The sequence below is a fragment of the Populus trichocarpa genome, chromosome 4, assembly GCF_000002775.5.
Source record: "Populus trichocarpa isolate Nisqually-1 chromosome 4, P.trichocarpa_v4.1, whole genome shotgun sequence".
In the NCBI taxonomy this organism is placed as follows: domain Eukaryota; kingdom Viridiplantae; phylum Streptophyta; class Magnoliopsida; order Malpighiales; family Salicaceae; genus Populus; species Populus trichocarpa.
The window spans coordinates 18,221,173-18,291,825 of record NC_037288.2 but is presented as its reverse complement, the minus strand read 5'-3'; the positions used below and the strand labels follow the sequence as shown (position 1 = coordinate 18,291,825).

Below are 70,653 nucleotides of genomic sequence, written 5' to 3'. Positions count from 1 at the left end.
GTTTAAGGCCTGAAAATTAAAAAAAAAAAAACAAACTTGTAACAACCCCTAATCTCATGACCAAAACCACAAGCAAGAACAAAATAATTTAGCTAAGATTAAGTATTTTTTTTGCAATCAATCAAAAATCTGAAATTTTTCTTTATATTTTTAAATACTAAATTATCGATTTTTCTTTCACATTTTCCAATTATCAAATTTCATATCCTTTTTATCATCCAAGACTTTCTCCTTTCATCACAATACCTTTTCTCAATCGCACATACATATATAAATTTAAACAATTCAATATAATATGTCATACACGAATGCAATCAATGAATTATTTTACCAATTACAATTAAATTATGTTACATAATTAAAAACTTTTACAAATAGAAACAACTAAAGAAATGATAATTGAATTAGATACATAATTAAAGAAGAACTCATAATTAAAATTATACTACAACATAAAAAAAAACTTTCGATAAATTATTAATGCGTTAAATTCTAAATTTATATTACATAACAAAATAATAAACTCATTCATTACAATGACACCCAACAAAATATAAGGAAACTAATTTACTGCTCATCCATATATGGAGATGTACCTGAAAATTTATTTAATATAATAATTCAATTACACAAACAAAATAGAATAGCAATAAATTCTTCCTTTCTTTCTTTCTTTAAAAAATTGTTCATAAGATCATTAAATTAATTCATCCATCTATCATTATATCTCATTTAAATCTTTGATGTGATACTTCATAAAAATCCAGACACAAGTTTTCAAACAAGAAAGAGTAATTCCTTAACGTTGTACATCAACCAAAAATATAATTCTTCTCAATGCCCATTAACCAGGGTATTAATTCCACTAATAAGTGATTAGTTTCTCAACCCCATATTAAACAGGGCATTAATTCCATCAATCTGAAAATTTGTTCAATGAATCGTCCATTTATTATGGCACTAATCTCAATAATCAGAGAATTAGTTCAATGTCTCCCCCATTCATCATAGCACTAATCTTAATAACCAGGAAATTAGTTCAACTACTCGTTCATTCCATAGGGCACTAATTCTATTAATCCAAGAATTAGTTCAATGATTTGCTCATTCATTAGGGCACTACTCATTGACTACGAAATTAATTTCTCATTACGCCCATTCACCAGGGCACTAATTTCATTAATCTAGGAATTAGTTCAACGCATCACATATTTTATTTCCTCAAATAAACAATATAATATTTGCTAATTGATTTACCATAATTTATCAAATAACAATACATATTGACTAATAATAAATTCAAGGCACTGCATATTTACTTGATGACTGAGCACGTGCTAAAGTTCTCTGTTGTGGTGTTGGTCTGGCAGCCTCTTTTGCATCAGTAGGAACATCAAATCATTTCTTTTCTTTTGTTATACAAGAAAATTACAATTTTTTTACTTTTGATTCAAGTTCTCAGTTAGATCAATATCAAAACTTTCAACTTATACCATAAACAATAATTTTTATTATACCAAGTTTCTTTTCTCACGTACAACAAATATATTTTCTTTCTCACTTAGCTGCCTCAATCAAGTTTATTCATTTATATCAAACTTTAACTATTATCATTTATTCTACTTTCCATATTTGCATAATCAATAAATGAAATCCCTCAATTTATTCTTACATTTGTTGAAATTAGAATTAAAAAGGAAAAATAAAAATTCATTTTTTTCTTTATTAATTTTCTTTTTTTCCATTCATCAATTAATATTCTTTTCATTTTAATCAAACTGAATTTCATCAATTATGTCAACATTCCCAATATTTCAATTTCTTCCCCTTTTTTGATTGAAACATTCCGAAAATGGGAAAAGGGTTTGATTTTCTTCCTATTCTTCAAATTCCTATATTCTGACATAATTCATTTTATCAATTAAATAAAAAATATATCTTTCTTTAATTTTCTTTGTTATTGGCCAAAAATTAAATTAAAGGAAAACATAAAAATTTCATGTTTTATTCACTCTTTAACATTAATTTCATCTCTTTTCTATACAATTCCACCATTTCATCAAAATTTCCATTTTATTTTATTTGGAAGAAAATTCCTTCTTCAAGAACACCCTAGATTTTGCTTCAGTTACAATAATTTCTTTTTTTCTCTACTTACTTCAACAATCTTACACGATTTCATAATCAATTTCAATTTTCTTCAAAATTAACCAAGAACCATAATTTTAGTTTCACAAAGTTTAATCAATTCAGAGCATAAAGTCTTCAAGAATCTTATTTAAAGTGTTATTGAACCTTACAAAGTAAGAGTCAAAACTTTAACACTTTCAAATTGAAGAATTCCCTAGCTTTGATATTTCCTCTCTCTTTACCGAATACTTTCCCTTCTCTTTTGAAAAATCAAGTTTTTTTTTTCATCTCGCGCGCGCGCGCGCACACACATAACTAGGTTCTTCAATGGTAACTTTTATGATTTTCGGGTAAAATTTCTCAAATCTTGACACCTATTTATACTAAATTTTACCCGAGCTATTTCAAATTTCACTAAGTTACATGCCAGTGTTTTTAGTTTTTCGCAATTCACTTTCATTTAAATTGTATTCATTATTCTATGTTTTTTTAACACCCATACAAAATATTTTATTTCAAATTCTCGAATTTATCATCATTCTCATAATTTAATTTATCATTTCCCTCCATTTTTCATAACATCATCTTTTATTATTATCAAGAATTTTACATTGGGGTTTACAAGACTAGAATAAGTTTCTTGGTCAAGGATGTTATATTTTCAACGAGACTGACCTTGCTTATTTTGAAGTTATAAAATTTTAGATATTGGTTAAAAATTGAGAGAAGGTTAGATTAAATCTTGCTGGATAATTTTTAAATATTGCAATAACTTTGTAGTTTTAAACGTGTTAATGGTAGAACTGAGTTTTTTTCCCTTTAGTAAAGTTATAGCCTTGTATTTTAGCTTTTGGAAGGAATGAACTATGAGCAAAACCAAATTATATAGCTTTAGATATAGTTACAATATTGATCAATGTTCGTAAGCGATTAAGTTAAGTTAAGTTGGCTAAAAGTAGCGAACTTTAAAATTTGTTTAGAATTACTCTTAATGTAAGATTTAAATGATGGAAATTATAACAATAAAATTATCAATATGGATTAAATGATTAATGATGATTAGCTTAAGTGATGGAATCATGTTAAATCATTTTAAGTCAAGAATAAAATGATTGTTTATAAAGTTAAAATTTCAAAATAAATTGAGGATTGAATAACAAATGATATTGTTCCTGCTGATACAAGAGAGGTCACATGACCTACTTAGCAGCAGGAGACCATTTCACACGTTCAGACATCGAATAGGTTCTTGATACCTTAAAACTAAAGTATTATTTAAATTGTGATTGCACTTTCCCTTAAATATAACTTAATGTTATTTGATAAATGTTAAATTATTAGAGAAACTATTGATTAAAGAGCAATTGAAAAAACTAGTTACCTTGATAAATAAGACGAGTACCCTAATTAATAGGCAATTAGAGAAACTAGTTACCCTAATTAATGAGACTGATGCCCTGATTAATGAGTAAATAGAGATAATAGTTTCCTGGTTAATAAGACTAGTGCCCTAATTAATTGGATTAATGCCCTAATTAATGAGCAATTGAAGAAACCAGTTAATGTGGTAATAGAACAAAAGCCCAGTTTGGGGTAGAAAGGATATTTGTATGTCTTTAAATTATGCTAATTGCATTAGTTGGTGTGTGTGTGTCTATATATATATATATATATATATATATATATATATATATATATATATATATATATATATATAAGAAGCAATAATAAATACTCATTGTGTATAAAGTATTAAAATTTTTTTCACGTACCTCGTAGTGTCATGTCGAATATCAAAACTTGTATTTGTAATTTTTGTTTAATCAAATGATTTAAATAAAAGAAATGCTTTGCAATGGAATTTTGTATAAAAAATATGTATGAAACTAAATTAAATATGAATGATGTATCTAAAATAGTTTTCAATATAAATAAGGAAGTCTCATATGGTAGGATAATCTTGAATTTATTATTTGCATGTTATGAAAATTATTGGAGTCGATAACTTTATATTGAAAAAATATGAGAAAACTATACTGTGTTTTTCGTAGAAATATTTTTTTCCCATACTTTTAATGATATAATATATACACACACGCGCGAAAAAAAACTCGTAATTATATATTATGTAATAAATAAAATATATTTTTGATAATTTATGATCTTTCCCAGTCATTTTATATTTAAAAACACAACATTAAAACTTAACTAAAAACTATTTATCAACATCAAATGTTTATAAGCATAATGCAATTATCAAATATCAAACATTATTTATCCTTAATTACTCATAGCAAAACAATAAACAATACAGCACAGCACATCGGATCCAAAATTAATATTCCCTTTCTTTTCCCTCCAGCGTCACAAATAATTCTAATGGTAGTTTCACGAGGAGAAAAACCCGAGAAATTGAAAAGATATTTAAAAAGCCCAAGACCCTGGCCCACAAGCCCACTAGCCTCCCTGCCGATCTCCCCCTATATAATCGACCTCAACCGTTCATGCAATTCTCGCCACTTCCACCTTCGTGTCTTCTTCCATCTCTTCTTCCTCCGCAACCCTAAATCCTTCGCTTCCCTTCCCATTCTTCCTCTAAAAACAAAAACCCAGATCTGCATGGTGTGGTCTCTCTTCAGCTCTTAGATTTGGTGTTTCTTGCATTTGTACAAGAATCTTAAATTATCAAATTGTTACCATCTTCTGAGTGGTGGGTCGGGATTAGAGAATCAAGTAGGGTTAAGAGAAGGAGGTGTTGTTACTGTTTCAATAGATCCCCTTACTGCTTCTTTTGAGGGGGTAGCCGGGGCCTCGCGCCTCGGCGGGTTTTAAAGCCCCCACCTATACAAAAATAGTGGAAATAACATCAACCAACAATTTCTTCTTAGTTCTAACAAACTTCTTCTTCTTCTTGTTCATTTCTTTGTTATAACAACAAATCTTTGCGGAAGAGGATGCCTGCCCTGGCTTGTTGCGTTGATGCTGCGCATGCGCCTCCCGGCTACGCTTTTCCTGCCGGGGATAGCTCTCTTCCGTTCCCGGTGCCATGTTCGCCGGGCGTACCTCTTTCAACAACCTCCACCCATACCGCCGCCGCCTCTGAAAATTCCTCTGCCCATTGGTCACCTTCCCTCTCTGCCGCGCTTTACAAAATCGATGGCTGGGGTGCTCCGTATTTCTCTGTGAATTCCTCCGGCAATGTTTCCGCCCGTCCTTACGGTACGGACACGCTGCCTCACCAGGAGATTGATTTGCTAAAAATAGTGAAGAAAGTTTCGGATCCAAAATGGGTTGGTGGGCTGGGGCTCCAGCTCCCAGTAATTGTTCGCTTGCCTGACGTGCTTAAAAACAGGCTCGAATCTCTGCAGTCTGCTTTTGATTTCGCAATCCAGTCTCAGGTCTACGAGGCTCATTACCAAGGTGTTTATCCTGTGAAATGTAACCAGGATCGGTTTGTTGTTGAAGATATTGTGAGATTCGGGTCCCCGTTCCGGTTCGGGTTGGAAGCTGGGTCAAAACCCGAGCTTCTCTTAGCTATGAGCTGTTTGTGCAAGGGAAACCCGGAAGCGCTCTTGATTTGTAATGGGTTCAAAGATGGAGAGTACATTTCTCTCGCGTTGATTGCGAGGAAACTCGCTTTGAATACAGTGATTGTGCTTGAACAAGAAGAAGAGATTGACCTGGTTATTGAGCTGAGCAAGAAAATGTCTGTTAGGCCTGTGGTTGGTGTTCGAGCAAAGCTGAGGACAAAACATTCGGGTCATTTCGGGTCCACTTCAGGTGAGAAAGGGAAATTCGGGTTAACTACGACCCAGATTTTGCGGGTCGTGAAGAAGCTTGAACAAGCAGGAATGCTTGATTGTTTCCAGCTGCTGCATTTCCATATTGGATCTCAGATCCCCTCTACATCCTTGCTTGCTGATGGTGTAAGCGAGGCTGCGCAGATCTACTGTGAATTAGTCCGTCTTGGTGCTCGTATGCAAGTCATTGACATTGGAGGTGGGCTTGGTATCGATTATGACGGGTCTAAATCTGGTAATTCGGATCTTTCCGTGGCATATGGGCTTGAAGAGTATGCTCTAGCTGTCGTGCAAGCTGTCAAGTTTGTCTGTGACCGTAAGAATGTTAAGCATCCAGTGATTTGCAGCGAAAGCGGGCGTGCTATTGTTTCTCACCACTCAATTTTGATATTTGAGGCTATATCTTCAAGCTCGACTAGTGCTGCGTCAATGACTTCGTATGAAATGCAGTATTATCTTGGCGGGCTTACTGAGGATGCTCGTGCTGATTACCGGAACTTAACTGCTTCAGCAATAAGAGGTGAGCATGAGGCCTGCTTGTTGTACGCTGATCAATTGAAACAAAGTTGCGTTGATCAGTTTAAAGAAGGAAATATTGGTATGGAACAATTAGCTGCTGTTGATGCATTGTGTGAATTGTTCTATAAAACCATTGGTGCATCTGATCCAGTTCGCACTTATCATGTGAATTTGTCTCTGTTTACTTCAATTCCTGATTTCTGGGGGATTGGACAGTTGTTTCCAATAGTCCCTATTCATCGACTTGATCAAAGGCCTGGCGCGAGAGGAATTTTGTCTGATCTAACATGTGATAGTGATGGGAAGATTGATAAGTTCATAGGTGGTGAGTCCAGCTTGCCACTTCATGAAATTGAAGGTGGTGGTGCCGGTGGTAATGGTGGGAAGTATTACTTGGGGATGTTTTTGGGCGGGGCTTATGAGGAGGCGCTCGGTGGAATTCACAACCTGTTCGGTGGCCCTAGCGTCGTGCGGGTTTCACAGAGTGATGGGCCACACAGCTTCTTAGTCACGCAAGCTGTGCCTGGCCCGTCATGTGGTGATGTCCTCCGAGTTATGCAGCACGAGCCTGAGCTCATGTTCGAGACCCTGAAGCACCGCGTCGAAGAATATTGTCACCATGATGAGGATAGCGATGATGGTGATAGCGATCATGGAATGGGAAGCATTGCTAGTTTAGCCAACAGACTTGCTAGCTACTTCCATAACATGCCTTATCTGGTGGCTCCTTGTTCAGTTACTGCTATGAATAATAGTGGCTTCTACTACTGCAACGAGGATGATTACAATGCTGCTGCTGATACTTCTCCCTGCGAGGATGAGAAGTGATCCTATGTCTGTGCTTGAGAGTAACATCCCCGTTAATGGTTGGTTTTCTGTTGGAGGTCGTCATGTCAATTTTTAGTGTCTTAACTTTTATTTCTGTCCATTTTTAATGTTCATCAAAGAGCAAAAGATGTAACGATCAGGACAGTATCTTTTGCATTTCCTTGTGAAAGAGGGGATGGAGAAACCGAATAATCTACCCTTTTGTAAATTCGGAGACTTGTCCCCCCCTTTTAGTAGACTTTTTTCAAGAGTTCTAGTGCAATAGTTCTGGCTTTTTTATTTTCCTTGTTCATATTCTTTCGAGTTACTCATGCTTGGCACGAAGTTAAGTTTTCAGTTAGGCCCAATTGAATGCATATTCATGCTCCGATGGTTGCCTTCTTTTTTTTTATAAAAAAAATGGGTGTACTTTCTGTTCTGTTTTACTACTGACTCCCTGATCTTATGTAGGGCCTTTTCCTTCAATGTGGTTTTGATCTTATGTGGAAAAAAAATGAAAATGGGGCGTGTCTTTTGATGAAAGGCTAGATTACACGATTCGGTGCTCATGTTTTGTGGGTCCCATTGTCTTTATGCTTTGTCTTGGGCCTTGACAGTTGATATGAAAATTAGACTTGAATTGTTAGCTGCAACGATTACTGTTTGTTATGTTGACGGACCAAACATTTCCTTGCTGAACAATCCTCAGATTCTAATGATAACTTGTTTTCTTAGTTCATACTTGACGGCTTTGGCTATTGAAGTGGGGTTTCCCTGTGTGTCGGCTTTGTATTTGCTAGGAGTGAAAGTGCAAAGTGGAAGTGTGTGTGCTTACATACTTGGCTCGAGGGTGTTCTTTCTTTCAAAGGAGTCGCCTTTTTTTGACCACAATTTCGTGGGCTTCTGTACAGCCTCAATGACAACTTGTGGTCAAAAGTGGAAGAAGGGCGTGCTTGTTGTATTATGAGTGAAGACTGGTGGTTGGTTGTGAGGCACACAAATAGTGTGATGGATATTTTTCTATGAATTGTGAGAAAAAAACATAAGATCACATGACTCGGGAGATGTTTCTTCGAGTCTAATATATTCAACGAGATGGGAGAGGATAATAGAAACAAAAATAGTGTTGCTGCCAGTTTTTCTGGAGGTTGATTTGATGGTGTCTCTAATCTAATAATAAGTCAAAGATCCACTTGATGCTCGTATAATTAATTAATTAGGTTTCTCATGTTGTATGAGATATGAACTTCATCATTGACTTTGGAATCCGATGAAAAACTGTGAATCGGAGGATATAATGCACAGTAACCTTTCTTTTGCTCCTTCTTGATCTCTCCTCCTTTATTTTGGAACTGATTTGTTATTGTCAATTAAGGAATCTAGCAACAGGTAGTGGCATTCAGAAAGAGGCTAATATTATGTCCAACGCTGTTTGTACATGCTTAGTGAAAACCAGAAGCACGAGTAATTGAGTATATGTTCTTGCGCAGGCGAATTTTTATGGTTCAGGTTCTCTTTTCTTCTACTTTTAGAGAGACGCGTCTCTTGAGCCTTAAAGTCTCGAAGCTGGGGAATTGTAGGGGAGTTGACATGCATCAATTTGGAGTTGACATGCATCAATTTTTTTTCTTTCTTATCTTTGATGTTGAGGAGAATAGAACATCCCTGTTCACCAAACATGTAGGAGAAGTGGACATTATGGGTAGAATAACAACTTTTCTTTGCTTTAGAGTTTAGTATTAAAAAGAAAGGACGAAACTAAAGAAAGAGGCATAATTATTGTTCTTTGCTAAATAATCTTTCATGTCCAGGATGCATGATGTGCTCCCGGCTCCCCCAGCAGTTGATTATTACTACATTGTAGAATAAGCATCTTTAGTGCGGAAGATCATTTATGAGTTCCAACTGGATTGAAATCTTATCTTCGGATGCTGGATGTAGGTTGACCTTCTTCTACTCCACAAGTCTCAGGATGCTTGCCGTGGGCAAATCATGAGGGGCTAGGACCGCAAAATCAAGCGTATACTTGGTGTAAAATAGCGTAATCTGTATAGCGAAGACGATGTACATATTGGGATTCAAGGAATAACACAGTACTAGGTTGTTTTGGCTCAACTGCATTCAACATGTTCTGTGACTGTCTTGTAGGTTACTCAGAAGACTGCTGTGTTCCTATTACCTGGGACCAAATTTCTGTGTTGTTGCATGTATACGACCAGCTCTCATGGGGTTGATGATTAATTTAGCGCTGTCTAATTAGCTCTCCGCTTGATCTTCTTATTGGTCCCCGTAGTATTGAACACATTAATGTGTATAAATGCATGAAAAAACGAGGGATTCTATACGTAGAGCCAATTAGTCTGTCTTTTTATTAAAGAATCTGCAAGACTGATATGCTAGCTTTCAGGATTTTTTTTCTGATAACATTTTAACCTTGATGTCTGCCCAATGTCTTTCAGAGGATTTTCTGAAGTTACAACCTATGCTAATCCACTGGAGTAATGTTAAGAAATTCCATCAGATTATAGCTAGTCTTGTTGGGGAAACGTATGCGGTTGAATTTCATTTGAAATTTAATTTTTAATACTTAAAAAAATTTCAACATGAGAAATCTCTGAATTAAATTCAATTTAGAGCGTTATAAACACGCCAATAAAGCATAACTATATATTTTCTTAACATTGGCTAGTCCTACATGTGAGTTAAAGATGCTGGCATCGAAAATTAAGCTAGATGTGTTCTCAACTGAGCGGAACGAGTTCAATTCACGGGACATTAATGCCATGAAGAATAAGACTTCTTAAAATATCTATTTCTGTTATGTTTGCAATAAGAACAAAGCACAGTATGTTGTGTCCAAGCCAGTCAATTTACTCTTCTCAAGAACATGAGCTCTTTCGAAAAAAGAGTAGGGAAATCTTTGCAGAGACGCTAATTGTATTCGGGTTTAGACAGACAGAATCGATGGAGTTAATGTGCTGATGCTGTGGATGACTTAGAAACATGCAGGTTGTTCTTGTGATTGTAATCAGCGAAGCGTTTTTAATCTATGAACAGAGATTGATTTGGTGATTAAAGAAAATGTAATTTTAATGATGTTCGAGAGTTTCTTTCACCAAAAATATAAAAGCATTGTTTACCAAGATGATTGGCTACTGTGACAATTGTTTCCTTCGGTTGCATTTTGAACATTGTTCAAGTTGTTTTGCCTTGCTTTATTGGGGGTGTTGGAGAGTATTGTAGTGATTATTTTTTAAAATGGTTTTTATTTGAAAATACATCAAAAAATATATATTTTTAAAAATTTATTTTTAATATCAGTGTATCAAAATGTTCTGAAAATACTAAAATAAATATTAATTTAAAACAAAAAAAAAACATATTTTTTTTTAATTTTTTTAAAAACACTTTTAAAACACAAAAATAAAATTATTTTTTCAAAAAGAACCACTGAATTATGCCAAGAAAAGGAAACAAATGATTATACTAGCTCACACACCTTTGATTCCTTGAATGAACAGGTTTGAGTAAAAACAAGCATGCGCCATTAGATTTTAGAAAGTGCCATGGTTATGTTGTCTTCAAGGTTGTCTAGAAAAAAACGCACCAGCAGCAACTGTAAGAAGGTCAAATATGGTTGACACTGTAAAGAGGTTGCTGAACGATGGCAGTTGACACTGTAAAGAGGATGCTGCTCATAGTTGCATTTGTGTTCAACTTCCCCGAACTACATTTTCATTCCCTATTTTTGTACGTGCTCACTTCTGTTGTTTTCTATCGGTCTTTCGGTGGTAAATCATGGATTTTTTTGGGTTTTAATTAAGAGTGTGTTTATTTTTGTATTTAAAAAATATTTTTGAAATTTTTGAATTAATATTTTTTATAATTTTGAATGCACTAATATTAAAAATTTATTTTAAAAAATAAAAATATTATTTTAATACATTTTTAAATAAAAGATATTTTAAAAAATAATCACTCCTATAATCTCAAACACCATCTAAATATTACTGAAAATATTTTATACTAACAAATCAGGATAAGAAAAAAAATATCATTCTAATAACAATGATTATAATTGTTTCATTAACTATAAAATAAAAAAGAGGAGGTTTTATTTAAAACTCTCCTTACAAAGTATTATTTATTGGAATAATATTTTGTTTTGTTTTTTTTGTTTTTTTAATTAATGTTTTTTTTTTAATTTGATTTTTTAATATTTGATTTTTTTCTATTTAGTTATCACACTCTCATGACATAAATCCTAGATTTGGTGGGTTAACCTGGTTGACTTAGATTTTTTTTTTCTTTTATTTTTTCAATTTTATCATTTAATATTGATTTAATTGAGAATTAAATTTCATGATTTTTTTTTTCATTATGTTATCATAGTCTCATGACTCAATAATAGTGCTTAATGAGTTAACTTGAGTTTACTCGGATTGTTTTTTGTGTCTTTTATTTAATTGATTTTTTTTTTCAATTTTATCATTCAATATTAAGTCGGTTGAGAATTGAGTTTCATAATTTGTTTTGATTTGTTTTTTATGAGAATATTTTGATCTCACGATTAAAGTCACGAGTTTTGACATTTTAACCATGATTAAATCATGTCGTTTTTTTAATTTTATTTGTAAGAGGTTATATTAGTCTCATGATTAGGGTCACGAGTCCTTCAACATTGACCTTGTTTTTTATTGAGTTGTCCTCGTCTCATGACACGGGTCGCGAGTTTGACGAGTTAACCTAATTAACTCATTTTCTCTTTCTTTTTTAATTGACTTTTTTCCCGATTTCTCAATTAATATTGTATTTGATTGAGAATTATGTTTCATGATTTGTTTCAGTTTGTTTTTCATTAGGTTATCATATTCTCATGACCTGAGAATAGTACTTAACGGTTAACTAGGGTTGACTTGGCTTATTTTTATATCATTTTTTTAATTAAAATTTTTATAAATGTCATCGTTCAACATTAGATCTGACATGTGCGATTGAGAATCGAGCTTTATAATTTATTTTGAATTTTTCTATGGGGTTATCTCAACCTCAAAACCAAAGTTGCAGATTTGACCGGTTAACCTGGGTTAAATCAGATAATTGTTTTTATTTTTTTTCTATAAGATTATCTCGGTCTGATGATCCGGGTCATAAGTTTGGTGAATTGACTCAGGTTGTTTTTGTTCTTTTTTTAATTGATTTTGTTTTTAATCTCATCCTTTAATATTGGGATGGTTGAAGATTGGAATTCATAATTTGTTTTGAATTGCTTTTCATGGGGTTATCTCGGTCTTATGACCTGAGTTGCAAGTTTGACATGTCAACTTAGGTCATTTTTAGGTCATTTTTTAATTGATTTTTTTTTAATTTCATCCATCAATATTGGGTTGATTAAGAATTAGACTTCATATTTTATTTTGATTTGCTTTTTATAGAGTTATTATAGTCTCATAACCTGGGTCATAAATTTGACACGTTAACCCGAGTTGTCCCAGGTTAATTCAATATGTTATTATTTTAATATTAATAAAAGATATCATCTAGAAATTTTGTTTAGTTAAATATTATTTTTACAAGATATATGAGTTATTTTTGAACCAATAAAGTCAATTGGACTATGTTGAATAAACTCTTACATGATTTAATTTTTTATTTTTAAATATTAACAACATTCAAATATTCTTTTTATATTTTTTAAAAAATTTAACTTACAAAAAAAAGGAATGCGGTCTAATCTGCATTCCTAAAAATTTTGAAAATTTCTTTTTACTTGAAATTAGTGTTTTTATATTTTTTTGATGCGCTGCTATAAAAAATAATTTTTTTAAAATAAAAAATATTATTTTAATATATTTTTGAATAAAAATAATTTTAAAAAATAATTAAATTTCATTTTCAAATTAACACGTAGCAGGGGCTCTGAACCAGGTACACTCTTTCCCATCATTCATTGCTATTTGTCCGTACCTTATTTTAATGCAAACCATCCTCCCTGATGGGGATTTTTTTTTTCTTAATAGCTTATGCATATTTTAATTATATGATTCCCTTCAATAATTTCAAAGAAATAAAAGTTGTAAATTTAACAATTTCGTCACTAATAACAAAGAACTTTGCCCTCCGTAAAGTTGTAAATTTAAAAATAAAAAAAAATATTATTTTAATAACAATTTAACAATTTTTATGATTATTGTGTTGATAATTATTGTCTATATATAATCTCTAGAAGATAATAAAAGAAAGCAACTCCCTTTTGTGATACCAATTATGCCCTCCGTAATGAACAAAGAACTTTGATTGGACATCTCGAATTAAATCTTTGCATGTTTTCTTTATAATGATAATCACATTCATACTTTTTTGAAAAATGACCAAAGGGACTGTCCACGTGTCTTTCCCTCTCTTGCAGGGTTCTTACTTCATAGGTAATACTAGCCAATTCAACTGGCTCGGTGTTGCTGTAATTTTTATTTTATTTTATTACACCGATTATATTTCAAATCAATCTTAATATTTCAAGACTAAACAATTTTAGCTTTTTTTTTTTGTTTTTTTATATTTTTTTAATATACTAATTTTAAAAATAAATAAAAAAACAATTTAATATATTTTTAAATAAATAATATTTTAAAAAATAAGATAATAAAGAACCAGACAAAGGCCGACGACAGTAACATACTCGTCGCAGACAACGACGTGGCGTTAGCAATACGCACCGAAGAGCATCTGTCTTTTCACCTCGTAAAAAAAAAAAAATTATTCGTTTCCTTATTACACAATCGTTAAAATTCCTTTCGTCTTCTCCAATCCAATTCCCCTAAGGAATTCTTTTTCCTCAGGTGATTCCATTCAATTATCAATTACATTCCCTCTCCTTTTTTCATCAGCGTCTTTTAGTTAATTAACTTAAGATCTCTAGCTACTTTACAGTTACTTGCTCTCTAATCCGACCACAACTTGAGTTAAGGTTGTCTTTCTAAAAGAATTTGGCTTGTAAATTCTCTAATTCGAGCTAAATTTTAATTTCTGTTATTTTAATGCTATAAATTGAAACACGGGAGTTTCAATTTTGCTTTCCTTTTTTTGTACTGTTTATTAGTAGGGGAAAAGAGGTTTTTTTATGGTTTTTTTTTTTAAAAATTTTGAAACTGTGATTGATTTTCTATTTTGAGCTCCGTATTTTGAATGCAATTCAAATGCTTGACTATAACCCACTCTCTATTAGTATTTAGCTTGTTCTGGGTTTTAATAAATTTTGAAAAAGCTGTGCACTTGATTTGAATTGAATGTGCATTTTAGATTTACACATTTGTTGCTGTCTTGTTTGAATAGGGAGCGGGAAGGTTGATTGATTGCTCGTTTTTTTCTATTTGCTTTGCTCAAAGTACAAAATGGTATGTTTTTCTTCATGATGGTTATGCCTTGTTCAACTCTTAATTGAAAATTGTTGCTTGAGATTATATATATATATATATATATTTTTTTTTTTTGGTGTTTTGTGTGTGGAGCAGCAGTTTTTCGATGGATATGGATATCGCGGGACATCGTTTGAGCAGACATATCGATGTTACCCTGCTTCATTTATTGAAAAGGTTGGGATTTTTTTTTCTCCTTCTGTTGGTTCAGTTCACTGATATGATTTTGAGGTGTTCAATAGAAGAATGGCTGTGATCGTTTGTTTATTAATTGGCATTGTTCTGAGTTTTGGGTTATGAGGCTTTAAATTTTATGGCAACTGTCTACTCATTGGGAAAAAAGCTTTGTTTCTAGTGCTACAAAGGACTATGTAGATTTGATAAACAGTAGCTGAACTAGCCTTTCTTCCAAACTAGTAGAACTTAGGATAGTCTATGTGTATTATTCTTCCACTCTGCTTTATTTTGAGCCAAGCATTATATCACCAATTGCCAATGTAACTCTCTGATGACACTGATTTGATTCTTTTTAACTGCCATGCAGCCACAAATTGAAAGCGGTGATAAAAGTAAGTCTTCAAAATCATATTTGGGTATACATACTTCTTTCTTTGACACTTTAACAATCCCTTGATGTTGCTCTTATTTCTGTTGTTACAGTTATAATGCCTCCCTCAGCTCTTGACCGTCTTGGTTAGTTGTTTTAATGGTGTTTTTTATTTTTATTTTGGATTGTAATTGAGCCATGATTGAGATCTATAATGCCAATTCTGGATAAAATCCTGCAGCATCTCTGCATATAGATTATCCAATGTTGTTTGAGCTTCGGAATGCTGCTGCGGAGCGGGTGTCTCACTGTGGGGTTCTGGAGTTTATTGCAGAGGAAGGCATGATTTATATGCCATACTGGGTAGGGATTGGATTTCTTTTTGGATTATTCTTGGCATATTTATTTTGATTTTTTTGTATCCCAATTAAAGAATAAGACATCAAAATCTTCAATAGCTGATTTTTTTTTCTTTTGCCAGATGATGGAGAACCTGCTTCTACAAGAGGGAGATATAGTGCGAGTGAAAAATGTTACTCTTCCCAAGGGAAAATATGTTAAACTGCAACCTCACACAAAGGACTTTTTGGATATATCCAACCCAAAAGCTATGTGAGTTCATTTTTTTTTTGTTTGAATATTAACAATAGAAAATGTATGTGCACACTAGTCACTAGCCTGGTACTGTAGTGCCTGTAATCTGAGGGGTGTTGCTGTGCTAGAACCTTCAACGCAACATCTTTAGCCTAAAAATGTCTAACCAGCCCAGTTGCAGGAATTTTTCTTTCTTATGTAGCAGATTTAAATAAAGCAGTTGATATGCATTTGTAATATTCAAATAAAAAGTATTTTTCCATTCTGAGGTTTGAGCAAAAAGAGTTTCTTACATAAGCTCCACTTGTATCTTACTTCACATTCTCTATTGACTTCATGATATAAACTCTGGTCCTCTCTTGTCAAATTTGCTTTTTGGCTGGACACTCTAGGATTAGTGGATGGGTTCACAGGATCAGATAAACCATTTTTTTTCATTCTCTCACACTTCCTTATTTTCCTTTTCTTCTATGTTTCATGTATGCCTACTTATGTTTCATGTATGCCTACTTATGTATTTCCTTATCTAAGGTGGATATCCTGTAAATATGACTGGACTTCCTTTGGCATGCAGCTTAGAGACAACATTAAGGAATTATTCCTGCTTAACCACTGGGGATAGTATTATGGTGGCATATAACAACAAGAAATACTACATAGATATTGTGGAAACAAAGCCATCAAATGCAATAAGTATCATTGAGACGGACTGTGAGGTGGACTTTGCACCTCCCCTGGATTACAAGGAGCCTGAAAAGCCTGTTGCATCTGTTCCTCCAAGCAAGGCAACCTCCCAAGGTGCATGCATATCTTTATTCTTCCATGAATTCATTTTGTAGTATTGAATCAGTTGAATAATTACAGTAGTCGTATAGAGTTAGGCACCGTTTGGGACGCGGTTTGCACCGTGTTCCATGAAATTTCATTTTGTTTTTGCTTAAATTTAATTTTTTTTTATGTTTTCAGATCGTCTTGATATGCTGATGTCAAAAATGATTTTTAAAAAATAAAAAATATATTATTTTGATACATTTCTAAATGAAGAGCACTTTGAAAAGCAACCGCTACTACACTCTCAAACACCCTCTTAGTCCAGCTCCTCATGCTTTTAATGATCGGTTGTCTTTGTATGCTTCTCCACTTATCTGAGTAAAATCTGTGTCTTCTGCATCAATGGCTGGAGCAGAAGCATGGAATGATTATTGATATTTCTTGTGTTCTAATAAAAATTCTGTCATGCCTGCTGTAACAATATTTAGTTAAAGAACATAGAAAGTGATCAGAAGATTTTTTTGGGGGGGATGAAAAATGCTTGATTATGACATGGAATTTGATCAGCAAGTTGTAAAGAAGGTTGCATTTTTCATTTTATCAAAACTTATATTTGATTCTTGCAGCTGAAGAGGTTCCAGCTGAGACTGAACCAAAATTCAACCCCTTTACGGGAACAGGTAGACGCTTGGATGGGAAACCAATGAGCTATCAGCCCCCACCAGTTTCATCAGGGTCTAAAGACAAGCGACCTGCTGTTGCCAATGACAGCAGGCAGCCTTCTCTCGGATCTATTTCAAAAAATACTGCACGCCAGTCTCAGGGAAAGCTTGTGTTTGGGTCAAATGCAAGTCGCTCTCCTAAGGAAACACAGCAGGTGCTATTTTTCTTCCACTAAGAAACTGCCAACCACACTGAGCCAGTGTGGAAAAGACGTTAACAACAGAACTACAAATTGATTGTTTCTTTGATTTTGCAGGGAGCTGGAAAAGAGACCAAACAAGAGCAGCCCAAAAAGGAAGAACGGCCAAAATTCCAGGCATTCTCAGGGAAAAAGTACTCATTGAAGGGTTGATTGTATTTTCCAACAATCAACGTGGTATCCGTCATACCTGGTCTGCCCTTTCTGGATCAGGAAAAAACAATAGAATTTATATGTTGATCGGAGATGTTGTATCATCAAAAGATGGAACAGTAGGTTCTCATCTGGAAAAAGGAGTGGTGTGTTAAGCTTCAAAGTGGACTTGCAATTGTGCCTTTTCCTCTGTATCCTCGTGCCAGGTAGAAACATTTCTCCGCCACCCATTTTCGTAGTCTGTTCCGGTCACTAGATTCGAAAGGTTTCCTTGGTTTTGCATGGGGAACAAAAATGACATGTTCGGGTATGACCTAATCATGTTAGATGCTCGTAGTCTTCTGCTTCAAGTTTAAACACACAAAACATTTTAAGAAAACCTAAATTAAAAAAAGACTAAATAAGCAAGATATATATATAAAAAAAAAATCATAGAGGAGGGATACTGTCTGAAACATAAATTTAAAAATTATTAGAAAAAACAACATTAAAAAAGGTAATAATTAAACTAAAAAATAGAATAAGAAAATAAGAAAAAGACAGTGATAATCTCGGTGACGCAATTGCGTTTAAAAGAAAAAAGAAAAACAAATGAGTTGGGTTAGAGGCTTGATTGAGTTTAATAAATTGATTTTATTTAAATTAAATGATAAAAAATGATCGAGTTTAATAAATTGCTTCTATTTGAATTAGATAATAATAAAAAAACTTGACAACTTAGAAAAAAAAAACCTTAGAAGTATAAAATTGAATATAAAATAAAACAAATAACCTGAGTCAACCCAAGTTAATGTGATAAATATATAACCTGAGTAATTAGTGGTAAGCTAAACCAGGTCAACTTACAAAACTCGTGATCATGAGCATGACATAATAATAATCCGATAAAAAAATTAAAGATAATTACAAAACCAATGTTTTTTTAAAAAATGTAGAATGATGAATCTAGAAAAGAAAATTAGCCAAAAAAAATAATGTCAACCTGCATTAAATTTTTAAACCTGTGACCCTGGTCATTAAATCATAAAGTATCATAAATGAAAAAACGTGAAGTTTAATCCCTAACAAATCAAATGTTGAATAATAAAATCAGAAAAAAAATTAATTACAGAAAAGGATCTAAAATAAAAAATTATAATTAAAAGAATGAGGATGAAAATCGAAAAAATAAATAAATAAGAGGATAACAATTTTTTTTATTGGAGGGTTAAATTGAAAAGAAAAATTACTTTAACAAAAGGAAAAACAAATCAAAAGAATGTTGGCAAAAATGGAAAAAATAATACATCATAAAATTTGATTAAAAGATGAAATTGAAAATCAATAAAACTTTAACAAAAATGTCAAGGATACAAATTAGAAATCAAAAGAATAAAGACTGAATTGAAAAAAAATAGTACATGACAAATTATAATTGAAGAACTAAATTCAAAACAAACAAAATTTTTATAAAAGAACCAAGAAAAAAATAAAAATAAAAAGAATAAAGATTGAGATTGAAACAAACAAAACAAAGAGGATCAATATGTATTTTTAGGGGAGGAGAGTGAAAAGAAGGAATTAAAAAAATGTCTACAAGTGACAAACCACTCATCTTTCATCGGCACACGTTTCACCAAGAGAAAAAAGATGTAGCAACGCTCCCAAAGAGATGTCAAGAGATGGCATTTGACAGAAGGACATCGCCACACATGCCTCTCGAAAGGTGCATTCGCATCCACTCATTGGTACCTGTGTCATGCACCAACAACTTTCTTTTTAATATTTTATATCATTGAAAAACAAAAATACCCTTGTACCCACTAAAAAATTAAAAAAAAAAAAAACCAAGAGACATATGAAAACACCATTCAAATGAAATTTTAAAAACACTTGATCCCGAGAGTATTTAAATACTTGTATTGTTCATTTAAAAAAAATTACCACAAAGCTACTAGACAAAAAGTTTTTTTTTGTTTAAAAAATTATTTTAGTAATTTTACTATTAAAAAATACACTTGTATCCCTATGAAAAAGACAAAAATACCCCTATTGCAAGGCTTTATTTTGTGTTAAGAGGGGTAAAATGGAGAAAACACTGTGGGTTCACTTTGACATTCAAAGTGTTTTCCCACACATTTTAGAGTTTCTTTTAATATAATTTTTATCCTCGTTTCCTTCAACATGATTAATTGAGGAGTATAGATTTGGATTTTTGGATTTGTCAAGCTGCCCATTATGCCAAAGTGATGGAATGTTGTTAGCTACCATCCAAGCAATGTCTCGATATTCCTTCCTCGACCAGCATTTCTACTGGAAATTTTTCATAATCTTTAGGCCTGGAACCATGAATGTTGTTATCTCGTGTTCTTCAAGCTCGGCTTTCTGCCCTGGAACAGTTCTTACTTCAGCCTTGACAATCAACCTGTTGATAGCTACTTATATTACTGGGAAAAAAATGCAACAATTACGCGCAAAGTGGTAATCTAGTTGAACAAAAAAATGCAAGGCTCAGCAAGTTAATGCTTAACAGAACATCATTCTGAGAAAAAAATTGCTCAGTTCCAGAGGACCAAAAAAAACATGCTTCAAATGCAGATATATAACTTCTTTCATCCATCTCTATATTTTGAGTCTATGCCTCTCTGGTGTTGGTAGAAGCTTGATTCTCACATCAAAGAATAGCCATGCAAGCCACAAATGAGCTGTCTCGATTCTCATGAAAGAATGGTTTTAAGAGCATCTTTCACACGGGGATATTTAAACTGGAAACCCAACTCTTTGGCTCTAACAGGAAGAACCCTCTGTCCATCCAATACCTGCAACGAACCCAATATGCCTGTTTCAGCACTGTGCCATGTGGAGGAAAAAGAGAAGAAACAGAAGGTGTGCTAGTCCTTGCAGCCGTAGCACCTTCTCCGAGGACTGCTTTGAGGTCAAAATCGGGCGGCTGCAGGAAGCCACGACGGCCGGCCCATACCATTTCCCAATCGTTCACACATCTCAGCCAATCGAACAGGATTTGGCGCAGCTCCATTGATGACTCCTGGCATTAGGTTAATAGAGCTGATTTCAAATTGTGAAGTTCTACATTGAAGAGTGTTGAGGTTATGTCCAACAAAAAGACTCCATTACCATGGAAAACAAGCTCATATGGGAAGGAAGTGCAACTGCCTCGGGAATGTACAAAGATATCCACAGAGAAGCATGACTTCATAAATCTAACGCTTCTTAAGATTCACTGAGGGAATATAAATCTCACACAATCGATTCATATGAATAAAGGACCATGTCCGATTCCAAGTTTATATATGTAGCACAAGAACCCAAAACGCCAGATTATCTGGTATGGAATGTGCAAGACAAACATATCTTAAAATCGCAAGGTTGAGGTTGCTCCTATAAATGTGCAGTTGAGAACAAAAGTATAAAAAACATACTTGTTAGACCCCACCCGATATCTAACCTAAAAAAGTATCTTGGTCATTGGGTTGTCGAGCCAACCCATATCACGAGCCAATCATTTTTTTTATTAAAATGATGTTTTTTTTTAAAAAAATATTATTGGTATTAACCTAGTTGGGTTTGAATAAATTAAGAGTTATGAGTCAACCCATCATGATAATTAGATTTGACCAGATCAATATCTTTTCTGGTTCAAACTGAAACTTGCCCGAATTAGGCTCCAAGTCCTGGGTTAAGTATTGAAAAAAAAGAAAAAAGAGCTCATCAACAATTTATTTCCCTTATTTTTCATGTGAAATAAAGACAAGAAAACCATTTTTTGAAAAAAGAAGAGTACCTGAATAAGAGGGTTTTGTTAAGGCTTCATAAATGAGATTCACAATGTCGTTCCGGTGAATCCAGGAGAACCTGCATAGAAACAAGAACATCACAGGGGACGTTCATCAATGATCACTATACCGATTGCTTATATTTGAGATGAACTTATTGGACTAAAAAATAAAAAAAAAATCTTTCAAGTTCTGTGAGAGATATAATAAGGAAGAAGATGTTCAAACAACCATGACCAAAATGTCGTTGACTTCTTCCACAGGGACTTAGGTTCAGAAAAAATGCCAGGGGACATTTTGATTCAGAAATACAAAGGCTTACGAGAGTTTCTAAGATAAATGTTTCTTCCAAAATGCTAATCAAAGGGTAACTTAGCAGCAGAAAGTTTGTTTTCTCTTTTTTTCTACAAATAATCACTTATCATTGTTGTTCATAGCCCAAAGATCCACCGATAAATATTATGAATAGAAGGATCATTTTAGCTCAAGGAAACAAACAACTAAATGAAAGAGGCAGAATATCATCTAAAAAAACTATTAGATATAGTTGTAAAACTTGGACCGGCTTGACGGGTGATCATCTCATGACTTGATCGACTCGGGATCTGGATTAGTCTAGGATGAAAAAAATAATAATAAAAAAAAATCATGGTTGACCAACTAATTAGATCGAGTGAACCTGATACATTTAAAACAAGACCCCAAATTCATTGATTTTTTTTTAATTTTTTTAAAAACTACATTGTTTTAATATTTAAAAATAATAATTGAGGGTTAACTCTCTCGGCTTGCCCTACAACTATGCTATAAGGTGAATGCTTTCATCTTTGAAAATTCCAAGTAGGAACAATCCCCAGTCATTATTATGAGAAGTAAATTACAACTTTTATTTTTATTTTTATTTTTATTTAAAGAACATGTATACCTTCTGGGTCTGATCAGTGACACAGCATATCCTTGATCTCTTAGAGCCATGAACCTGCAACAAAAGTTAACATACACATTTCCTAAGCAAACAAGAATCCCAATGCTTCAAAACAAGAAAACTATAAAGAATGTGAAGGCAAGTAGAGATAGAGTTGCTCCACGTTAAAGCAGTGACTCTACTTAACACCAACTCCATTTTAACGATCAGAAGCAACATTTTGCTGTCTCTGTGTCTGTGTATGGGGCTACAATGGTGGGTTTTGTTCCATGAATTCTCACGAATTGGCCCAATTTCGCTCATGAAATTCTCCTACAAAATCCAACCATCAAACTACTTAAAAGGACCAATTTGATCCATGATACAGATCATATCCCGCCATTCGAAACTTAATACACTTGAGAAATTATCTAATACTTCCTGACATTGTTGTCCTTTTTTCTTACATTACATAAAACCAGAGCTCATCAAATTGTCCTTTTGTTACTATAAAGATGGCAAGTTTAGTCCCTGTTGTCTTTGGTTCAGGATAGAAGGCTGGAAGCAAGTTACGATAAATTAAAATCAAGAGGTTGTTGACTACTAAGACTTGAGATCTTAAATTCACAATATAATGCTTTTTTTAAATATTTATTAAAACATATTTTCTAGATTGTGAAGACGTTAAGATTTAGAATTCAAAATATATTTATTAAAAAATATTAATGTTCAGATAATTCCTTCGTTATAAAAAATAAGATGAATTAAAGCAATAAATGGTCTGATATATGACTGAATTCAGCCTGGATTATTGGAAAATAAATAAATTGGCCTATCATAATCATAAATGGTCTGATTGGATAAGAGCAAGCAAGCGCACAAATGGGAAAAGATTAGAAAACAAGATAAGCTAAATAAGTAAAGACCTGATAGGCCCATAAAGCAAAAATGAAAGCCAGAAAGAAATAATCTAGCACTTTAGATTGGCCCATTAAGGCCCATTAATATTACAAAAAGGCCCACCCATTCCTCAAAAACAAACTAAAACCCCCGCAAACTTCACTTCACAGAAGAAGGGGATAATCAGTCAGAAATGGCGACGGTGATGCAGTGGTGCGGCGCAGTAGCGAGGAGGGGGATGGTGGGTCATAGATCAGCATTATTCTCAACATCATCAGAAACATCAGTATCAAGCAGTGCAGCAGCGATGGCGCCAAACCTTTGTGGAAGAGGGGACAAGAAAACGAAGAGAGGGAAAAGATTTAAAGGAACGTATGGTAACGCGAGGCCAAAGAAGGAGAAGAAGATTGAAAGAATTAAAGATAAAGTTGAGGTGCCCAGGTCCACCCCTTGGCCTCTCCCTTTCAAGCTCATTTAATAAAAAGTATATAAATTGTTATTTCTAGCAGCTGCCCCCCTTTTCTTTTCAGGATTTGAGGTAGTTAGCATCGTGTACATTGGATGTGGGCTTTTGATGAAATTGTGTTTTGTGGTGTTTTTTCGAGAAAAAAAAATCTGTTTCTTTTGAGTTCGGTTCAAACGTTAAATTTGTCTTCTCTTTGGTATGTTTTGGAGGGTTTTTTCTTCAATTTTATTTGGATTCCTGTTAATTCGAGGGACTTGTAGAACTGGGATTTGAGGTTTTTCGGTGTAAGGAGAATTTATCTACAAGTGGATTGATCTGTTCTTTGTTTTAGAGATAGTTAAAGTGGCGAAGAGTCTGGTTGAGCGCAAATGTAAGTCAATTTAGCCTGGAAAGAACAAAAAAAAAGGTGGTTATGTGGAGAACTGTAAAATGGACTTAATAAGATAGTTATCAGACAATTCAGTTTCTCCTTAAAACGAGTTTATTGTCTTGAAGATGAAATTGGATAGTTTTAGTGATGGTAAATATTAGTTTCTGATACTTATCAATGCAGATTCCTCTTAGTGTGAAAAACTTAAATAACTTAGGTTCGAACTTTTTTGTGATTGAGAGAAAAATCTGATGACAAGAGGACTGAACTGATCATGCTCAGTAAGATTGTATCTGAGTGGATCTAGAATTCTAGATGTAGCATGTAGTAGTCACGTGGAACAGAACCTTGGCACCACTGCTTTAGCCTTGATGAATGCAAATTCCTTTTTTTTCTCTTTTGCAATTGGCTTAGTAAATCCAGTCCTAGCTCTGCTAGTGGAGCAACTCCAGTGGCGAAATAAATTAACTGCCCGCAGAGCGTGAGCAATTGTAATCTCTAGATTTTTCATTCTAGTGAGATGTGTCTAAGTCGGTGAGCATAGAAATGAAGGAGATTTAAGATAGGATGGTAGAACAAAATGACTAGATATACAAGTCTTAACAGAACCTCTCTTGATTTCATTGTTTTTGCGATTGAAGACAGTTTTTTGTATTCTGTTTACATGTCTCAACCATTCCCGTTGGCATGTATAATTGGATGGAATTAAGATAGAGTTCAATTGTGCAACCATCTGAATTAGATTTGCCCTTAGTTTGATAAGTTGTCAAGACTTGAAGTTTATTGTCTTATCCTGGACTAGGACGAACTAGTTGCATCAGAAGAAGCTACCCTCGGAGCAACTTTAAGAGAGCCTAACTAGACAAGATTCTTAATACAGGCTGCTTTTTTACCTTCATTACTTCCAGCTTCCTCCTGCAATTGCTCTGAGAGATTTAGAAATAAGTCCGCTACTATTGGTATCCCCAGTATCAGAAACAAGCAGGCGAAGAGCATAGTTAGAGTTCCCATACAAAAGGCCCAGTCGGCATCAGCAACATACCTGCTTGAATGTTTTGCGAGTTTGAATCCACTAAAGATTGCATATAGGAGCATTAAAATAGCAACAATCGACAGGGTTATTCGCATTATTGTTGCATGTACGGCAGCAGTACCCCAATGCTTCACCTTCCACATTCTTGCCCTTGCCTCTTCGTCATCCATAGGACAGGGCAATAGAAATAACTGACCCAGATGTAAGAAGGTTTGATAAAGGAGCTTGCCCAAATTTCAGCCTAGAGAAAAATGTTAGTATATGCATATAAAAAGCCTGTGTTTCTGTTTGATCCAACAGATAAGTAGATCATGCGTTCTTTACATTTTTCTGCAGCATTGCACATCCATTGCCTCTTGTGTCACCCAACAAATTGGAAAGCCATGTTCTTCTCATTTTATTTTTATGCCAACTCTCGAGACGCACCGACTTCTTTTGGTTCTTGTTTGATGCGTGACATGGCTAAATTTTTTGGCACCGACCTTGTGATGTAGTAATTCTTAGCTATCGCAAGTTATTTCCCTCTCATTGTTGGACAGTTTACAAGATTTCAAGGCATAATTCTTATTTTTTTTATGTTTTTATATTATTTTTATATGCTGTTATTGAAAATAAATTTTAAAAATTAAAAAATATTATTTTAATATATTTTTAAATAAAAAATACTTTAAAAAAACAAAATAACATTGATATCCCCTCCCCCCAAGCTCTCAGCTTTGAGCCTCTCCTTTGTAACAAAAAAACAAAAAACCTTTCCTAGGTCCCCTCCTCAAACTGCTGTTAGACCATCACTAACCAGTTTCAGACGATCCAGGGCCGCTAATGAGAATATTAACAATTACTACTGGCTTATCAGGAAGAGAGAATCGTGTTTTAACTAATGTACTGTTTGTTTTGAAAACGCCTGTCAGTAGGCTCAAGCAGAGCGTACGAGTTTTTCCAGATTCAGCAAGTTCACGCTCCATTCTAACCATACCAGGAATCCAGTTGCTGTCCTATGCTTCGGAGTTCAAACACGACAAAATATGAAAAAGAAACAAATTAAACAAGTTATTATTCACTTTAAGGATCCAATGCCTTAGTAATCCAGTTATGCACCATCTCATGAATGCTTGGTACTTAAAGAGCACATATCCTTTCTTCATAGAAAAAAGCCAAATACATAAAATGAAAAATGGGAACATGCATAATGTCCAATTTCTGCCTTGACTGAATAGCACAAAGCTGATGCTGGCTTCTATCACATTATCTCCGGCAGCAGTCATAGATCATCTCAATCTGCACAGGAGACAAAGTTGCAGTTGTTGTAAGAACAATAGAGCTCCTCCAACTTCAATGTTAGAGGAATGCCAAGGAGAAGACAACTCAATCCAATACTTAATGCTAGTTCTTCAAGAAGCAAAATGCCAAGTGAAAAAAAAATTTTAGGAGCCAGCAAGAGGAGTTACTATATACAATCTCCCAATTCATAAGCACATCACACCCGCGAGACTCCAAACAAAACCACATGCAGGTTGCCCAGCAAGCCTCATTGATCTCTTTTTTAATCTTTTGATCACTATGTTGCATAAAGTAATTGGAACAGATAAAAATTCCACCAATACTAATTTGGAGAACAAGAAGATGCCGATCCCAGATACATTACCATCAGACCAGATTGGGAATTGGATCAATATAGATACATCCAGGTGCAAGTTTCTTGAGAAACTAGAGCAGGCAATAACACTATATGTCAAGAGAATGATTAAAGTGCTAACCTTTATTTTTCGCCATGCAAAAAGAAGTGGGTTCTAGTCATTATCTTCTCGGCCATAGTTATACACTATCTCAATCTGCAATACTACCAAATTATTAGAAAGGGAAAAGGCACAAAGCACAAAAAGCATAGCTACTTCGATGAAGTTGTTAATGTTCATGCCAAATATCCACCAGTGATTGGTGCGATCACCTATCAAATATAAGCAACTGTTCAAAGATGCACTCAAAAAACAAAACAGTGGAATTCCTTCTGGAAGAAGCCCAGGCGAACCCAAGGAATGTGCATTTTTAAGAATATAGGTCAGCCTGATAAGATGATACCTAGCACCAAGGCATAATGTTATTCTTAAGAACCAAATACACCAGTCTTCCAGTTTTCTAATTTGGACCAATCTGTGTTCACTGGGCTTAACTTTTACTAGGGTCAATCACATATAAATCCCCAATACAAAGCTTGCAATGATGGACAATGTTCTTTACTTTTCACATTAATAGAATTTATCCAATTTAGCTACTAAACAAGAATGAGATATTAATGCTCAGCTATCCAAGATTTTATGTGCATGCATGTACTTACACGATGCAGATGCACAACACAAGAAGCCAACGAAAAGTAATTGACTACAAAAGTTCCATGTTGTCTGCCACATGAACTATAATAAATTAAATAATTAATCATGATCGTTACCCCTTCAGGTGGAGTCGGGTTCCGAGTGAACTTGCTGCCGCCAGGAGCCCAAGGTACTGTACACAAATAAGATCAGGACCTGAGAATGCTATCTATAAGCTTAAAAACTAAAGCATTACTGTCACAAAAAAGCTTCATAACTTCTCAAAACCACATGAATCAATTACGTCCACAAAGGGGAAAAAGTTATTCAATTAATTTAACACCTTGCAACTTCCCTCCCTTTAAAGTCCCCTCTTTTCACATTTTCATTGCACATTGGAACCTGTCATTCAAAAGCTGCGACTAGAGAAGATGCTACTCTTTCTTTTTGTTTAACTATCTGTTAAGACCCAAACTTGACGCTGTCCAAATCACCCTCTTTGCTCACACAATTTGCCCACCATTTTAACACTTGTCTTAATTCAACCCTACCTTCCCAGGAAACCACAAACCAGTAAACAAAAAAATTAAATACCAATATAAGGATCAGGGTGCCGCCACTTATTGTACTGCGCCTCGCCATCAGCTATCATTCTATCAATTGTATCCGGATCTTCCTACAATTCCAGTTACAATTCCAAGAGTAGGCAAAAAAAAACTCAGAATCCCTGAATAAAATGCCTAATTAAAGAGTTAAAAAAAAAATTAACAGTCTGAATTAAAAAAATATAAAACCAGATTAAGATGACAAACATAATCCTAGGCATTCCAATTTCCAACGAACCACGTGTTTGCTTGTTTCGAACCTCGCGCGCAGAAGATCGGCCTGGTCACAGAAATTAAAACAAAATGGAGAGTTAATTAGTAAGAAAACAGAGCAGCAAGATGTAATCGAAGAATGAGTGTGAGCGATTAGAAATGGGTACGTCTTCGTAAAAGAGGTGGCGATGGACTGCCCAGTTAAGAGTGTCTTTGAGAGCACGGCGGTAGAGGATTCTCACTCTCTCCTTCTGTGCTGCTCTTCGACCCAGGTAGCCCGCTGCTGCTGCTGCTGCGACGCTCATCTCTCTCTCTCTCTCTCTCCCCTCCAAAGGCTTCTTAGTTTCTCTCTGCAGAAGCTATGAGGAGAATCAAATGTCAGGCAAGCGCTGTGAAAGTAAACCTGCAAAACGGCATCGTTTTCTGAACAATTTAGAAGCTAGAAAGTACTCTACTTTCATTATTAGACCTGGGCCTCGAGATGAGACCTTGCAAGTTTTTGTATACTGCAGGACCACGTCCATCAAGAATTTTCTGAACTCAAGGATCCGGCCCACCCTATGAACAGATGCGAGCGTTTGTTTATAATTTTACACGCATGTATTTACATATCTTTTTTCATCATTTTAATCACATATCATGAGTGATTTTTGATACCTCAGTAAATTTTTGTATATATTCTTTTCAAAAAAATTCGATTGAGAAAAACACACGGGTATAGTTTTTCCAAACTCTTGGATGTGTTGGATTGTCAAATCCAGCGGAGTGGTCTGGTATTTTGTCAGGGCAACAAGATGGGGCTAGAATGCATCTCCTGTGGGTTCAAGCCCAAGGATTTTTGCAATCACACCTGGACGTGGTTGAGCGCTCCATCTTCATCTAGGTCTAACGTGTGGCCGGATCCACTACATTCATGGATTCAAATATTATGTATAAATCTAATGTCACAGCTTCATAGATTTTACATAATTTTAGAGGAATTATTTCTTAACAAATAGACTTAATTAAACAAGTCTACACTTCATCAATACCATTAGGTGTATTAAAATCTCTCATAACCCATCATGTCTCCATTTCTTAGCTTGATAAAATGGATGGAACACAATTCATAATATAAAATTGATTTATAAAGGTGAAATAACTTTTCAACTTCTCCACTCTAGCAAAATAACAAGATTTAGGAGCTGCAAATACCTCCTAAAACACTCAGGTAAAAGTTTCACGATCTATTCATTCTCAATATTTTTAGTACATATATTTTCAGAGTTTATCTCTCTAAAATATTATTATATTTTCTCTTTCTAAAAATTAATTTACTTAAGCATCGAGAATCTCTAAATCTATATAAAAAAAAAAAAAACATTTTACAAGTACCAGTTCTCAGCCACCTTAACTAGAAAAAATAGATTACATTGCTAGAATCAAGAGATTAACTAATTATCTAACATATAAGTTTTGCTTTATAACTGCTTAGATATTTTGAGACATCATTAAACGAGAAATCATTGGATAGGAGTAATTTCAAAATATTCATTTTGAGATTAATTTTTTAGAATAATGTATTATTTGTTGATGTTATTAAAATAACTCATTCGAAATGAACAATCTTTTCCATCCAATAATTACGAGATAATATGCTCCCATTCATTCATTTCATTCATGTGGAGCCACATTATCATTATCATTATTGATTTCATATGAATGTGAGATAGCGAGATAATTACCTTGAAAATATTCAATAATTTTTACTTTCAATTTGCGAGGGCAATACAGTGACAATTGGAAAGCAAATCATTGATTTTTCCGTTGAATACGTTCCACCCAAAAAAGCTGTTGCTGAATTTTGCTCTAACCCTAACTAAATTATTCCTTCAAAGTTTCTGGTCGATCTTGAATCTCACGAGAAGGGATCAGCATTCCGAGAGTATATTTAAAAACTTGCTCTAGAAATTTTACCGTCGACCAGGTTCAAGCGACAGGCCCAAGGCCGACACTTGACCTTCAGGAAATTATTTTTTAAAAATAGAAGGATTTCAAATGCACAAACATGAACAAAATGAGCAAAACAAAACCCGCTTCAACTTTAAACACGATTCAAACTCCTACAATTTTTACAACTCTAACAATCACAGAAGTTATTTGTTTATGATTTCATTCATGAAAACAATGATAAAGGGGCCTATCTAATTCAAGAAATCACAGCTCTCGGTGTAGTATATATATGTGGCACAAAAAAGAAGCCTATAAAAGGGATGACTTGCTGTATGTCCATCCCAAAGACCTTCGCTTTGTGCTTGAGGTCGGGGGAGTAAAGCTAAGCCCAAACATCTCCTTGAGAGCTTGTCCCTGTTCTACAAATCTGACCAGCTTTGCAACAACGGCAGCACTTTCCATTACATGGTCAATGTCCTTTGTGTTGCTCCATATGCGGTTAGCCAACTGCAGCCTTCTTCGCTTTGAGCTCAGCCCAATACCCCACTTCTTGTAAAGTCTGTTTCTCTCTTCTTCTGAAAACCTCTTGTTCATCATCTTGCTTAGCATCCCTCTCTCACGATGAAGAGCCTTGATGCTGTCTCCCCGGATGAACATAGTTAGTGTTACAAAACTTAAAAGCAAATGTATATATAATTCACTAAGCAGCCTGAAAATTTCAGCTCTAATCAAACTGCTTTTCTGGTAGGGCAAGGAAAACAAAAGTTTGCATCCTTGAGCTATAAATTTGTAAGAAAATTACTTTCAAATCGAAATATGTCATGCTTCAGAAAAGGCAATGGAAGTTTCTTTTTTTCCTCCCCCCCCTTTTGATTCTCTTGGTTTATTCACAGATCATGTAAAATATACATGCTTGATGCAAGTATATTTCACAATACAGGTGAAAACATGTGGATATATGCATGCATGGATAAGAAATAGAGATTACCTTGAAGCTAATGTGAGAGTCCGACCACCTCCCACACCCTGATTACCTTGAGAAAATGTTTCCTTGAGGAAGGAAAGTCTCCTAAGCTCCACTTCCATGTATATGGAATCAGTGGGATCGCCTTGAAAGAGCAAGAAAAAGTAAGTTCGGTGGACCAATGAGACATTGCAAGTTTGCCAGAGTTCCAGTATTGCTCTCTGCTGTCTCTCAAATTCAAGAGGCCAATTGCGAGGAGTTTCCAATGGTTCATGCATAGGATCCAACCCTACGTCCTTTGAACTTTTATCATATTCACCAGTCATTGCCTCTGTCTCCTGAACCTGCCACATGATCAAACCGAGCCAAAAGTGAATCTTGAGAGAAACTCGATCACTAAGAACTAAAGACACAACTTCAAGCAATGACAATGAAGACAGTAGTATATAAGGATGTTCTCACCTGAGCATCAACTAGTTGCTTCTCATACTCCTCCTGGGCCATCTCCTTCAATCCTGCAACAAAAGTGTGGATGCTAGGAATGTCCTCATCTGCAGAAGTTCTGATGCTCTGTGCTCTGAAGTCATCTGTGCAAGCACTTCCAAGAGATGACTGGGAATCATTTCTCGACAACATTGTACCACTGGTACCGAAATCCAGCGGGGGAATTTTCCTTCGAGATCCTGCTGGCCTCCCGGTAAATTTTTTCTCGAATCCATTTGGTGGTGTGCTCTCAATTTGTTCTGCCTTCTCAAATCCAGGAGAGGAGCCACTCATGAAATTCTCTCTACAACTCCTGCTCCTTGTTAAGTTGGGGCTTCTAGAAGTCGTCAAATCAGCTACTGACTGTGGAGATGATTCATCAGGGTAAGGACTCACAAGAGCATCAATTGTCCTTTGCACATGATGCAGTCTCTGCTCCAACACATCATATGTAAATCCATTTTGCATGTGACTTCCTTCTCTATCTCCATTAGCAGGAGTAGATATTCCTTGCCCTATGGCTCCTTCCCTGAATGCTGTCAACGTCAAAGTTCCTTCATTTTCACCATTTGATACCGAATCGTGTTCAAAATTGCTCCTGATCCTTGTTTCTTCCATTTCAATACACTGAACTTCCTTGCAGTAGTCATCAGCATCTTCTGCAGCATCCTCCAGACTCTGAGATGAATTGTATCTGACAATCTTCTTTCCTATTGACATTGGAGGAGAAGTGCCATCAGATAAACCATGGTCATCTGTATTGTCATGAAGGTAAGGTTCCTCATCATCATTGCTCCCAGTGTCACCATCATAACGAGCATTGTTGAACTTTCCAACACCTCCATTCAGATAATGAGGACCACCCATGCCTGATGATTCAGATACTGAACATTCATCTTCCCAAGCATCTCCTGTTTGTGGATTATGATGATGACTGATCCCATTCTGAATTGAGAGTATGGAGCAATATTTAGCAATTACCAATTGGAGTAATATCATCAAACATATAGTGACACTCTGATTAGGAAGTAAATATACCTCTTTTCTTGATTTTTGACCATTTCCAACCACTCGCAGCAAATCCTCTAAACGAGACTGAGCAAGATCCCTTTGCTTAGTCAACTCTTTTATCTCCTTCTCCATCTGCATGGAAGGAACCATTCAATCGGATGAAGTCAATGCATAACGTGGCACTCAGATAGATGATACAGCATCTTTCTACACTATACGTCATAAAATATCTTTTAGTCTTTTTCATCATATAAGCTCATTTATACAGCAGGGAGTAGGGCATGCTGACTAGGACCATCTATGCATTGAGAAAATTATATACTGGTTTGGGCCAAATGATAGCAATGAGTTGGGGTGGGTTCTTGTGTACCCCGCACCCGGAACTGCCCCCAACCATCAGATGTGCACTATAAAGAAGCTACCAACGCATTATTGATTGAGAGTTAATTGTCATACTTCTGCTGGTGGTAAAATTTATCTGCAAAGTTCAAAACTGAAATAATTGATTCTGAATTGAAAAATCAACAGCGTCTAGTGCCTAAAGACTTTGGTTACTGTTAAAACTTTTGTTCATCTTTCACATAATTACCTTTTGAATTTGAAGATCTCTCTTTCTCAGTAGTGATACATAATCACAAGTTGAGGAAGCAGGGGCAGGACTTCTTAACTCACTCTCCAACCTAGCCACTTCTTTTTGCAAATGCTTAACCAATGCCTTATCAGACATGACCACATTGACCTGTGCTTTTGTAGTAACTTCCTTTGCACAACAAGCAAACAAAAGAGTATTTCTAGATTGCTCAACATGGCTACGTGCAGGGCTCAATGTGCAGATGATGGCAGTTCTAGCATTGCCACCCAATGCAGGCTGCAATAACCGTGTCAGCTTAGAATCTCTGTAATTGATGTGTCCCTGTCTCCCTTTACTGCACAAATCATAGCACCAAATAGCTGAGATATGAATAGTATAAATCTATAAATTGAAAAGATTTCAACTTTCAATTTAGAACAGTGGCAGGGGAAAAGGAAAAGGCAACAAAGAAATCAGTGGGAATAGAGAAAGATAAGATAAAGGCAGCTCTGTCATGATTCATGAGCAGTTCAAATAAACAGACAACATTAACGAAATGGTCTGAAACCTGTCTGTTATCACTCGGTATAGTTCTAGAACAGCTCACTGTGAAATACATATGCCTCCATGTGCATGCATGTGCATGTGTGTGCATGTCTTTGTACTTTCATGACATACCAACATGGTTAATAGCCTTCGAGTGCATGCATGAGACTAGCCCAATCTTCCTATATTCAATTTTAGCTATCTGCGTGACACTGCCATTTTAGTACTTTCATAAATGACTAGCAACATGGTTGATGTCAATATTTCAACACAAATCATCTAAACTTGTGAATTTTTATTGAAAAATATACCAATGTTAAGCATCTTCGGAAAAATATTCTTTAGTATCATGAATGACCATGACAGCAAATTGAGTCCTAAGCAAATGCTGAAAGGAACTAGATTTGATCCCAATGGCAATTAAAGATTAGTCAGTGAATATCAGCGGTGTCAGAAAATCTAGATGCAGATGAACAAAGTCAAATTAACCACCACAATGAAATAAGCATGCTTAACCCACGACTAATTTTGTCACAAACACAAAAGCTAAAGTTAAAAAGAAAATATGAAATAACAACCTTAGCTTGCGAATAACCGTTCCCAGAGTCAGTAAACTGCGGTTAATGTGGCAGCCTTCTTTCAATCTTGCTCCAGTGGATAGTGCCTGAGATGCACGCTCACTTCCTGCCAAATCAACAAAATTCTGCACAAAAACAAGAACTCATTATAACTTCTCATCTGTTATTAATATTTTATTCCTACTTTATTAATTTCAAGGGTATAAATGGTCCTTACAACAGTGGCAGAAAGAGTGGTCGAATTTTCCTTGCCTAAAAATTCACGAGCAGAACTTTCAATTGTCTGCAAAAATAAAAAATAAAAGAAATAATCTCAATAATTCCAATTCAAACTCTACACATTTTCATCTGCAACTAAATGCTTGTACATCTGTACTAGGGAAGATTTGAAAGGAAAGAGGCATACCAATCTAAGGATTTGATGGGATCTGGAGCTTTTCTCATTCAAGGAGGTCTCCCCTATCCGTCTTTGAGCTGTTATAAAACTTCAAGATAAGTAGATGTACAAAACCCAATAAAAGCACCAGGACTTTTTACAATGCTTTACCTTCACAAACAGAAAGAAGCTCCTTCAGATGATCCCAGTCCTTTAGTGTTTCCTCAGTGGCTTTTTCCACTACAGTCCCTTTCTGGCCAAAAAAAGAAGAAAACAAACAAATCAGACAAATTCATCAACATATTTGTGGAAGCTAGACAGGGTAAAAGCGTTTTCACCTCTGGATCATCCAGCAGTCGAAGTGGGGTGTCATCTGTGCTAAGAAGATCTCTAATAGCTTCATTGTATATCTCAATTGCTGAGAACTTCAAAACAAATGCTCTTTCTTCATGCTGTAATAATAAAAATTGTTATATATAGGTAATAATTTAAAAGGGGAAAAAAAAAGCAAAGAGGAAACAAAAACAATTCTAAATTAGAAACTTTTATTACCCTATGCATGTAGTCAAATATATCTGCCACTGTATACTCAGTAATTCCCATCATCGTGTATGTTTTTCCACTGCTTGTTTGCCCATAAGCAAAGATACTTGCTGGAAAAAGCAAAAGTAGGTGAAATATCTTCAATTATTGGCAAATAAGGTGTTAAAAGTTATACGACCATCATACTTACAGTTAATACCACTGACAACTGAAAGGGCAACTTCCTTGGCTCCTGCCTCATACACTTCCCTTGTAGTGTCGTTACCTCGAAATACTCTGTCTATCCCCAGAGCATGGGTAAATGATAATGAGATGAAGCAATTAGGCAGGGAATTATGTTTCTGAAAGCTAGCTGTTAAAGTTTGATGCACTGAGATGTACAATAATGTAAAAAATGAGCTAATGGAAAAGGTTATGATCAAATGTATATGGAATAGATATGAACCAAAAATCAATGCTTTCTCGCATAGTGTACTTCCAGCACACCACTGTTCACAGTTCTCTAACTATCTGACAGTGGACTGCAACGAGAATACAGTTCAGCACTTCTAAGATCAGGGATTACACTCAAAACCTTCAGCTTCCCAGAATGTTAACAAAAAACAAATGATTAGGCAGATGGTAAATGACATGCGAGGTAGAAAATCCACTATGGGTTTCCCTTTTGTTCATTGACAATTTGTATGAGCCTATAAGAAAATCGAATTGTTCCAGTCTTAAAAAGCATTGTAGCTTTTGTTATGCAAGCATTACAAAGCATGGGGAGCTGAAAAGCTCTCCAGGCTACCGTATTAAGAATATGCACAGGATTAGCTATATTTTGAGATAATGATCCTGAGATATTAAAGGCCACCTAAAATCTCAATCTTACCAAGCAAAATAATTGGCAGAAAACAGTGTTGCTCGGGCACAAAACATTAGACCTAACCTCATCAAGAGGGACACATATCTTCTCATTTTCAATTTTGACACCAAAAAAAAATCATGGAGCATCTCCTTACCAAAAGTACAAGCTGATGGAAAAGTGGAGCCTTCACGAAGGGTATTCCGGTACAAGATGGTGGTGTCATTGATGCATTCCCAATCTGCAACTTCATTTGCCAAAATCTCCTTGTCGCTCAAAGGCCTCAACCTCACCAAAACAAGAATCTTCTCCTCGCGGGCACTCGCCATTTGCATCTTCGCCATCTTCAGCAGCTCTTCCTTACTAATTGATCCCATTCTCCACTCCACACTTGTTCTTCTCAAGCCCACCAACAATTAAATCAAATAAGTCCCATAATTTTCAAATGTTCTGATTAAAAGGAAAATCTAAGTCAATGAGTAAAAAAAACTCACTGGTGCACTTGCTTTCCTGTAATGCAAGACGGTTTAGATGTTAAAAACAAGGTTGTTGTATTTGCCTAAAAGACAATAGGCCCATCATTTTACTCGACAGTCTCTGCAGCAAGATGGCAAATCATAGGTAAGAATCTAACAGACCCCAAAAATAAGCATAATACACGCTAATTATATGTCATATCAACAACAACAACAACAATTGCAACTAATCATCCTTTTTAACCATCCAACCACCCAAAAATACCTTTTAAAGTCACCTATAAATCTAAAAAAAAAAGAAAAAGGAGAGAATGCCAACAAAAGATAAAGACTTTAAAACAACAACAATGCCAATCTTGGATTTCAATCTAAATCACCCTCCCAAATAGATTAAAAAAAATCATAGGCATTTTTTAAAAATTGTAAAAACAAACATAAAGGTAACTAACCTTAACAACCCATATCCGAATTTCTAGACCTTACCTTAAAAAATGGTTCCTAACCAACTTGAATGCTTGAAAACTAAGTAATAGAATTCCATATTTCTAAGAACTGAACATTCACAGCCCCAAAAAAAGCCCATATCAGCAGCGACTTAATCAGTGCATGGTCCCCCATTGACATATCATGTACATGCACATGTCAGTACATCCCCACGGTTAAAAATACATACATGTATGCGATATACTTACAAAGCATGGGTCATTGTCATGAAACGGTAAGTGAACACAGTCGAAGCAAGCAATGTAGCTCAGGTAAGATATCCTCTACATTTTCTCAAGCAAAACGCCATCGTTTCTAATTCTCTCTCTTACTCTCTGATCTGAAGGTGAGAGGGTGTTACCTTCTTCAAATCTCGAGCTCTCCAAGACTGCAACCGCAACACAGAAGCCAAAAAATTAGTACCGAAACACAGCTTTTAATAACACCACTTACTTGTCAGTTAAAAAATTATTTAAAATCCCCGAATTTCACGCATTTAACCGTTACCAATTAAAAAATACAACGGTAATAACAAATTTAATTAAACAAGAAAACAACCTCGAATGATTTAAAATTAGTTATTAAGCGTAAAAGAAATTAAGTGATTCGATTTAGCTTTGTGCTTGAACATGAACTGAAGCGTAGCTTTGAAGAGAAGAAAAATTGTGAATCTACTACTTTACGCGTCGAATAAAGCACGCAAAAACGGAAAATGTGAGTCAAAAGGAAGGGTAAGACTGGTACTGAAAGAACAAACCGAATACAACAGTAAAAATCGGCGAGGTTTTTCACTCTCCACACACAAGATCTCTTCAACAGAGAGGGGGAGAAGAGGGAGTTTTGTTCAGTTTTATTTGGCTTGGTTCTAGCCGTTAACGGCCAAATAAAAGGTGTACTTGCGTCTCCCTCTCTCTGCAGCTTCTCTGTCAGATGTCAGTGGAGAGCAAATCTGATGGAGCGTCACGCTAATGAAGCCTTGAAGGTTTATGCTGTGAAGGGCAAAAAAATTTTCTTCCACTTTTAGATTAGCAGTGTTACAATTTGGTCGATATGTTGATATTAGCTCCTTACTTTCCATAAGATTACGGTATAGTCCTTTACTGCCATTAAATAGCTTATGAAAGAGAATAGCGAGCTCACCTCTTGAATTTTACAAGTTTTTATCACCTGTGTGAGAGTTTGGAAGAAAAAAAATGAAAAATAAAATAAAATAAACTGAGAGAGGGTCCATCGTTAGATTTTGTTCTGTCAGCTATTTATAGATGGTCAGGCCGATCTTGTGGTTTTTCATAGCGTACAAGGGCATTATTGAAAAGATCTCAAGTATGAGTGTGTAAGTGAAATACTGGTGAGACTCCAAGGAGAAGTTGAAGTGACCCTTTTGGAAGGCTGGAAGGGAATCACGTGGGAAGAGGACTTTTTCTTGTTTGGCGCCACGTGGTACTTGTCGTTTTCGAGAGGCGCCATATCGTTTGGTCACAGTTGGAGTAGGACCACCGATTGATGTTTAGGTGAACGGTTGAGATGTTGAGGGAATAAATAGTTGAGGTGAACAGAAAGTGATGAGTTGGCTACTTAATCACGTTAATTAATACAACAGAAAAAATAGACTGCAATTAATTAAGCAATGAAGGAAACATCCCCTTCACTACTCTATCGTACTCGTGGTTGTGGGACTTCAACGAAAAGACATTTGCCTAGGTGTTTCTGTTAGTTGAGATTTAAGCTTTAGATTCTTGTTTTTCTATTTTAAAAGTATTTAAAAAAAAAATTAAATATTTTTTTTAGATTAATATTTTTTATATATTTTTAAATTATTTTGATGCGCTAATGTCAAAAATAATTTTTAAAAATAAAAAAATATTATTTTAATATATTTTCAAGTGAAAAACACTTTAGAAACCAACCGCGATCAAACTCCCAAATGAACTCTTATTATTGAAAGGTAACATTTTTTTGTATGGAGGTGTTTATCAAAACATTATTTGTTTAAAATTTAATTATTTTATCTTTAAAATTAATTTTTTAAATAATTTTTTTATTATTTTGATATTAAAAATAAATTTTAAAAAATAAAAAAAATTGTGCTTGATGAATAATTATAAAATATTCTTTTTAGTGTGTGTGTATATATATATATATAATGGAAATATTGAAGATTTTCTCAATCGGGAATTAAGATTTATCTATTTTTTAATCTCCATGTGGATGATATAAAGGGGGATGGATGGAATCTTTTGGTGAGAGGGGACGAGAAATTTAATTTCAATAAATCGGGACTGTTTTACTAACAGCGCCGCACTAAAAAAAATAGTGTTGGGTGAGTTTTTCTTGACAATTAAATTAAAAAACTTAATTTTCTTAATAATAAAATTGTCTCTTGTTCATTAAATTTTTTATCTAGGCATTGGGGTAAAGTGGTTATTTCACCATGGCATGGCTATACTTTACAAACTATAAGGGTTAGATTGGCCATTTTATTTTTTGCATGGTAAAATTATTAACATAATATTGGATTAAAAAATTTTAATGCATGTTATTAAGTGGTGTTTTGGTCATTTTAATTTTTCAATTATTTTAATATTTTAAAGATAAAATTAACATAACTCTTTTACATGTTTTTTTTATCATTTTACATTTGTTTTATTGTAAATTTAAAGATTACTCAAAGGTCATTATTATAATTAACATATATTATTATTATTTTAAAAATAATTGTTGGTGTATGTATACGCGCCAACGTGTAGATGACCCTCGCATTTTTAAGACGACAAGTGCATGGCTATCTAGCCACCAAACACCGCATTCCAGGGCAATGTTTAAAAGGTCTCAGCCTCCCTGATTCAATGGGGTGGCGTGTGCTCCTAATGTGCATCGGGCTTCGTGTCAATGACTGTTTCTTTTTTTTTTTTCTCTCCACCTCGAATTAGTGTTAGCCCCTTTAAAAACTCATACTAGCCCCTGCAAATTTATTTATCATTTACATTCGGCCCTTGTTCTTTTAATTATTTATTTTTTAAAATTTTCAATAATCTTTAAAATTATGAGTATTTTTCAATTTCACCATCTACTATTTTTTTATCTATAGATATTTATCAAATTATAATTTTTTTCACATTCGGCCCTTGTCCTTTTAATTATTTATTTTTTAAAATTTTCAATAATCTTTAATTAAAATTATGAGTATTTTTCAATTTCACTCCTATGATGTTTTACGCTTAGAAATTTAGTTTTTATTTTTTTATTGCTATTTATTTTTATTTTTGATAATTTAAAAAATAATTTTTTTTATAATTTCATCATCTTTGAGGTTTTCCTGTTAAATTTTATCTTCATTCTTCTTGTTGATATATTTTTTGCCTTTGCAAGTATTTTTTATTAATATTTGTTTATGATTTCATCTTTCAATAATAAATTTGTAGGGAATTAAACTTTTTAATTGAACCTGGATCCAGAATTTCACGGGTTGCGAGTTTTAAAGATCATACCAGGTTTAGAAAGTTTGTTGGGTTTGCTTGGGTTTTTTTTTTTTTTTTAAATTGATGTTTTTTTTATTTTTTATTCCTTTTCTTAGTTTTTCTTTGTTATTTTTTACAGTTTGTCTTTTATTGGGTTAACTTCGGGTTTGTAACCAGAATTGTTGATTTCTTAATATAAGTTGACTTTTATTATTTTTTTTTATCAAATTGATTTATTTTAATTTTATCATTTAAATATTTTTTCATGTTTTACTTTCTATAAGATTATTTCAATCTTGTGTCTATATATAATCACGAAATTTGAGAGATTACCTAGTTTAAGAAGGCTTGTTTTTTAAATTGTTTTTTTATATATATTTTTATTTTTCAATCACTACAAGATTTAATAGTTTTACCGACATAGTCATGAAATTTGCGAGATTACCTAGTTTAAGAAGGCTTGTTTTGTAAATTGTTTTTTTTATATATTTTTATTCTTCAATATTATTAAGTTATTTGATAATTCAAATAGAGTTTAATATGTTTTTTTTTACTTTTTTTTATCATTTTTTTCCCATTTATTTATTATTCTTGTATTTTTTTTATATTATTTAAATTATTAATTGATTCAATAACTCTCGTATTTTTATTTATCTTAACATATATTCCTTTTCAAAAAAAAAAAAACCGGCACGCTGAGGATCATGGCAAACAAATCTAGTTTTAGCTATTTGATTACAATACGAGCGTAAAATATGTGATGGTGCTAGGCTACTGGCTGACTATCTGGTTAGATAACATTGAAAGAAGACTAATTAACTATACCAGGCATAACTAAGGAAGCATTGTTGCATAAAAAAAATGGTGGGAATTAATAATCAAGCAGCAAGACTTTGCACGCCCATGAATATAGTGAGCATATCCAAGTTTACTGTATACTCTCCAAGCATAGCTGTACTTCTCAATGGTAGATTTGACTAAATCATGAAGAAGGGTTGACAAAAATGCAGTCTCATAAACCAAAACACCGTGATCATTGGTTTTGAAAAAGCAAGAAATTTGGCCCTTTCTTTTCCTCTAATGCTGATGCTCGTGAATCACGGATCACCTTTTCGGTGGTGATGAAGGGGATCTAAGAGCACAGAACAATAAATTTAATAATATCGATGAAAGAGCAGCAGTAGTAGCATTCACACCTTTTTGTCGGTTAGATCAACTACTAAAATGATGCTAGGCACCAAGTGTAAAGAAACAGAGCTGTTGAAAGTATTCATGGCCATCCACCTTGTATTGTCTTAGGTCTTCTCTAGGGTTGATAATCAAGCTATAGAATGAATCTAATTCTTGTTTATTCTTCTGAACTGGTCAAATTATATTGAAGTAGTTTTTCCAGCGATTGTAATTACCACCAGCAACATGCAAGTAAATTCTTGCGTTCTCCTCTTGATTTAGTCAAGAATCTTGTTTTTTCTTGAATTTTATCAACCATGTATAGCAATATCCCTGTTGTTCTTGTTAATATAATTTTTTCGTGTCAACCAGAAACAAGACTGTTTAAAATATTCTTGCCGTATCTCAGTTTTGGTCAACTAGGGGTAGCCGTAGCCATGATGGAAGCACTTCAGGCGCTGACAAAAGGGAGCATCCGAGAAACCAGTCAGCAATACAATAATAAATGTGAAATTAAGAGTTTTTTTTTTTTTTTAAGGTTTAAATTCGAGCCTATAGTGTTAAAATTAATACTAACTACAGACTTATCTTATTGTTAATTTTAAATTTTATAAAAATTAATTAAAATACATGTAATCTGATGCGAACATTCTACAGAAATAAATAAAAAATTGTACATGGACGTCTCAAGGAGATAACACTTTTGCTGGGCAATTATTATATATCAGGTTGCACGCCGGCGCCGATTATTCTATGGGTCCATCCATCCCTCCCGACCAAGGAGGTGGAAGGATCGATGGTCCAATCAAATTTATAAGGACATAAATAACGAATGGAAGACTTGCTTAACAAGGAAGTTCATCAGTGGCTAGCTGTCGTTGATGGTACAGTTCAACAAACTTGCAAGCATAAGCTCGAATGAAATGGGATTTTCATGCCAAACTATACAAGGGCAAGCCCCATGCTGATCTAAATTCTGCTGTGCATTTCCACTCTCTCGTGGATATATGGAAAAAAGAAAGGCTGAAATAACAGTGCTCCCACCAGAGAACCTGTAAAAGAACATGTAAAAGAAGAAGCGACAGAGAACCTATAAAAGAGGGAGCTCCAGATATTTTCTAGGACAACTCAAAGATCCATGTGAATAAAGTTAACTGTATGTACCATGTCCCAGGTTATTATATTAGGAACTCGATCTAGATCACGTGCCACTGTCATGGTTAATCACTTCAATTACTGCTAATTTACCTAATTACTGCTGCAAACTCGAGAGTAACTTGTGCGAAAGACGACAGTGACTGACTGACTGACCACATTAATATGATGGATTTGCTGTGTTAGCCGGGAAAGTTGCTATTTATGTGATAGAATATTTCTTGCTTCCATACCACGGTAACGACACTCGAGAAAAGTGAAGGCCAATGAGTAGCTGTGGACTAGTTGCTGGTGAAACAACTCTCATGTATGGCAGTCAATTTAGAACCTTCTTTCTCTCTCTCCTCATTGCTCCAATATCCCATCACCAACAATAATCACTCTAAACCAATGAATTAATGTTCAATAACGTGTGATTAGTTCGCACATTTCTGTCATAAACAAACTGTCATGATGATGATGAAATTAATTTGGATTAAATTGCTTTCTGTAAACTGCCTTAGCTGAAGTTACGCCACTAGTACTGGGTCAGTCAGTACCCAGTAGAAGTCCCGATCATGTTTTCATCAGTACTGTTATAAGAAAACTTGATAACTCGTCGCCGATCTATGGCTGTTCCGGGCAAGGTCAGTACGAAAACCCCGCATTTCTTTTATATACGTGTCTGTGTGACTTTGTTTTAGAATTTATTTTTTTAAGTTAAATTAGTTTGGATTCATCCTCGAGTTAATTCAATCTATTTATGAACCAAGACTTGGGTCAAATCGGTATTATAACTATAAGCTTTGTTTATTTTATAATAAATAATTGTATGTAAATCATTTTAAAAACTTTTTCATATTTTATTAATTTTAAAAAAGTTGGTTAATAAAAATTGGAAAGCAGTTTGCAATCAACATAAAAAATAAATCTTTTTTCTAGGAGAATGTTTTCCTCAACTCAGCAAAGGAATACATGTTTTTACCTTATTTGTTTGATAGAAAGTAATTTTTTTAAAATAAATTAATTACTTTTTATGTTTTATAATGTCATAAAAAATTAAAAAATACTTTATAATATTTGATTATATCATTAAAAATAAGTTAAAAAATCACTTATTAATATTTTAATTTTAAAAAAAATTATCTTACATGTATAGAACATTAAATGTAACTATTTAACTACTCATAAAAAATAATAAGATATAAAAAGTGTAATGGTGAAAAAAAAGAATTTATTTTTTATTTATTTGTACATAGTTTATTTTAATATATATATATATATATATATATATATATATAATATAAATATTTTAAATATAATATTATATACATATAATCATTTTTTAGTGTTGGGAGAAATTGAAAATATAATTATTTTCTATGGTATCCTAATTTTATAACACAATTTATATGATTTAAGATGTATGGTTATTGTATGATATAGCATGTTTTATATTTAAATATATTTTCTAGTAATATTATCTAAATTAAAATATTACATGCACTAGCATATCAAATTAATATATTTTTATATTATATATTAATTAATCCTAATATGTTATTTCTAGGGGTGATAAAAAAAAATCAAAAAACCGATTAAACCGAGAAAATAAAAAAAAATAACTGAAAAAAACCAAATCGTGAAAAAAACCAATTAAAATTTTGAAAAACTGACCGGTTTGGTTTCGGTTTTATAAACTTGGAACTGAAAAAACCGATCCGAATCCAAATCGAAAAAAAATCGAGCCAAACCGGAAAAAACCGAGCCAAACTGGTTTTTGTCCTAAAAACCGAACCGAACCAAAACCGAACCGAACCAAAACCGACCGGTTTCGTTTTTTTTTTAAAAATTTTGGTTTGGTTATTTTTTTTTATAAAAACTGAACAGAACCAAAAATGATTGCTCCTAATTATTTTCTATATAAATATATTGTTAATTTTTTATTTTCTAATAATATTATACTTAAAAGTATTTTATTAATATATCATTTTACACCCACACACCCCACTTTAGTAAGAACTACTTTTTAAAAGAAACTGCTTCATGCCAGGTGTAAGTGAGTGGGTATGAAAGTTCTTTCTCACGTGATATTATTTTGATATATTTTTAAATAAAAATATTTAAAAAAATAATTATTGTTTCACTCTACACATCCTTAAAGGAATTGCTTTTCTTTTTTTCATTCTGTGTCGTTGGATTAAAATTAAAAGGTGTGCCAGTAGCATTTTCCTTCCTCCTTTCCTGCTCCCTTTCTATATTTTTTTTGGACAGTACTACGAGCGTCTGTTTGCATCGTGTTCCTAATAAATTTAATTTTTTTTTGTTTTTATAAAAAGATAAATTTTTTTATATATTTTAGATTATTTTGATGCGTTGATTTTAAAAATAATTTTTTAAAAATAAAAAAAATATTATTTTAATATATTTCAGTATAAAAAATATTTTAAAAAATAACCATAATTATATTTTCAATCAGGCCTGACATTTTTTTGGGCTTTGGTCTCTTGAAAGAAAATGCTTTAGGATTTTTTTTCTTTTTGTACAAATCATGGACACGTGCTTACGCAAGAGGCCCGACATTTATTTGCCTGAAAAGCGATCCCATCAATGCTTCGGCCCTTGCCAGGGAGGGCCTATAATGGGCAAAGATGCTAGAGTTAATATCCACTGCCTTAACCATTTTCAAGGTCAATCCATATGTTCGGCCCAGACGACCAAATTTAGTTTGACCAATATTTAGAGCCGGTTTGTTTTTATATATATATATTTTTTTTAAATATAATTAAAATACTGGAGTGCAGGCTGTGAAGCCCTATCTGGACTCAACTATACTCTCCTCTATTTTTACTTTTTACTGGATGAAACTTCTGGTATATTAATAATTTAATATGAGAGTCCTGAAGGGGCTAATTAAAAAGAAAAGGACGACTGCTTGGGATTGTAGTTCAACTGTATGTTTCTTAATTTTTTTTTAGTTTTGGATTGTTTTAATATATCAGTGTCAAAAATAAATTTAAAAAAATAAAAAATTTATTTTAAGATATTTTCAGATAAAAATGTATTTTATAAAGTAATCTTTACCACAAATGTAGAAGAAGAAGAAGATAGTGTTTGAGAATGTAGTTCAAATCATGTTTTTTAAAAATTTTAATTTATTTTTGTTTAAAATTATTTTTTTTATGTTTTCAGATCGTTTTGACGTACTGATATTAAAAATAATTTTTTTAAAATAAAAAAAATATTATTTTAATATATTTTCAATCGAAAAACACTTTAAATAATAATCTCTATCGCATTTTCAAAAAAAAACCTAAAAATAAAAGTAAGGCCTGAAAATAATAGATTTAAAAAAAAAACTGCGATGCGGGTAAGGGGGGACAATATATGATATAGGTGGAGCTTTCACCGCACACCATCTCAGAAGTCTGTGGCCATGAATAAATTGCTGAATCAAATTTCTTGACTATTTTTGGGCTCAGTGAGGACTCAAGATAACTAACTCATCGGCTACCCTTTTTGGGGCTTTACTTGTGGGTCCACCTAAACGATTCCGTGTCGCCCCCCACTACCCCCAGCTTCTCGAACTTTCACGGACCCATCCTCTCCCGGTCTCCCCTTTTTATTTTTTCATAACTCGCACGTTGTTCGTTTCTTCAACTTGAACCAAGTTTTTTTCTTCCTTTCAACATAACCTGAAGAGATACTGACACGTGTGAGCAATACACACACACACACACACGATCAAAACCAGGAAGTAAGAGAAACCAAGCAAGAAAGTGTAGTGCTGTAAAATGGAGTTTTTGAGAGGGACAAATATCAATATACTCCTCGACGACTCTCTCCCTCTCTTTCTTTCCCAGAATCCGTAGACTGTAGAGAAGTACTGCAGTGTCTTTAATTTCATTTCATCTCCAGGATTTTGACTTGTTCTTCAAAGCGGGCGAAACCGCGATTTAATTAATACATAAAAAAATCTAATATCAGCTAAATTTATATTATAGTTTTAATCCATGATATTTAATTAAATATTAAATTTCTTGACCGCAAGATAAATTAAATATCACGAAATCTAAAAATACGCTATTTTGCCTTGTGCTGCAGTGTTATTTCAGTATTTCTTTTTATTTTGTATTGTCTTGGTTGCGAAGTTATTACTTTGAAATGACTGCAAATTAACGGCGACATGACGTGGATTCATCCTTTTCAGATTTGACACTGTCTTTCCGACCAGCCAGTGCTACAATGCCACGTTTTTAATTCTCTTTATCGCACCATTTTCGTTTTATTTTTCTTTTAGTTGCCCTGGCACAGCCCTAGTAGATGTACTATTTTCTCAATTTTTCTTCAACTCCAGAAATATTTTTTTATCACTTTGCTGTTTTTAAAAGTAACTCTTGGCTTCGAAACTTTTGTTTTTAGAAACTTACTGTGTAAAAATATATGTTTGGTAACGTCAAAATATAATTGTTTTTTTTGTGTGGCATCCATATTTTTTTTATTGAAATGCCGGTTCGTGAAAAACAGCTAAAAAATGCTTCTCATGTCTACAAATCAGGTGAAGTGAACAGTGCTCAAATGAATTAATTTACCTGGGTACTGTTTGCGTAAACAGTGCCATAATTCTAATTACTTATATTAAAAAAAAATTATTTTTTTTAATTATATTTTACTCGAAAAACTAGTGTTTAATATTATTTAATAACACTACATAAATTAGAAGAACATTGCATGATCACGTAGCATTTGTGGAATTTAATCGCAATTTTAATTTTGTTTCTGATGATATTTTACCTGATTTTGGTGCACACTCAAAAAACCATGGAAACTATAGTACTTATCAGATGAATTTCATACGTGATGAAATTATAGATAATTTAATGGAATAATAAAAAATATTTGATATAAAATATTATTTATTTAATGATGTAATGATGGTAGTTAAATCTGCAATATTTAAATTAAAAACCATCAATATTAATATATATATTTTAATATTATTTTATAACCTTAATTTAAAAAACATGTTTAACCAACGCATTAAAGCTACTTTTTATTCAATCTCAATTTCAATTATAATTTTAACCAAATATATATAAATATCAAACCAACCTCAACCTAAAATATTTTTTATAAAATTTTTTTAAAATCACAACCAAAGAGTAACAATCACTAAGTGGGTGTTTGGTATTGTGACTGCGGGTAGACGCTGTTTGGTAATGTGACTGCGGGTGAGGTTTACCTGCAGCCACATATATCAGTGTTTGGTAACAAAAAAAAAGTGAGTTTCCTTGGTAGGACCCACCAATTTTCGCTGCCGTGCCACAGGTTTGGACGTGCTGATTTTCCAGTGAACAGTGGAGCCATGCTCCACTGCGCACTGTTCAATAAAGTGAACAGTTTTGTTTTTTTTTTAAAAACCAGTGCAGTTAATTGATTTCACTCAAACTGTTCACGTGAACGTGAACAACATTTTTTTTGTTTTTAAAAAAAATTAGTTTAAGGTGAATTAAATTTACTCATACTGTAATCTTAATTTATTCCTGATAATATTTTACCTAATTTTATTGCACGCTCAAAAAATCATAAAAACTGTAGTTCTTGTCGAATGAATTTTGTACATAATGAAATTGTAAATTTTTTTTAAAAAAATTGAGTTTTACTCGAAAAACTAGTATTTAATATTATTTAATAACACTACATAAATTAGAAGGATATCGCATGATGACGTAATATTTGTGGAATTTGATCGCAATTCCAATTATGTTCTTACCGGGTCCGACCCAGTTAAAAAAAATTTAGTTTTTATTTTTATTTTAATTGTGTTTTATTCAAAAAATTAGAAGGATATCGCTTGATGACGTAACAAAAAATTCAGTTTTTGTTGTTGTGTGCTTAAGAAACCATGAAAAATATAGTCATTGTTTGATAGATTTCGTATGTGATGACGTTGCATATAGTTTAATGGAATAATAATCAAATTTTGATATCAATATTATTTATTTCATGATGTAATAATAGTAGTTAAATCTACAATATTTAAATTAAAAATAGTTTTTAATTATTTTATAACTCCAATTTGAAAAGCATTTTTTTAACCAAACACATTAAACTACTTTTTGTCCAACCTCAATTTCAACAACAGTTTTAACCAAACATATATTTTTTCCAAACCAACCTCAATTAAAAGTACTTTTTATAAAACAACTTTTTTAAAACCACAACTACAACAGCAACCGCAATACCAAACACACTCAAATGTTTGGTAAGGTAAGAAAATCATTTTTTTTTCATGGGACCCACTTGTAATTGTGGTGTGCCACAAGTTTCCAAGAAGAAGCTAGGAGCTGCTTCTTGTAAGGAATAAAACGTATGAACAGTGGAGCATGGGTTTTATTCCTTTTTATTCCATGAACAGTGGAGCACTGTTCATGGGTTTTATTCCTTGAACAGTGGAGCATGCTCTGTTCCTTGTTTCAGTCGGATCGGTCCAGTTCAAAGCTATTGAACGGGTCCGACCTAATAAAATAAAAAATATATATTTTTAATTGTGTTTTATAAAAAAAAACTAGTGTTAAACATTATTTAATGACACTACATAAATTAGACGAAGATCACTTGATGATGTAGCATTTGTAAAATTTGATCGCAATCCCAATTTTATTTCTGATTATATTTTACCTGATGTTGTTGCGCTTTTAAGAAATTTGTGAAAAATATAGTTTTTATAGGATGTATTTCATACGTGATGAAATTGTAGATAGTTTAATGGAACAAAAAAAATATTTTATATAAACTATTATTTATTTCATAATATAATAGTAATAGTTAAATCTATAATATTTAAATTAAAAACCATCAATATTAATATATATTTTTTTAAATTTTTTTATAACCTCAATTTCAAAAGTATTTTTAATCAAACACATTAAAATATTTTTTAATCAACTTTAATTTTAACTATAATTTTAACCAAATATATATTTTTTTAAATTAATCTTAACTAACCTTTTCAAACCACAGCCCGCTGTACAAAAACACATCCAAATCCTTCCAACCAGCAGATCTCAAGTAGCCATCAAAGTCTGTAATAAAGAAATCTCAGTAGCATTTATTTCCAAAGCAAGAATGCTCCAACTCATAATTGCTTGGCTGTGACATCAAATCCAATCTAATATAGTCACCTGTCATGTCATGGCTTGGTTTGATCAATAACATCTCGACACCTAGGCGTCCACTGAGACCTTATCAGTAGTTCATGGTCTACGGAGGTCATGATGATGGCTAACACATCAATCAAAGTCCAGGATGCGCGATGCTTGATGTAGTGCGTGAACAGAGAATGCACCCTTCCTCATTCTCGATCTTCCTTGCGTGGTTGGATTGTGGTAATGATTAAGTTTAAAGTATTTTTTTAAAATATATATAAAAATATTTATTTTTATATTTTTAAATAATTATTTTTAATACCAAAATATAAAAATAATTTTAAAAACAATTAAAAAAAAACAATGGGACTGTCTTTCCAAACAAACTATTATGTTTAAAGTATTTTTTATTTAAAAATATATTAAAATAATATATTTTTTTATTTTTTAAAAGTTATTTTTAATATAATTACATTAAAATATTAAAAATTTTTAATTTTTAAAAAACATAATTTTAAACGAGTTGATAAACACAACTTGCCCATACCCATCACGTTTCCCGCTTCTTGATGCAAAAATTACCACTTCAATACCCAATTTGAGCTTCTGATTGGATGCTGGAAATTAACTATACTATAAAAAAGATAACTTTATTGTATCTCGTGTACACATTAAATATGATTAAACTGGACGATGTATAATGTTTGCATGACACTACCCACTAGTTAGCATTTTGATTCTTTTTTGGCTTTATCTTCTGTTTAGAATTTTATTTCAAATTATACTACATAAAAAATTAATTCTTTCATTTAAAATTAATTTTTTAATATTTTTAAATTATCTTGATTTGTTGATATTAAAAATAATTTTTAAAACAAGAACATATTACTTTAATATATTTTAGTAAAAAATCATTTAAAAAATAACTGTTAATATACTTTATAAACCCTCTTAATAAACATTATGGATAATGTTTGAAAAAAAGGACCCGTGAGGGGATTGTACTTGGAGTCCTTGTGATAATGTTTCGAGGGGGAAAAGAGAGAGTTTAAAATTGGCTGGTGATGAGGGATAATATTCGCCCCCTTTTTTTTTCAAATAATATCGGCCCCCTTTAGACAGCAGAAACATAGAATACCGCTAACTCTACTGTTCAATCAAACAGTCAACAAGACAGGGATCATGTATGATCGTGGAGCCCACGTGCCACGAACCCCAAGTAGGCCCGTGGTGTCTGCAGCGAACGTGCTACGCACGGCGTGAAATAGAGCGTGTGGCAATCCAGTCACTACCAACAGCAGCGGAACAGATCACAAACATGAACAGCTCAGCTCTTAAGAAGTATACTCTTACCACGCGCTGAAATGCATCTTGTTAATTAGAGTGAGTTACAAATTAATCTTTTAAGTTTTGTAAAAAGAATTAAATATCTTTATAGTTTTTAAAATAACTAACTATTCTCTATTTTCTTAATCTACTAATAAATTAATCCTTTTAACTCACTTTACTTTTCCAGTTTATTTATTTTTAAAATAAAAAATAGAGAATATGAAAAGATTGACGAGAAAAAAATATTTTTAAAGTAAAAAAATCAATTATCAATAAATTAAATAATTACTTTTAAAACTAAAAAAATATTTAATTTATTTTAAAAACTAAATGGACTGGTATGTAATTCATAATACTGATTATGAGATCATCCTTTCAAGTTTGTACTCGTGTACATATTGTCGATCCTTCCACCTAATCGTTTTCCTTCTCGACAAATGGAAAAAAAACGTGTCAGCCAGGCAGAGAGAGTACCATAAGTTAACATAAACTAGAGACTTGTATGCGTAACAGAAGGCAGGCAAAGCAAGCGACGAATATCACTCCATTTTCCTTTCTTCTTCATCGTCCCCAGTTTCTTAGACTCATAAACAAGTCCTGTTGTATGCTCTCATCCCCTCTCCTCTCCTCTCCTCTCCTTTTCACCATTTAAATCTCCCTCTCCAGTCTGTTTGTCATTGACTGTTTAACTTAATAATAATCTTAATCTCATGAAATATTGACAAATGGTGATGAGAAGGAGAAAGGAGAAATAATAGAAAGTAGAGATTGAAAGGTGACAGGACAGTGACAATAATAAAGAAAGAACCAAAACTGATTCTAAAAAACGGAAATGCGAATGCTTTGTGATGTGTGTGAAAGCGCAGCTGCGATTCTTTTCTGTGCTGCTGATGAAGCCGCGCTTTGCCGCTCCTGCGACGAGAAGGTAAATCAATCACTTTCTCCTTTTTCCATTTTTTTTCTGTTAATTGTGTTTATTTCTCTGCTTGAGAATTATATTAATTGTATTGTTTAAGTGAACAATTTAAGCGCTAAGGTAATAATATAGCTCTGTATGTGATAAATCGAGACGGGCTTCATTGGATTTGTAAAAAAAATATTTCTTTTCTTTTCTTTTTTTGATATTGGAAGTGTGAAAATTGTTATTTCCTTGTTAAGCCTATAAAGTGACGATCTTTTACTGTGAAATATCAAGCTTGATAGTTTTTTTGATGATGGTTCAAGTATTGGTCTTTTTAAGCAAGCATGATCGAATTTGTCATGTTTAAGCAAATGGGTTTATGTTTTTTGTGCTGGAATTGCAGGTTCATATGTGTAACAAGCTAGCTAGTCGGCATGTACGAGTAGGACTTGCAGATCCTAGTGATGTTCCACAGTGTGACATATGTGAAAAGGCACCAGGTATATGCAGGCCTGTCTTTGCTGACAAATTTTTTTTCTCACGGGACATGAATTTTTGAAGTTTTTTATTTTTCCCTTGGCTTGAAATGTATATGTAGCTTTCTTTTACTGCGAGATAGATGGCAGTTCGCTCTGCTTGCAATGTGATATGATAGTGCATGTTGGTGGTAAAAGGACCCATGGGAGATATCTCCTGTTGAGGCAGAGAGTTGAGGTTTGTCTCTCGGGATTGTAGTGTTTTGAGTTTTGTATCAAATACGTAACGTAAGAAGCTTTCTGAATTAACATGCTTTGTTTGATTGTCTTATTTAGTTTCCAGGGGATAAACCTGGCTGTACAGAGGAACAAGGACAGCAACCGCTTGATGATAATGAAACAAGAAGGGACCAAAATCAGCCGCCTAAGCTCACAGCTAGAGAAAATCAACAGAACCACAGGGCCTCTCCAGTTCCAATGGTAGAGAATAACACTGATAGTGACGGGAAAATGGACAACAAATTGATTGATCTTAATGCCAGGCCTCAGCGTGTACATGGGAAAAATCCAACTAACCAGGTATTGACTTTTTCCAACACTAATCATGCTTTCTATTTACAGGTTGATATTTCTTTGAACCACATGCACATGCATTGCAATTTTTTATGCTTTAATTTTAACCTCAACAAAATTGTGTCCGTCTTCTGTTTAGGAAAACCATGAATCCTCTAGTTTGGCTCCTTTTGGATTCTTTAAAGGGGAGCCACAAAAGTAAGCAAGGTATGATCTGCATTTAGTAAGCCTAACTCGTGTTTTCTTTTCTCCATTTATTGTTTCATAAAGTTGACATTATGGATGGTTGTGCGGGAAGCTTCAAGTTTCCATTGAAGTCGATTTTCTTAAACCAGCTCTTGGATGACTTCTACATGCAAATATGCATAGGACTCTAAATTCCGCTGCTTGTAAGATGGTGAATGTAATCTTCTTTTATTCAAACTGTGGTTTAAATATGTAGCTATATGGATCTGCAATGAAGATAAACAAATGTTGTTATGGCCTTTTACCGTGTTCCATGTTTGTAAGGGCATAACAAACTGTGGTTTAAATATATAGCTATATGGATTCTCAAAAGAACAAAAAGGGTACATCTGTTATTGAGATGGAGCCTAGCTGAAATTTACTATACTATTTTGGTTTTCAAAATTTCGCTTTAGCTGCTAACTTACGAGATACCATTTGAGGGCATGTCAATCCTAATGTACACAAAGCGGCTGTATATGCAGTTATTTGAGGGGGCAGTCTTCGTGTTGCATGATCGATTGTTTGAAATAGCAGGTGAAAACAGTGGAACGAAGAGGTTAAGGTAGCTGTTCCATTAGCCATCTATCACGTTTGCCATCAGGCTCCATCTTTGTTTTTGACCAATTGTAATCGGGAGGATAACATAGAAGCTCGAAATCTTTGAAAAAGAACAGATTCGCCCAAAAATGGCTTCTCATACTGGGCAGATAAGTTAGCTGCTTTGCTGATAACCATATATTATGTCAGATTTCAGAAGGATGCTTGTAATTGAACAGGAAAATTCTCTAGTGGGCACAGTTGTGATGTTTTAATGGCCCTTTGTGAAGTCAAAATTTAGTGCTCTTCATGCCACACATTATTAAAGGATTAATAGCATTTTACTGGCTATTAATGGACGTGCCAGCATTTCACATTTTCAATGATGGAGTGGACATATCTTTTTGGTTGCTGGCTCTCGTTGATACGCTCAGACATGCTGAGTATGGCCATGTAGTTTGGCCTTGTTGACTTGCAGATTGGTCCATGCAGTGTGGGGTTGGTACTTATTTGCTGATCATAGTTACGGGTATTGCGGGCAGAACTTGGAAATCATGGAATTTTCATGTTTCTTTTACCCTCGTGTGCATTTGTTCATAGTGAGGATAGGTCTAAAGCCAGGCCATGTGCAGCTAGTGCTTTCAGAAAGGGACATCCAGGTTTTTCCTTTAATGTAAGTGGTTACTTTGCAAATGTCTGTCATTCACTTGTCTCAGTTTCTGGATATCCCCAACTTACAGAACAAGTGTTGTTCTATTTGTCCTAACAAGCATCGGCATGCATTCGTTGCCTTGTTTTTTTGTCAGATTAAGGTGCTGCAAATGCTAGGTAGTCTATCTATTGTTTAGCAGGAACGGTCGACAGATGCTTATAAGCCTTTGGAGACTGGGCTGGCGTGCCTTTACATTGTTTGCCAGAGTCTGTAAATTATGGCATATAGAAGTTGCAGTTGAAACCCAGAGGGACCTTATATTCTTATTTGTGGAAAAGCAGAATGCTACCTGATACGAGAGCCCAGGCAGATGGACTATTGCATTATCAAGGCCTTTATTTATCCATTTGATTTTCAAGATGATTTGATCCAAGTGACTGCAAGCCAAATCCTTTGAAGTGATCACAAGTAAGACTGATGGATTATGCTAGTTTTGAAGGGAGCTTAGCAGGCTGTCAGTCTAGAGAGGCTATAGAAGTGTAGGGAAATGGTGTTTAGCCATCACTGGATGCTTTGCGTGAGAGATTGCGTTGCAGATCAAAGTCTCTAAATTTGGAAACGAGTTGCCATCTTCTACATGCCTGCCGTAGTTCTAGAATGCCCATCTCTGTTTTAACCGTTGTCAAATTAGCGAGGACGGAACTGTATTGGTTTGTCTAAAATGAAAGCAAGTTTACTCTCGTTCTTGATTTTCTCTGGATTTTGAGAATTTATTTAACTATTTTGAATGCATTACATCTATGTAGAGGTCACTGAACTTATTTTTCATTGACGCACAAACTTGCCTGGGGACACCCTTTACAATCAAATGAGAAAAAATAATACAATCATTGTTGATATGAATACAAGTTCTTGTGCATAAAAATACAGGCCAATGAATGATTGTGCTTATTAGTTAATCTCCCAATTGATTTTTCTTTTTTTGAAAAATCATTACGGAAAAGATTATCTATAATTATAAATTTCAACTATAATTGTTTCTTTGAAAAAAAAATGACCATTAAATATCCTTAAATGATTTTGAAAAAGAAAAAAAATGTCATCAAAACATATTTCAAATATAATTTGGACTCAGGGCAATGAGTTGCAGGGATAAAAATAAATAAATTTAACTTTACCAAAAACCTGATGTCTCGTCTTCAAAGTCTTATCTCCTAGTGCCCAGTCTCCATAACTTCATTCTCTCATTGTCCAGTATCCCAAGCTGCTATGTTCCTGTTGGATTTTGGTGGGGCAGTTCCAAATTCTTTTTCATTTTTCTTTTCTTTTCCGCGGTTTTTGTCACGGCTCAAATCAGCTGAGAAGGGAAAGGGAACTATTACAGGAGACGGAGATGACAGATGGAAGACTTGAAGATTTAAAACAGAGAAGAACGTTGTATGAAACGCCACGTTTCATTTATCCTCCAATGCACACCGTTTCAATCAATGACTCCCCTTGCTCTACGCTGCGTTTTGATTTAGCTAAGGTCTCTCTATCTTTCAGAAAAGGGTGTTGTATTTAACCTGATGCTGTATCAGAATGAATATTATGATGACGACGACGACGAAGAAGAAAGAATTACAAGGAGGAGGTTTGCTCATCACACCTCTTGTCCTTCCAGAATCTCTCTGTTAACTAGTGAGCCTGTATGTATGATAGCTCCTCCTAGTTTGTAACGTTAAAGCATCAAACTGAAGCATATTTTTTAGTTTAATATAGATGTCCAGATCAGTTTGCGCACACCTTGATTAATTCCACGGATCCTGAAATTAACAACCATATAAGCCTCCAATGGGCATCTAAAACATATTAAATATTAGAATAAACACATAGTTTAGTGGGCCGGCCGAAATCTGTTGGGCTCCCTTGATGAAACAACCTTAAGGATACTGTGGCTTACCGTAATAGAAACTTTTTATCTGCCGCATAGACCTGTTTTCACGCGTTGAAACCCAAAAAAAAAAAAGATAACTAATTCCTCACTTTATAAGTTAAAAGTAACAAACTATGCATCTTCAAAGACTGCAGGGACAAGTGGGGATGCACTTCCACTCTAACTGAAGACCTGTTCTAAAATTACGAGCTTGAAAGACAAAATGGGTTGAATAGGTGCCTGGCGAATTTTGTAGGAATTGTTTTTTAAATTATTTTTTATTTAAAAATATATTAAAATAATAATATTTTTTTATTTTTAATATCAATATATCAAAACAATAAAAAAAACATTAAAAAAATTTAATTTGAAGTAACAAAAAATAAAAATAAAAATAAAAATAAAAAACACGCGCAATGCTAAACGGTACCTTTGTCATCTGTTGTAGTCTGAAGGCGTCACAATTGTTGTAACTCACAAATTACAGTGCCTCGGAATTGGTGAAGAATGCTATGCTCAAGGTTATCATGAGTTGAAGCTGCAGGGGGGGGGGGGGGGGGGGGGTCATTGAATTTTAATTTATGCGTATTATGACAAAAATCACATTTGTGCAAGTTTAGCTAGTATGGCCATGTCTAATATCTTAACATCAAGAGTGTCCTCCAACTTTACAATTCCATCAGTGCCATCCACACCAATTAACTTGCCAGTAACACCACGATGTGCACCACCCAAGATCTTGATCTTGTCTGATTTCCTAGGCACTACTATCTCAATTTCACTAGGAAGAGCAGTTAATGTCTCGCCGTTGCCATTTGCCCCAAGGGCTATTTTACAAGAGCCATCCTGGTCCCAAGAACACCAGCATTAGTATAGCAGCTGCATGAATCAATTCAGACAAAAATTCTACTCTGTTCCCTCTTCCCTCTTACTAATGACAATTCTACTTTGTATTCCTTCCATATAAACTGGTGCAACTTCATCAAAAAAATAATTAAGGAACTTGCCGTTATCAGCAGAGAGATGCAAATGAAAACTTTTCCCAAATTGCTTTGGAAAGACATACCTGAAGCACCTCCCTGATGATACCAACAGTCGGTTCATCTGTGGTCCTGTGTACGTTCACCAATATGTCGGGTATGAACCATGGTCCTTCACCATCTCCACCTGTAACGAATGGTTTTTTAATACCAACCCTAGATATTGTAAAGATCACAATAGGCATGACAGCACAAAGATTTTGTAGAAAGCTGATCAAACTCCATGCATCTTATCTATTTAAATGTTCTGCCCATTCAGAGAAGCTTCAACATGAAGATTAAATTCTAACTTCTAAACCAAACCACTGAAAAACAGAAGGAACAGAAAAGAAAATTCATGAAGCACCATTTCATTTTCTGGAATTGAAAAGGGGCAAACAATATATGCACTCCTGAAATATCTATTTCATGAAGAAAACAGAATTAATTTTCTTCTTTTAATATCTCCCAGCCTCACCATACAAATACTTGATTCAATGTGAAAACTGGATTCACATAATCACATGACACATACAAACCAAAAACTGAACCATGAAAAGAGACATACTAGATATATTTTATTTTATATAAACTAATAAATATCAGCAGGTCCAACACATTAAGTATGACTAATGGCAAAATAAGAAAGTGCAGAACAAACCTATAACAGGAGACATCATATCAAGACCATTAGTTCCAGGTGTCATTAGTTGCCCTCCAGGAGTGCCAGGGAGGTAGGATGCTGAGCCAGGTGTCATAGGCTGGCCGCCAGGAGTTGATGGCAGGTATGGGCTTGGAGCATTGGCTATAAGAGGTGCACAAAGTTAGCTACAGAATCAAATAAACGCTGAAAGTATCATGTGAAACTGAAAGAGAAACTACCATAGGCAGAACTGCTATCTCTTGGTGTTCCAGCTTCACTATAATTACCACCAGGAGTGCTAGCCCAGCCTGAACCAGGAGTTGGAGCTTCATATGTTCCAGAGGGAGGGCTTCCTGGCTGGAAAAAGAACAATTTATTTATTATAACATAGAATAACTTGTACTATTTATAGGGTCAAAGTATACAAGTTCTTCACCTGATACTGCGGACTGGTTCCCCAAGACCCAGGATTCCCATCTTCCCAATTATCCCTGCATTTTTGTGGATACAGTTCCAATGACCATTTATCAGTTACAATGCATAAAAGTGACATGGTCAAAAGTTGATTATATTTGTCGGATGATACTTTCATTAAACTTATGTCAGAGTGTCAAAATACAGGAAATGCAGGACACTTTTCATTTTAGTATCAGATATACCAGAAAACAGGATTATGCAATGCGAAACATATGTTCTAATTTGGCAATGTTGGTTATGAAAAATTGAAAAGAACAGATTGGTGGGCGGAGGAAAAAAAGGAGAGATTAGACCAAACCACAAAGCAAGATAAATATTGATCCTTAAGCACTACTAAAATCTGCTTAATTTCATCATACTAAAGTTATCCATCATGACAGAAAAATCACAAATAGGAATAAAACTATGTAAAACGATGTAGTAGGCCTCCAACAGTTTTAAATTAAGCAAAAGAAAATAACTTGTTAATAACAAAAGCAAGAGTGTTAATTTAAAGACAACAAAAGGAAATGAATTGTCTAATTCTAAAAAGCAAAATGGGACAGATGAATGACATAGAAATAATTTTAAGGGATATGGTTATAATTCATGATCAATCTGGTGAGATAATAGGCCGCATAGATGGGGAAGTAACTATTAAAGATGCAAAGAAATTATTGCAAACGGGTAAGTAACTTTTAGAGATGCAGTGTTAAATGCCTCTTATTTCTAGTTTGTCCTTGAATCGTTATTTTGACTATTTAGGTGAAACAACATTATTAAGACCAATTCATTAAGGATTAAGGAACCAAGATAACTTTCTATATTAGTACATGACTATTGATACAACTACTACACATTCCTCTAGGCATGTGCAAATTTTAAATTGATATTTATGCAAAAGAGGAAAAACTGCTGAATCTTCAAATCCAACCCATTCACTGTTTCTGCTGCAACTGCCATTTTACCAGTTTCTCTTTCTCCATTTTATTTCCTATGAAGTTGTGTCCACCAATTGAAGGTCATATTTTAGACAGCTTGTAGTTAAGCAAAACGGTATCATCAGCAGTTCTAATAAGCAAGTAAATATGCCCGTGACAGGGGATGGCTAAAACTAAATGAAACCAAAAATTCTTAAAAGTGATACTATCAATCAAAATATTCAACAGAGAGGATTCAGGATAGATATCTAAATAGGAAAAGCATTAGTATTAACAAAAATCATGGTCAAACCTCAGAGGACTCATTGGTGCATAAGGATTCCAGGCCCGATCACGCATAGGTGTCCTCATGCCATCATGAATAGGTGTCGCTGCAAACATGAGATATACATAAGTATATATACCAATCACTTCTATACCAAAATGATGATTGATCAAAGTATCCAAATCTGAATATACCAGAGTAGTGATCGATTAAAGCATCCAATATCTAAATAGACTCGCATACAAAGAACAAACCTCCAGCATCTCTCTTTGGTGTCATGTATGGACGCAATGGAGTCCGAGAAGGATGCATTGGGGTTTCACTTCCCATACCATATCGAAGTGTATCGCTGGTAAAACATGTGAAAAATAGTTAATCAGAAAGATAGAATCATAAAACCAGTTCAAACAATTTTCAGTGTGTGTATTTACCGGTATGGAGTTGAAACAACCACATTATCTGAGATGTGGCTCCGATCAACTGCACTTGAAACAGCATTCATTTTCCATAAAACAAACAGGAATACAAGGGGCTAGCTTTTCATTGTATGTAGATAGGTGAAGACTTGCCTGTAACAACTTTCATTTGTGATTCCAGTTCAACTCTAACAAGTTGACCTTTGATATCTACAACACGCCCACGGTAACCCTTGAAAGGACCCTGTCGTACCTTTATTGTGGTACCAACCAAAGCATCATGCCCTCCCCGTCCACCTCTATTTCTTCCTCCAGCTGCAGAATTCAATTAGCAGTTAATATTAGAACTCGACTTGAGAAAAATATGACACCATTGTAACAAAAATGTCCTTTCCTTTCTTGGGTAAATAACAATTAAGGAAGCCCAATTATGATAAAATTTATTTAAAGAAAAGAGTTGTCACTTTAAAAAACTTACACTCAAATGGAGGACCTCCTCTAGAAAATCTCTTTGGTGACGGGGGTACTCGGGGAGGAGTTTTAAAACTGCTCAATCTTGAATAGGAATCACCCTGAAAATTTAATAATGAGTGAGAAAAGGGACAGTTTGGTTTAAATTATTTCTGCTGATTTGATCTGAAATTGATATAGTCAGTTTTCACTTTAAAAATCATGTCCTGCTAACCTCGATAGGTTACTAACAAATAATGATTGTAAAATATTTTAACAAAAATAAAATAAAATTAAGCAACATGATATATCTGGCAATAGCTTCTCTAAGTAATTAATTACAAAGATATAAAAACAAATCTGCTATAAAAAAAGTGAAAGTGACTATCAATCATCTTTTTAAGCTCCTATTCAGTTAGCAATTATCAACAACTTTTGATAATTATGAACACCAATCCACTTCAAACCAAACACACCTGAAAAAAGCCTGGATAATTAGAATTAAAAGCTGCATGCACAAAAAACTCAGCTAAAACAGAAATTTTATTCCTAAAATAAGACAGAAATGCTTACATTTCTATCTCCATTGGAACGTGATCCTCCAACAACCACACAGGAATGGGATTTAGCACAAATAAACCCAGCATGCTCAAGGTGATGCCGATCATAGATGAACAGAACTCCTCTATATATGTGTTCTACAGGACCTTGTTTTCCCTAACAAGACAATAGGGGAGCTGTAACCAATGAACATGTGGTAGTAAGATAGATCATGCAGTGGCTGGGAATCTTACTTTGCAAGGACCATCAATGATCCTAACAACATCTTTCACAGATACAGTGTTCTTGTACCGATCTTGGACATTGGTTTTCTTCTCAATTTTGCATTTGATCTCTCTCAGTCTAACAAGTGCAACATCAGGTCTCTCTGGAACTCCCTTGAGAACCTGGAGAAAAAGGATGGATCTTGAGCCAAACTAGGTGACAGGTAAACCTAGCAATGTAGGCAGTTCAGTGAAGACTAACCTGAAAGGCTTCACTTTCTACACGAATAATTAAACCGAAGCTCATATTACTGCAATAAACACCAAAGAACAAATAAGGCCTCAAATGATAAGGACAAAAGGATAACATTTTTAAGCAAACAAGCTTACTCCAACAGCACAAGATCGTGAAGCTCATAGCCCCCAATGTTGGTAGCTCCTGTAGTTACCTCAGAACTTTCCACAACATCATCAGCAAATACACGGATCTGAAGACAACAGATATCGACATTGGCTCCACACAATAGTTTCCTTGTCAAGCAATAACTAAAGCAGAGAATTAATTTATGCAGCAAAAGCATCACTCACATGTTCCTTTGTTGTATCAGACAGAATAATGAGCACATGCTGCTCAACCTTAACAACCATGCCAGTTGCACCTTCATGTGTGCCTGAGACAACCTTCACGTGATTGCCAGGTTCAAAATACTTGCACAATTCCTTTTCATTTACTGCAAGTGTTTTCTGCCAATAAATAGTTTTGAATACCAATAAATGAAAGGATGAGACAATAAGCAAATTCAACCTATTCTTAACAACATACAAGGACAAATGATTATTTTAAATTTACCAACAAATTCTTACCGGAAGACCCTTCATTTCAGGTCTAATATGTACATTTTCTTCATCAACTTTCTCAACCCATCCCTTTAGATTTTTCAGATCTCCCTTGACAACAATAACTGCATCACCCTTCATAAAATGGCCCTTCTTTCTGTTTGCAAACAAGGTTGACAAACTGGCAATATCACCATCTCCATTCTCTCCAGGTGTACGAAACTTCTCAAGCTCATCAAATGATGGCTTAATGTTCTGAGCACTAATTGACTTCATTGATACAGTTTTATACAAGAAACCATCTTTAAAAAGCATCCCGCCAATATTTTCAAAATAATCACCGGTCATTGGATCTCTTCTGCGTTCTACACGAATATGTAATTCCCTGAAAATTTACAGGGCCAACAAATAATCATATAATAAACAAAAAGATTCAGTACTATTGATATTTGAATGCAAAAGAAGCAATCGGTATTTACCTAGCTTCTTCAACATTCATAAAACGTGGAGGAGGTACAAATGCCTTCTTTTTTGGCGCTTCTCTGCCTTCCTGGGGAAAAAGGGGTAACAAAATCCATCTTCTATTATGAAAGTGCACTAACACAATTAAGTTCCACACCATCTCATGCATCGGCAAAGTAATATTGATGATAAAAAAGGGAATGCCTAGTGCATCTATATGAGGTCACCAATTTGATGAGACATGACCTTGAACAAGACAATTTTCTCAGTCGAATATGTCTACTATCAACCAAACAAAGGGCAATAATGGAAGTGAAAACTTACCAGTTTGTTTGCAAGAGCCTGCAAGTCAATCCTTGGAATTAACTTTACTGTAACTCTCTGCCGGACATTATCTACATCTACAACCTTCAAAATAAGAGAACGAAAAATCAGCAAGGAAAAACTGAGAACAAGAATGTGAATAGGAACAGAAGTTATAAAACATACTTTGGCAAGGTCCCCTTTGTAATTCCCAATCTTCATTCTGACCCAGGTGTCCCTTGAAAGATCAATCACTTGGCTTTCAACTGAAAGAACATCAGTCATTTCTTTGATTGGAACAAGCATGATTTTCTGCCCAAAAATATTGCGCAAGCCTTTACAAGCCTGAAGCAGAAGCAAATCAATAGATCACATATTCCATCCGTCACAGCTGTAAGCATGAAAACGCAAAAAGTTGAGTGATTCAGTAATCACTGGAAAGCCCCAAAGCAGAAGGATACCTCTCTCACATGGGCTTCTTTGTCTGCTTCAATATATATATAGTTTTTAAGATGATCAAGAGCAATAGCAGACCGAATTTGCAACTCCGATCCTTTATCAATGTATTTTTGCATTAAACAAACAGCCGTCTCCCGTTCACGGCCAATCTGATGAATATTAAAGAACAATTAAATAAGTACATGAATACATCTAGTACCACAAATAAGAAAACCACGCCCATTGACGAATGATAAACATACCGCACACTTAACCATCCATAATTTCGGATCCCGAACAGATGGCAAAAGAGCTTGTTGCTCCACTTCCGTAGTCTCTTCATCATATTCTGAGTGCATTGACTTTGCATATCTTGCTTGAATACTTCTCTCAAGTGCTTCAACATCTTCTTGATCCTCTTCTGCAGGCAGTAACGGCCTACGATGCATCCTTCTACCACTACCCTCATCAGGTAAATCAGCTCCGTGATCGTCAACTATAAAATCTGCATTTACAAAAGCACAATTAAGAGCATTGAATTCATCACCATTACTAAAAAAAAGGACTTAAAATTTAAACAAACATACCGTCCTCGCCATCATCTTCATCCTCCTCGTCATCACTGGCAACTTGAGCAATATCATCAAAAAACTCTGAGCCACGCCGCTTCTTCCCCTTCTGCTTCCTACCACCACCACCTCCTCCACCACCACCACCACCACCATAATCCTCATCATCCTCATCTTCCTCTTCCTCCTCCTCCTCCTCCGCAATATCATCAAAGAAATCTGATCTCCGTCTCTTCTTAATCGACGCTCCTATATCTTCCTCTTCTTCACCCTCATAATATTCCTCCTCTTCTTCATCCATTACTTGCTCTTCCTGCTCCTCATACTCTTCATCTTCAAGGTCGTCGTCTTCGTCTCTTCGACGAGACATGGTTAATTGAATTGACGGCTATAGTTGTAATCTGATCCAATAAATCGAAGCCAGCAGGCAACAGTTCATGCTAATTTCAAGAAAGAGAGAAAAAACAATAGGATAGAATCTTGTACCTGCTGAAAGTGAGAGGATTAGGGATTTTAAGATTTTCTAAGCTCAGTTCGATCAATCGGGGAGCAAGATACAGAGAGAGAGTGTGCTAACCCTAACAGAAACAAAGAAGAGAGGAAGACGTCGAGAGTTTTAGTGAAATTTTTTTTTTATCTGACAGGAAAAACGATATGTTGTTTGAAGTCGGATCCCCCGCCTGTTAGAGTTTGAAGCCGTCTTATCCATCGATGTACGGGTTTAAAGTTGGGACTTGGGATAGAAGGTACGGGTTTAAAGTTGGGTTAAGGAATAGTTGTTTTTTAAATATATTAAAATAATATGTTTTATTATTTTATAAAATTATTTTTAATATTAGTATATTAAAATATAAAAAATTTAATTTTAATCAAAAAAATTATTGAAAAAAATATTATTATGAATGTAGTTCACACTTGAAGCAAGCATATGCATGGCCATATATAAAAAAATTATTTTATATTTTTTTAAAAAATAAATAAATCTGTGTAAGAAAAATTAATATTCTATGCCATGTATAAATTTAGGTAACCTATATTAACACCACATACAATTCTATTTCTTCTAAATTATAAAATTTGTAACATCAAAAATATTTTAAAACTTATTTCCTAGTTTACAAGAGGAAAAATAAGGAAAGGTCTTTAGGAGATACTATGATAGGAAAATATTGATTTATAAAAGCACCATAAGATTAATTAAACAATTTAAGAATTTATATAATATTTTATTAATTTTTTTTAGGCAGCTTATTATTCAGGGTTTTAATTCCAATTAATCCAATAACAAATTTCCATAATTATCCATTTAACAAGGCATCGATTCCAAACCAGGAAACTAGTTTTACTAATTTTCCATTCTCATAGCATCAATCCTCCAACGAATAACTCATTCACAGGACACTAGTTTTATCATCAGGAAATTGGTCTAACCAATCTTTACATAATAAATTTGCAAAATAAAAATTCTGACATGCATTTTACAACAACCTTAATAACAAATTTATAAGAGACTTTTACAAAATAATCTAAGGTGTCGAGCACTTACCTGAAATATGTGCTCTACTAGTTGTTCCTTACTGCTGTTTGATGCCCACGATTTCACATGTATCAATAGGTACAATTTATTAATTTCAAGCCTTGTCCATGCATACACACACTTTACATTTTCATTCCCTTAATAATTCAACATTTTTAATCAAGAACAACTCTAAACAAGAGTTAACATTTTATAAATTTCAGGTGGTTCAACGTAATTGACTCAGAACACTGTTCAATATTGTGATTATAATTGGATTTATAGAACTTAATTTTATAAGTGGTTTCTTTATATAGAAAGCAAAAACATAAGTATAAAACTTTGATGAAGATGACTAAACTCAGTTTTTCCATCTATATGCCTAAACTCACAAATTAGAATAGTAAAAAAATTATCATGCTAATTTTAGTTTAGACCCTTCTTTGGTTTTTATCTTATATCTAACGTTTTCTCATTCTAATTTAAGCAAGGTTAGTTTTTTTGTTTTTTTAAAAGGTAGCATCAATGTATACAACTTTTATTAATGAAATTATCTCAAATTCCATCATCTTAGGGTTCTAATCTTAAAGAAGAAACAGATAGACAAACTGTCAAGTTTTTTATTTCTAAGTTTAACAAGTTTTTACTTGTTTCCCCATGTATTTTCCATTATTTTAAGCAATAATAACATATAATACCTTCATATATAATCATTTAACATAAATATTAAACTCATCAACCTTATCAAATCCATTCATTAAAATAAAAATTATCTCCACTAACTCATTTTTTTTATTCATCACATGTATCAAATATCATCAAAACACAATTTCATATTCAATTTCATAAACCATGAACCTCTACCAAATAGTCTAACAATTCAAGAAAAATACAAAACAAGTTAAAACAACTTATTAAGAGAATTCATTACCCCCTAAAAATAAGAAATTAAAGAAGAAATCCCAAGATGAATCAAATTTCTTTCACCCTACTTTTCTCTCCTTTGCCGCCCCTATCAAGGTTGAATCCCTTGGAGTTCTTTAATTTTTCTTGTATAAATCTCCTCTTAACACCCTTTAATTCTATAATCTAACTTTTTTTTTTGTTTTTAATGTGATTTTTGTAAGATTTCTAGCTCACTTTCTCCTCCCTCTTTTCTCTTTTTATAGCCGGCCATTTCTAGAGATTTCTAGACAATTCTTCTTTATTTATAACTATAACTTTCTTTATTTGCACCTTACCCCCACTTACTTTTTTTTATTTACATATTAGTCCTTTATGTTTTCTTAATTTCCATATTAACCCCTCATATTCTCTCTTATTTTTTTTTACATTGACCCCAGTATGTCTTCTATTTATACATTGTCTCCAATATTTCTCTAACCATAATTACCACTTTAATTCATCCTTTTAATTTAATTTATTTTTTTTACTACTTCAATATAAGATTTTTATCCAAAGATTTACACATGGTGTCTTGGGCTCAGCTTATGGCTGAACCTAAGCGTATTGTGTCTGACAACTTGCTAAACCCATGAAGACTTGGGCTCATTTCATAGCTAAACCCAAACATATCGGTTTAAGCAGATTTCCAGACCCATATTTGATTGAGTTATCACCCTATTATGGATTTGGGCTCTTTCAAAACATAAAAAATATTGAGTAAAAAAGACCACCTCATTAGTTTCACACCAAGTGTTTTATGCATTTGATGCATAAGGACTTGAAAAGCCTCTTGGGAGACAACTGGTCAGGTTCGTCTTGTCTTCCCTTAAAAAGAGGTATTTAAAAAAACAGTTAGGGGGAGGTGAAATGATCTTTTTGAAAGGACCATTTGGTGACCTGCAACTAATATAATAGGTGTTTATCCTTCCTAGGTTTATAATATGAGGCCATATGTCCTTCATTCATTACTTGGAGTAGAAGGCGGTGATGTATATAAACCTTCTTCTTTTTAATTTTATTTTTGCCAAAAATTTCCTTCGCATTCTATGTATTAGAAACCTTATGTAGGATCAAGTTTCTTTGTGTTTTTTTTTTTCCAGAAGAAGAGTCATCTTCTAGGTAAACACATAACACACCTTATCTTTTCTTTCTTATTTTAAATCATCTTAGGTTAAAAATGACTTCTTTAAAATGCAAAGAAATTTCATCTACTAAAGGAGATTTCAGTTTCAGACTTGAAATTGAAAGTACTAGCCATGAATATATGGCCATTAAAATAGGTTCCTAGATCTAAAAGTGGTATTGCTCAACCCTCTTCTACTGGAAGAGGGAATGAGAATGTCCCAAAGAGGTTTCAAACCTTAGGGGACAATTAAGGTTATCTAGGACACCTCCGGATGAGGTAGAGAACATAGTGTCCTTTGAGCAAGGAACCCTGGGGACACCTCCGGATGAGGTAGAGAACATAGTGTCCTATGAGCAAGGAACCCTGGCTAACTCTAAATTATTGAGATAATCAAGGGATCATTCAGTCCTGTTACCAGAGGTGATGACCATACCACCCAGGTCATCAGTAACCTGATGAAGGCAATTTTATTATTACTGCCTCATATGCGCAAACAAGTTTGAGTACTTGTTCTCCTTACAAGGATTTGTAAATGATGTTTTTCATTACTTTAATATGAGTCATACTTAACTGCACCCTAACGGGTAAAATGACTTGTTTGCCTTTGACAAGCTAATGAGGGTCTTCATGAGGAACTAATGGTCAGGGTATTTAGAGAATGCTACATGTTGATTAGCAGTGATTAAGAAGGACCTTATATCCTTTGTTTTTTTTCCCTAATAGGCCAAGAGGGCCTATAAAAGAAACCTTTTAAGAAAAGTCCTCTTGTTTAAAAAAGTGAAAAAAAATGGTGCTAATGAAATATAAGGGTGTAGCTAGATCTCGGGATGAGTACAATGTTATTTATAGATGTACCCATTTATAGAGAGTGCCCCCTGCTGGAGTAAACAACATACCTTTCCTCAACAAGGAGGAAGAGAGGATATGTAATAGGTTATGTAATCTTAACAACGAATACAAAACCAATTGTATGGATTAGGGACTTTATAACACTTCTAGTAATTTTAATTTAATGTGTTCCTTTAGTTTCATGTGTTATTCATCTCCTGGCTTTTTCCTTGTACAGGATCCTTACTAAGAGTAGCTAGGTTTGAGGACAACAAGACCATGCCATTTATGCCTAGTCACGTGACCACCCCAACATCCAGTTGTGCTTTCTCATCTGAAGACACCCTAGGCTATCTTCACGAGCAATATTTGATATGAAAGAAGAGGTTTACGAGAATAGCTCTTATGGATGTTGAGGAAACCCTAACAGCTGCCCTTTTAACTATGGATGCACACCAATAAATAGTAGGGGGAAGTCAATCTCCCATATAGGGGGGTCTCAATGTGTCAACTTTAACATATGATTATAGAACTTTTTAGCCATGTGCCTTAAACCACAAGAGTAAAGGATTTTTTTCTTAAGGTTAAACCTAGACCATGCTCTCATATGCTTTCATAACCTCAATGAAGAGGAAAGAAAGATTATAGGGGCTATCTTGCAAGGGAGGTCCACCCTTGGACATGAAGGGTTAGAAGTGATGGACACCTTGGACAGGCTGTCATCCTTCCTTCTAATATTAGTGTGTTGAAGGACCCTAGTTACCAGTGACACTTAGCTATTACTAGCCATATGACCTTCCAGGTATGAAAAGTCTTTAAACAATTTTCCTTTTCTAATGCATTGACTAGTCTTAGTTAAATAAGGATTTGAATTCACTTTGTCGTAAACTATTATTTAAACCTTCATGATGTGCGCTCATTTGCAAAGTCGATGGGCTAAGGAGATAAAGGCCATAGAAAAGGCCATTGAACAACATCACACCAACATTATAGAGGTGCATAGGCTAAGAGAGGAGAAGTCTGCTCAAAATGCTGAGCTGAAACCTCTTAAGGCGACCTATATTTAATTTGAAAGAGAGATAAAAAGACAGACTTATATCTTGGAATCCACTAAGGAAAAGCTTGGGGAGGCATGTAACTATATTGACTTTTTAGATAAAGAGATCATCGAGCTCAAGGAATCCAATGACACCTTAAATGAGGAGCTGAATACAAAAAAAAAAAAAAAATAGGCTTATAATTCTCGGTTGAGGATGAAAAGATTAAAGAACTCTTCCCAAGAATTTTATGTTAAGTATAGAGAGTATATCTCTTTGACAAAGATCATATGGGACACACTCTTCTTATTTATATCCAACTTGTATTTCTTTAACTTTTCTAGGGGAATGTAAATGGACTTCAACGAGTTTTTTCCCAACGGTTAAGTTCTTAACTTTGAAGATGTCTTCCTTGCTAGAGTTGTTGTAGCTAAGGATGAAGTTTATCTTGTCCAAGAGCTGGGCATAAATATGTAGGAGCTTTTATAATTTTTAATGACTTTTTTATTATTTCATAATGAATATTTAGGTTTTTACGCCTTGGATTTAGCCACAGGCCTTTAAATATGTAATTTCAATTATTGTGTTATATTTTGCTAAGTACATTCAACTTTTTGATAAATTGAAAACTTCTTTAGGTAGTCTGTATCTTAACCTAGATGGGTATAACGCCCTGTAATTGTAAAAAGCAGGGGGGATTTCTTTCAACAACCATCATGGATCCAATACCTATACTTCAAATGTTTTTTGAAAAAAACGGTTGGCTTTGTACGAGTCCAACACCCATACTTAAAAACATATTCAAATTGCAAACTACATGGGTCCAACGCCCATGTTTAGAAAACATTTAAAATCTTTCTTGGTCGGTGTATTGGTCTAATGCTTATATTATATTGGCGAGGTTGGCAATATGGTATTTTAGTCATGGCTATATGGTTATTGCCCCTTGTTGGGGATGGAAAGGAACACTTAGTTGTAGGTATGCACAAGTATTTTAGTCTGGTTAGTCTTAATACAGACCTTAATGATGTGGTGTGATGTATTTGGGCATTGTTGAGAGAATTTGTAAGGTGAGGACA

At 34.0% G+C, this 70,653-nt stretch overlaps 6 protein-coding genes across 18 annotated transcripts; 3 read left to right on the top strand and 3 right to left on the bottom strand.

Moving 5' to 3' along the window:
* The first annotated feature begins 4,638 nt into the window (after positions 1–4,638).
* LOC7453603 (arginine decarboxylase) lies at positions 4,639–7,556 on the top strand. Its single transcript, XM_002306105.4, has one exon. The coding sequence runs from the start codon at positions 5,085–5,087 to the stop codon at positions 7,275–7,277; it is 2,193 nt and encodes a 730-aa protein (XP_002306141.1). The 5' UTR covers positions 4,639–5,084; the 3' UTR covers positions 7,278–7,556.
* Positions 7,557–13,940: 6,384 nt separating this feature from the next.
* On the top strand, positions 13,941–17,884 carry LOC7453602 (uncharacterized). Of its 4 annotated transcripts, none has more exons than XM_052452131.1 (10): positions 13,941–14,095; positions 14,589–14,650; positions 14,771–14,848; positions 15,216–15,240; positions 15,332–15,364; positions 15,460–15,581; positions 15,700–15,830; positions 16,387–16,610; positions 17,210–17,460; positions 17,563–17,884. In XM_052452131.1, the coding sequence occupies exons 2-10, from the start codon at positions 14,648–14,650 to the stop codon at positions 17,656–17,658; spliced, it is 963 nt and encodes a 320-aa protein (XP_052308091.1). In that variant the 5' UTR covers positions 13,941–14,095; positions 14,589–14,647; the 3' UTR covers positions 17,659–17,884. The 4 variants fall into 4 exon arrangements, with proteins under 4 accessions (XP_052308091.1, XP_052308089.1, XP_052308092.1 ...); XM_052452129.1 differs by having other exon boundaries at positions 14,768–14,848; XM_052452132.1 differs by having other exon boundaries at positions 14,058–14,223.
* An 8,246-nt stretch (positions 17,885–26,130) lies between these two features.
* LOC7477841 (NADH dehydrogenase [ubiquinone] 1 beta subcomplex subunit 9) lies at positions 26,131–28,645 on the bottom strand. The gene is made up of 6 exons (XM_052452133.1): positions 28,399–28,645; positions 28,257–28,298; positions 28,008–28,089; positions 27,551–27,606; positions 26,862–26,936; positions 26,131–26,382 (listed from the first exon to the last, which is right to left on the bottom strand). Exons 1-5 carry the CDS (start codon positions 28,534–28,536, stop codon positions 26,895–26,897), a joined length of 360 nt encoding a protein of 119 aa, XP_052308093.1. The 5' UTR covers positions 28,537–28,645; the 3' UTR covers positions 26,131–26,382; positions 26,862–26,894.
* Positions 28,646–30,288: 1,643 nt separating this feature from the next.
* LOC7453601 (kinesin-like protein KIN-7E) lies at positions 30,289–38,252 on the bottom strand. Of its 6 annotated transcripts, none has more exons than XM_052452127.1 (16): positions 38,179–38,252; positions 37,248–37,426; positions 36,574–36,676; positions 36,237–36,475; positions 35,426–35,515; positions 35,245–35,345; positions 35,031–35,144; positions 34,864–34,945; positions 34,723–34,790; positions 34,534–34,599; positions 34,317–34,441; positions 33,211–33,547; positions 32,649–32,753; positions 31,590–32,555; positions 31,152–31,471; positions 30,289–30,800 (listed from the first exon to the last, which is right to left on the bottom strand). In XM_052452127.1, the coding sequence occupies exons 4-16, from the start codon at positions 36,454–36,456 to the stop codon at positions 30,473–30,475; spliced, it is 2,922 nt and encodes a 973-aa protein (XP_052308087.1). In that variant the 5' UTR covers positions 36,457–36,475; positions 36,574–36,676; positions 37,248–37,426; positions 38,179–38,252; the 3' UTR covers positions 30,289–30,472. The 6 variants fall into 6 exon arrangements, with proteins under 6 accessions (XP_052308087.1, XP_052308086.1, XP_024455161.1 ...); XM_052452126.1 differs by lacking the exon at positions 38,179–38,252 and adding an exon at positions 37,783–38,042; XM_024599393.2 differs by lacking the exon at positions 38,179–38,252 and adding an exon at positions 37,796–38,042 and having other exon boundaries at positions 36,237–36,478.
* A 13,493-nt stretch (positions 38,253–51,745) lies between these two features.
* LOC7470030 (B-box zinc finger protein 19) lies at positions 51,746–55,396 on the top strand. Of its 4 annotated transcripts, XR_002981296.2 has the most exons (7): positions 51,751–52,202; positions 52,582–52,678; positions 52,777–52,892; positions 52,991–53,233; positions 53,367–53,434; positions 53,938–54,665; positions 54,799–55,396. XR_002981296.2 is itself a non-coding variant. In XM_024599068.2 (6 exons), exons 1-5 carry the CDS (start codon positions 52,110–52,112, stop codon positions 53,427–53,429), a joined length of 612 nt encoding a protein of 203 aa, XP_024454836.1. In that variant the 5' UTR covers positions 51,751–52,109; the 3' UTR covers positions 53,430–53,434; positions 53,526–53,857. The 4 variants fall into 4 exon arrangements, 3 of the variants coding, with proteins under 3 accessions (XP_052308085.1, XP_024454836.1, XP_024454838.1); XM_024599068.2 differs by lacking the exons at positions 53,938–54,665; positions 54,799–55,396 and adding an exon at positions 53,526–53,857; XM_024599070.2 differs by lacking the exons at positions 53,367–53,434; positions 53,938–54,665; positions 54,799–55,396 and adding an exon at positions 53,498–53,857.
* A 1,730-nt stretch (positions 55,397–57,126) lies between these two features.
* LOC7470029 (putative transcription elongation factor SPT5 homolog 1) lies at positions 57,127–64,831 on the bottom strand. Of its 2 annotated transcripts, XM_024599067.2 has the most exons (23): positions 64,609–64,831; positions 64,141–64,523; positions 63,817–64,058; positions 63,577–63,723; positions 63,302–63,460; positions 63,137–63,220; positions 62,830–62,900; positions 62,378–62,735; positions 62,102–62,257; positions 61,904–62,001; positions 61,776–61,824; positions 61,544–61,696; positions 61,323–61,466; positions 60,778–60,871; positions 60,453–60,614; positions 60,315–60,363; positions 60,138–60,232; positions 59,911–59,989; positions 58,658–58,712; positions 58,461–58,578; positions 58,240–58,383; positions 57,626–57,726; positions 57,127–57,405 (listed from the first exon to the last, which is right to left on the bottom strand). In XM_024599067.2, exons 2-23 carry the CDS (start codon positions 64,490–64,492, stop codon positions 57,160–57,162), a joined length of 3,156 nt encoding a protein of 1,051 aa, XP_024454835.2. In that variant the 5' UTR covers positions 64,493–64,523; positions 64,609–64,831; the 3' UTR covers positions 57,127–57,159. The 2 variants fall into 2 exon arrangements, with proteins under 2 accessions (XP_024454835.2, XP_002305464.3); XM_002305428.4 differs by having other exon boundaries at positions 64,141–64,830.
* Positions 64,832–70,653: the final 5,822 nt, after the last annotated feature.

Coding starts and splice junctions, on each gene's coding strand:
- LOC7453602 (XM_052452129.1), top strand. Junction 15,582..15,699: donor TGATTTATATGCCATACTGG/GTAGGGATTGGA, acceptor TTCTTTTGCCAG/ATGATGGAGAACCTGCTTCT. Junction 16,611..17,209: donor AAGCAAGGCAACCTCCCAAG/GTGCATGCATAT, acceptor TGATTCTTGCAG/CTGAAGAGGTTCCAGCTGAG.
- LOC7470030 (XM_052452125.1), top strand. CDS start 52,110: ATGCGAATGCTTTGTGATGTGTGTGAAAGCGCAGCTGCGATTCTTTTC. Junction 52,203..52,581: donor GCCGCTCCTGCGACGAGAAG/GTAAATCAATCA, acceptor CTGGAATTGCAG/GTTCATATGTGTAACAAGCT. Junction 52,893..52,990: donor TGTTGAGGCAGAGAGTTGAG/GTTTGTCTCTCG, acceptor TGTCTTATTTAG/TTTCCAGGGGATAAACCTGG.
- LOC7477841 (XM_052452133.1), bottom strand. CDS start 28,536: ATGAGCGTCGCAGCAGCAGCAGCAGCGGGCTACCTGGGTCGAAGAGCA. Junction 27,607..28,007: donor GCACCCTGATCCTTATATTG/GTATTTAATTTT, acceptor ATTTGTGTACAG/TACCTTGGGCTCCTGGCGGC. Junction 26,937..27,550: donor ACCCGACTCCACCTGAAGGG/GTAACGATCATG, acceptor GTAGTATTGCAG/ATTGAGATAGTGTATAACTA.
- LOC7470029 (XM_024599067.2), bottom strand. CDS start 64,492: ATGTCTCGTCGAAGAGACGAAGACGACGACCTTGAAGATGAAGAGTAT. Junction 63,461..63,576: donor AAGAAGCCCATGTGAGAGAG/GTATCCTTCTGC, acceptor CTTCTGCTTCAG/GCTTGTAAAGGCTTGCGCAA. Junction 57,727..58,239: donor TATGATGTCTCCTGTTATAG/GTTTGTTCTGCA, acceptor CATTCGTTACAG/GTGGAGATGGTGAAGGACCA.
- LOC7453601 (XM_052452127.1), bottom strand. CDS start 36,456: ATGGGATCAATTAGTAAGGAAGAGCTGCTGAAGATGGCGAAGATGCAA. Junction 34,600..34,722: donor CCCATCAAATCCTTAGATTG/GTATGCCTCTTT, acceptor TTATTTTTGCAG/ACAATTGAAAGTTCTGCTCG. Junction 30,801..31,151: donor ACTCTCACATTAGCTTCAAG/GTAATCTCTATT, acceptor CCGGGGAGACAG/CATCAAGGCTCTTCATCGTG.
- LOC7453603 (XM_002306105.4), top strand. CDS start 5,085: ATGCCTGCCCTGGCTTGTTGCGTTGATGCTGCGCATGCGCCTCCCGGC.